This window comes from Malus sylvestris, chromosome 10, assembly GCF_916048215.2.
Source record: "Malus sylvestris chromosome 10, drMalSylv7.2, whole genome shotgun sequence".
NCBI lineage: Eukaryota > Viridiplantae > Streptophyta > Magnoliopsida > Rosales > Rosaceae > Malus > Malus sylvestris.
In genome coordinates this window covers 25735364-25796311 of record NC_062269.1, presented here as the reverse complement: position 1 = coordinate 25796311, position 60948 = coordinate 25735364, and the positions used below count along the sequence as shown (strand labels likewise).

General features: G+C 37.0%; 4 protein-coding genes and 2 long non-coding RNA genes across 7 annotated transcripts; 3 read left to right on the top strand and 3 right to left on the bottom strand.

Moving 5' to 3' along the window:
• The first annotated feature begins 6436 nt into the window (after nt 1–6436).
• LOC126586560 (probably inactive leucine-rich repeat receptor-like protein kinase At5g48380) lies at nt 6437–9601 on the top strand. Its single transcript, XM_050251413.1, has 3 exons — nt 6437–6831; nt 7179–8128; nt 8309–9601. The coding sequence occupies exons 2-3, from the start codon at nt 7268–7270 to the stop codon at nt 9326–9328; spliced, it is 1881 nt and encodes a 626-aa protein (XP_050107370.1). The 5' UTR covers nt 6437–6831; nt 7179–7267; the 3' UTR covers nt 9329–9601.
• A 4135-nt stretch (nt 9602–13736) lies between these two features.
• Nucleotides 13737–14838, top strand: LOC126586903 (probably inactive leucine-rich repeat receptor-like protein kinase At5g48380). Its single transcript, XM_050251866.1, has one exon. It carries the CDS (start codon nt 13836–13838, stop codon nt 14685–14687), a length of 852 nt encoding a protein of 283 aa, XP_050107823.1. The 5' UTR covers nt 13737–13835; the 3' UTR covers nt 14688–14838.
• Nucleotides 14839–16450: 1612 nt separating this feature from the next.
• Nucleotides 16451–18748, bottom strand: LOC126585929 (uncharacterized). 2 transcript variants are annotated; one of them, XR_007610699.1, is made up of 4 exons: nt 18279–18748; nt 18071–18170; nt 17717–17783; nt 16451–16682 (listed from the first exon to the last, which is right to left on the bottom strand). It is a non-coding gene; the product is annotated as an uncharacterized LOC126585929 (long non-coding RNA). The 2 variants fall into 2 exon arrangements; XR_007610698.1 differs by lacking the exon at nt 16451–16682 and having other exon boundaries at nt 17200–17783.
• A 6617-nt stretch (nt 18749–25365) lies between these two features.
• On the top strand, nt 25366–26664 carry LOC126585928 (uncharacterized). The gene has a single exon (XM_050250505.1). It carries the CDS (start codon nt 25450–25452, stop codon nt 26140–26142), a length of 693 nt encoding a protein of 230 aa, XP_050106462.1. The 5' UTR covers nt 25366–25449; the 3' UTR covers nt 26143–26664.
• Nucleotides 26665–30251: 3587 nt separating this feature from the next.
• Nucleotides 30252–41581, bottom strand: LOC126585927 (methylthioribose kinase-like). The gene is made up of 7 exons (XM_050250503.1): nt 41435–41581; nt 40989–41198; nt 40294–40603; nt 39635–39809; nt 39338–39539; nt 31087–31298; nt 30252–30617 (listed from the first exon to the last, which is right to left on the bottom strand). The coding sequence occupies exons 2-7, from the start codon at nt 41172–41174 to the stop codon at nt 30449–30451; spliced, it is 1254 nt and encodes a 417-aa protein (XP_050106460.1). The 5' UTR covers nt 41175–41198; nt 41435–41581; the 3' UTR covers nt 30252–30448.
• A 9540-nt stretch (nt 41582–51121) lies between these two features.
• On the bottom strand, nt 51122–53400 carry LOC126585930 (uncharacterized). The gene is made up of 4 exons (XR_007610700.1): nt 53141–53400; nt 52669–52722; nt 52097–52152; nt 51122–51515 (listed from the first exon to the last, which is right to left on the bottom strand). It is a non-coding gene; the product is annotated as an uncharacterized LOC126585930 (long non-coding RNA).
• Between the last annotated feature and the right edge of the window lie 7548 nt (nt 53401–60948).

The following is a 60948-nucleotide window of genomic DNA, read 5'->3' as shown; positions in this document are numbered from 1 at the left end:
TGATAGATCATCCCTTATTCGGAGAATTGATCATGAAGGAGGACTTGACTCTGGTAGACTTATTCGCTCTAGCAGAGAAGCATGCGCTTTGGGATGAGGCCCGACAAGCAACAAGACACCTAAGCAGCCTCAGAAAGAGTTTGAGGTAGCCCAGAAGAAGGTGGATAAGAAGTAATCATACAATCGAAGTAGGCAGGAAGCCAAGTGTAGAGATCGGTCCCTGGCAAGAGGAGGTCAAGCCGCCAAGAATTATACCAAGTTCTCGATCCCGATCAACCAAATAGGTTTGGAAAGCACGATAATACACCTAACAGAGGTACTCACGGAATTCAACGGATACACCTCAATTGCTATTAGCAACATAACACTCGATGTGAGAACACCACAAGTAGTCTCACAGTAAACGTTCAAAATAATCAGTGACCTATTTCCCTATAATGGGATTTTGGGAAGGCTCTGGCTAATGAAACTGGGCGCCGTAACCTCCATCGAGTACCAGAAAATTCGATTTTGCATTCGGGATGATGAGTCTGAAAGATCAAGGCAGACCAGGCCGCATCTCGATGATGCACTATATAAATGCTAAAGCTATCAAAGAAGAAGTCTTTCACCCTCGTAGAAGCTACCGAGGTTTAAAAAGATAAGCCTGTTACCCAATAACAACCACAGCATGTAGATTAAGATAATGGCATTCAGGAGGACACACCGACAAAAGAAAAAGGATTGAAGGTAGAAGAAGACGCCGAATACATCATTCTTGATCCCGAACAACCAAAGAAGACAACTAGAATCGGGTCGTGACTAAGCCCAGCTGTGCTCAACTGATTGATACAAGCCCTTTTTTTAAAGTCATCAAGAAAACGCAAAGAGACAAGTAGGATGACAAGTGAGAGAAAACATTTCAAGACTTGAAGAGATATTTGACATCTCATCCGCTACTATCTAAGCCAAAAGCAGTTGAGGAATTATACATCTATTTAGCAGTCCTAGACGTAGCAGTAAGCTCTGCCTTTATACAAGAAGATATGAGGGCCCAACTGCCAGTATTTTACACTTCTAAAGCTCTTCACGATGCCAAAACAAGATACCCAAGGATTGAAAAGCTAATTTTTGAGCTAATTGTTACAGCTTGGAAATTATATCATACTTTCAGGCGCATACAATCATTGTTTTGACTCAGTATCCCCTACATGGTCCAGATGCTTCTCGGAGTGATGAAGTGGGTGTTGGAACTCGACCAATACTGCTTGGTTTACCGACCCTGCACGGCGATAAGAGCTTAAGCTTTGGCAGACTTTATAGCGGAGTTCACTTTCGGCTTAGAAAACACAATAGCACAGCCCAAAAGCGCCCCCCGAAGATATTAACGTTTTATGACAAAGACTCTTGGAGCCTGCACATCGACGGTTCATCCAACTACAAAGATTCTGGAGTAGGCTTGGTTCTCATCACCCCAAACAGCTCAATGCTCGACCAGGCAATTACTCTAGGCTTTAAGGCATTAAACAATAAAGCAGAGTACGAGGCCTTATTGGCAGGCCTCTGAATGGCACAAAATCTGGCAGTCAAGAAGCTCACAATCCATTCCGATTCTTAGCTCATCATTAGCCAGACTACAGGGGAGTATGCAGCAAAACATCCAAGGAAAGCACTATACCTTGAGAAGGTACGAAAATAGGTTGAGGTGTTTTAGACTTACACCTCACATAAGTGCAACGAGCAAACAACGCTCACCTAGATGCCCTGGCAACCTTAGGCTCCATTTAGGACTACCAATTCAGACACTCCATCCCGATCAAGTATTTGGGAAAGTCGAGCATAGTAGAATAACTAGCACCCAAGGTATTACGAGTCAATACAACCCCAGTTGGTAAGATCCCATCATCGACTACCTAGTTAATGAGACATTCCTTGCCGAAAGATTGAAAGCTAAGAAGCTCCAAATAAAGGCGACACACTACTACATGTAGAACGGCATTCTCATTCAAATATCCCTTTCAGGCCCACATCTTTATTGCCTAGCGCCTCCCGACGACTTGAAAGTTATCGGCTCAATCCACAAAGGCATTTATGGAAACCATTCAAGAGGCCAATCCTTAGCACAGAAGGGCTTTAACGCCGGATACTACTGGCCCACTGTGCATCAAGACGCTAAGGAATTTGTTCAAAAGTGTGACAGCTACCAACACTTCAAGCTTATACCTACATTGCCTACTAGTGAACTCCACCCGTAGACAAGCCCATGACCATTTATGCAGTGAGCAATTAACTTGGTAGTGCCCATGCCGCCCGCTACTAGAGGCATGAGCATAATGATCGTGGCTATTGACTACTTCATAAAGTGGGTAGAAGCCGAGCCTATGACCACCACTACTCAATCAAAGATAGAACCCTTCATATGGAGGAACATCATTTGCCGATTCGGCATCTCTTGATCTATTATCACCGACAACGGCCCGTAATTCGTGGGCAAAGACTTGGTGAAATTCTTCCAGAAATATGACATCAAGTAGCACATGTCTACGCCTAGATATCCTAAAGGCAACAGGTAGGCGGAGGCATCTAACAAGACAATCCTAGATTGCCTCTAGAAATCCCTCACAGATAAGGAGGGTAAGTGGTCAGACGAACTTCTCGGTGTCCAATGGGCGTATCACACAACCAAACGACAAGCAACCAGTGAAACTCTTTTCGCATTCAGTTTAAAAGCAATCATCCCTCCCAATGTCATTGTGTAGAGCATCAACACCATACTGCCAACTTTGAAGCATAACAAAAATGAAATAGCCATAAATTTAGATCTGCCAGAGGAGGAACGTGATAAGGTTATCACCCGTATTGTAGCCTACCAGTAGCAGCTCTTCTCCAGTTATAACAAAAGGGCAAAGATCCGACAATTTCAACCTTGAGATCTAGTCCTAAGAAAAGCATTCATCACTGCCCGAAGAGAAGGCTAAAAAAAAAAGAATCTTATATGGGAATGTCTGTACAAGTTCAGCAAAACAGGCTGCAAGGGTAGCTACACCCTCACCACCATGAACAACAAAGAGATCGATAAGCAGTGGAATGTCTACAACCTACAGAAGTACTACACATGACCTCCCACTTCTCCCTGAGCTCTGCTTGAATGAAATAAAGCTCAAAGCCTCAAGCAGCTCGACGAGCACTACCTCGTAAGCTGAGGACTATCCAGTTGTTATGTAGTTTCTACCTTTTAGCTAAGTTCGATATCATTCTTTTCATTGTTCAATGAAGATTTCTGAAGTTATTCATCATTTGGCTCAATTGTGTATTTGCAACAACTGTCTACTCCTACTCTCATTGAAGATTGTGCATAATCAAGGACCTATTGTAGAAATTGCACCTCCTGAGAGAGAGTAAACTGTGCACTTCGAATATCCAGATGTGGATAGGTCGGGCTACCCTGGTGTAATTAGAGCATGATGGCCTATGCAGACATTTCTAGAAGTAGCCACAATGGTCTTTTTCGAGGCTTAGCTAGACTAAAGGATTTTAGGCCTTTGGTTTAATCCGCGAGGACCCGGGCTTCAAAGACGGAGGAGGCACGCTACGCAACTTGCCTTTTGGACGGCTTCTCACGAAGATGGACTGCAATTGAGCATCCTTGATGTCACTAGCTGCTAACAACCTCCGGATGAGCATTCTATATATGCTAACTAGCGATCTTCGTGTTACGAAATAGTACTCCCTCTACCCGTTAAAGGGACATCTCTTTTGAGCATTCGTGGCATGACTAGCTAGTATTCGCAGCGGAGCATTCCTAGTGCAATACATAGGTTATCTCTGTGAGGATAAGGAATTCTAACTCAGTTACACGCACGGGGTTCATGCGGTTGAGCATCCTTGATGTGACCTGCTAGCGTAAGTAGCCGAACATCTTGTATGTGACCAACTAGTGATCTTTGTGTATCCTTAGAAACCTAAAGTCGTTGCCAATTTAACGAGCAACCTATGGGTTTTTGAAGATCCCTGGGAACCTAAAACCGTTGCCTATCTAACGAGCAGCCTACTGTTTCTGGAAAATACCTGGGAACCTAAAGTCGTTGCCAATTTAACGAGCAGCCTATGATTTTTGGAAGATCCCTAAGAACCTAAAATCGCTGTCGATTTGACGAGCATCCTACGGTTTTTGGAAGATTACCTACGAAACACCCTTTGAGCAGTTAATCGCATAAACTTATACAACCATATAATCTTGTGAAAGGTTAACATGTTAGCGCGCATATGCCCTGCCTAGCGCAGAACAACCCCTTAGGTTCACACTGATTCCTAAAGTGTTGTGCTACTTGCTACGCAGCCTATGAAATTGGTTACATAAAGTACAAAACATTCTTTCAAACCATTGCCCACGAAATTCCATGGAACCATGCACTTTTGATGCGAAAGGGCAACGAATTTCGTGTCCGAACAATCTTTAGTATGTTGTGATGCAAGTCATGCAGATCAATGGATTGGAGAAATAACGACCAACGAAGAATATATTTGATACTATTCCTTATTGATTTCATTCAGTTCCTATTTTCTAACCTATTCTATTTAATTTTCTCAACCATACATCACATTAAATTTTGTTGTGCATCACTAACAAAGTGAAGAAATGAATTTATTTTTTTTCAAATTTTATTCTTATTAAAGGGAGATGGAAAATTCAAAACTATTACGATAATTTAAGAAAAAAGAATTTTAAACTCAGAACGCATGGTAGAAACGAACACCCTATCTACTAAGATATTAGACCACATGTAGAAACATGAACTTATCAACATAATGAAGTTTGTTATTTGTAAAGACTCATCTATAAATTCAAAAATTTTAATGCTTCAATGGTTATTTGGGTTGCATTGGATCTAGTACACACTATTTAATGAGGATTAAATTGCAAAAGCAACTAATTGCAGGAAATGTTGTTCACCATCAATGAGGTGAAGTTGATACCTTTAATTAAACAAGAGGGAAGCATAATAATAATAATAATAAAAAAAAGTAAAATATGAGGAATGTACCTTTTCCTTTTGATAAAGTAGGGAATGCAAGTCACATTGGCTTTATATAAACATCACACCAATTTTTAACAAGGAAAATACTAAGAGATTGTGGAACTCACTAAGGACACTATGTCACTTTATAATTTGAGGTTGATTTTCGTGTTAATATTATAAAATTTGTGCTAAAAATATGATGTGACAAAAAGTCTATGAAAAACCTTACTTTTGAGAGTCTCGTTAGCATTTCTCTCTTAACAAAATAAAGTTGGTTTTTTTAATACAAGCAATATTGAAGAAAGAGAAATAAACTTAGACTATAGGTGTATACTATATAGGTAAATGTTATAAATCATTTGAACTACAAACTTACTGCAAATAAAAATGAATAGTTAAACCCATAAATATGTTTCAAACTTATTGCAAATAAAAATGAATATTTAGACCCATAAATATGTATAACCAAATAAACACATATGGAATTAAAAGAAAATTAGAGTATTGGTCCTTAAACTTTGATGCAACGAGTCCTTAAACTAAAATATATGAGTATTACTCCTTAAACTTGTTTAGCATTTTAAAAGTGTTTGAACGACAATCATCAATAAATAAAACACAAAAGAAATAATGTCCAAGCTGAAATTAATTTCATAACGTGTTTGCTCCACTTCATGAATACATGAGATGAAGGAAACAAAACAAATATCTCCTATTACAAGTACAAAAATGTTAGCTTGGGGAAATGAACACCGTGTCAAATGTGACTCTGCCCTCACTCTTACCCTCACTCAACTATAAATGCTAAGAAGACCTTTTTAAAGGTGAGACTTTCTGACATTCTATGTTTTTGCATAATATTTTATAATGTTGGTACGAGAATTGAAGTTAAACTGTGATGTGACAGAGAGTTTTTAGAAAGTATCATTTTTTAGAGTATCCTTAGCATTTCTCTTGTAAGAATCTAATGAGTAATTTTTCGTTGTCGTCATCATCACCTTGACATGGGTCCTTATTGATCCACTCCTTTTATAACACGTCTATCTATTTTTTAGTGAATAACGTTTTTGTCTTCTACGATACAAGATTAACGTCCTTATGATAGTAACATTCTTAATCATAAAGTCTAGTAAATCACAATTGTGTTTAAATTCACTAAATATGAAAAAAAAAAAATAATAACTCATGTAAATTTGTGTAACTCATAACTCAATAACATAACATATCGTTGAATGACTGTTACACTGAAAAATCTCTATGGACCAAAGTTTTTTATAGTTTTATGGAGGAAAAAAAGGAAAAAATGAGGAGTGGTTGAACACAAACGCTCTGAAAAGACCGAAGCTTTTCGTGGTGGTAAACCGTTTACAGACCAATAGAAGCACATTTTTAACAGTAAAAACATTAAAAAACTTTCCCATTTCGTTGAAAAAGAAACCAAATAAAAGCCAGTCAAGCACTCTCTCAAGGTCAAGAGTGTATTGAGCCAATAGCACTAAATTGCAGGCCTCAAGTCGTCGCTAAGTTGGACAAAAATGGCCGGCCTTCTTTGACCCGTCGGCCCTCTCTCTTTTCCTTTCTTTTCTTCTCCAATCCCATCCAAACGTTTTCTTCTGCAAAAATCCATCTCCATTCACACACCTTTTTACAATTTCCCCAGAAAAAATTATTGGGTAATTATTTTTATATAAATCGTATGTTGCACTTGTGTTTTTGTTGACCCCGAAAGTCTCTGTCTTTGTGGAAAAAGAAGGAAGCTTTGCTGTGGATTCAAGAACCCTTCTCCGGGATCTTTGATTCATCTGTGTTTTCTGCAAGGGAATTATGTCAGGTTTGAAATTTTCCCAAAGCTTTAAATTTTTAGCTGGATTTTTGTATGTTTAGGGAGACTTGGGTCAACTCAATTGGATCAAGTCAGTTTTTTGAACTTGCTATGTGTTTGTTATAGTTTGTATTTTGTGAATTTTGAATTTGCTTGTTTTCATTAGTTGAATTGTTGCTTGGTATACCTGTTTCTGCGTCTTTTGGTAGAGAGATGATGAATTGGGTTTTGCTTCCTGTGTTGTTTCCATAATTTGTTTTCAAATTTGGTGTTAATTAAAGCTAAAGTTTTGTAAAACTTGAGTGTTTATTGGTCTGATTGGGTTCATTTCTTGTTGCTTTTGAATTTTGTTTCAGGGCTTGGTGTTTGCTAATGCTGGGGTTTTGTGGTATTCAGTATTCTTGAGCTCTGGTAATAAAAAGAATTGCGAATTTATGCGATTTTGATGGCTTTTTCAATGTATATGCTATCGAATGGACGAGATCCTGGTATTTTCGTTGGTGCAGTGGTCTGGTTATTACTCAGTTGTAGTTTCAGCTCTGCTGTTGAGAGTGATATCAACTGCTTGAAAAGTCTAAAAGCAACACTTCAGGACCCTTTAGGTTACTTAAACTCTTCATGGGATTTCAACAATAACACAGAAGGTTTCATCTGTAACTTTCTGGGAATCGAGTGTTGGCACCCTCACGAGAGCAAAGTTTTAAATATCAAGCTTTCGGATTTGGGGCTCAAGGGCCCGTTTCCTCATGGTATAGCGAATTGCACAAGCTTAACAGGATTAGATCTTTCGAGCAACAAGCTCAGTGGACCTCTTCCTGAAGATATCGGTAGAATTATTTCGTTCATTACAACTCTTGATCTCTCTTCTAACAGCTTCTCAGGGCAAATCCCAACAAATATTACCAATTGTAGCTATCTGAATGTGCTTAAGCTTGACAGCAACCAGTTCACCGGTAACATCCCTCTAGGGATTGGCCAGCTCGGTAGGATGAAATCATTTAGCGTGGCAAACAATCAGCTTTCTGGCCCAGTCCCAGACTTCGGTAACAATAGTGGAATTACAGCAGAAAGTTACGCAAACAATGCTGGACTTTGTGGGAAGCTTCTGAATCCGTGCCGGGGAGCTCAAAAGAAGTCTAACAGCGTAGTTATTGTGGCAGCTGGTGTTGGCGGTGCAACGTTTGCAGCACTAGTTGTGATTTTTGCCTTGGTCTTCCTTATGCGTAGAGTGTCTGCAAAGAAGAAGGAAGAGGACCCTGAAGGAAACAAGTGGGCTAAGAGTTTGAAGAAAACGAAAGCCGTCAAGGCAAGCTATTACAGAGCATATCTTTTAGAAACAAATTAATACTTACGTATAATGATATTTGATTGGTTCTGTTTCTCTTTATTTCTCGCAATGTTTTATTGATTTTAGATAATCAAATTTATGTTTTCATTTTTGGTAGTTTGAATTGTATTGCATTCTAACGAAGCTAGTTTACTCCAGGTTTCCATGTTTGAGAAGTCGCTTTCTAAAATGAAGCTGAGTGATCTCATGAGGGCCAGCAACAGTTTCTGCAAGGACAATATCATTGGGACAGGAAGAACTGGAACGATGTACAAAGCAGTGCTCGATGATGGCACTCCACTTATGGTCAAGAGGTTGCAGGAATCTCAACACTCTGAGAAAGAGTTTCTGTCTGAGATGACTACTTTGGGAAATATAGAGCACCGTAACTTGGTTCCTCTTTTAGGTTTTTGCACAGCAAAGAGGGAAAGGCTTTTGGTCTATAGGTACATGCCTAATGGTACCCTCCATGATCAGCTACATCCTGCAGATGCTGAAGGTGCAAAGATCATGGACTGGCCAACTAGGCTTAAAATTGGGATAGGTGCTGCTAGAGGATTAGCATGGCTCCACCATAACTGCAATCCTCGAATTATCCACCGAAACATAAGCTCCAAATGCATCTTATTGGATGCAGATTTTGAGCCGAGAATATCTGAATTTGGGCTAGCTAGGCTCATGAATCCAATTGATACACATTTGAGTACTTTTGTGAATGGGGAGTTTGGTGATCTGGGATATGTTGCTCCCGAGTATACACGAACTCTAGTGGCCACTCCAAAGGGAGATGTTTACAGTTTCGGAACTGTACTCCTTGAGTTGGTGACTGGTGAGAGAGCCACCCACATTTCTAAAGCCCCTGAAGACTTCAAAGGAAATTTGGTGGAATGGATTATGCAACTGTCAAGCAAATCTCAACTCCTGGATGCGCTCGACAAATCTTTGGTCGGGAAGGGTGTGAATGATGAGCTTTTCCAGTTTCTTAAAGTTGCGTGCAACTGTGTAGGGCCTATTGCCAAGGAGAGGCCTACAATGTTTGAAGTATACCAGCTTCTAAGGGCCATAGGGGAGAAATATCACTTCACAGTCGAAGATGAGATGATGATGCCAATAGACAATGGCGATGGTGATGGTACAGGCGAACTTATTGTTGCTCGAGGGATGGTTGAGATGACCTGAAAAAAGGTAAGAGTTTATTAGTATATGGTCAGTACCCTTCTGTAATTATCTGTTTTTGTGTACTGTAATAAGCATTATTTATACATATACGATTTACGCTTTAGTTAACGTTTGGAACTGCCTTTCTTCGACACACAAATGTAAAATCATCATGTTAGAATCTTTTAATGTGTAACGTGAGCCCCTTATAACCCAACTTGGTTAGTAAATTTGGGAGGTATTTGTGTAGTTGCATTTGTATTGAATGTATTATTTCCGACAGAGGGAAGACGACGCCGAGATTCTGTTCTATTCTCTTTTTCGTCCCTGCCACCCCTCATATCTGCTTCTCAGCGTCATTTCCAGAGAAGTTTTTGTTTCTTGGTTATTTTTACCCAAAACTAAGTTGATGGGAAAGAAAGTACATAGAAGTTGAAACGAGAATGCGGAAGCATTGCCAAATGTTTCATTTTTATTGAAAAGTATATTGAGTGATGAATCTTGTCGTAAATATTATTTATGATGTGGCTGTTCACTTTCTGGGTCATATATAACATGATATTAGTTTAGTTTCTCAATGATCGAATAAGGCATCCATTCGCGGATGAATTGCATGGATGCCTATTACATAAGAGTTTATACAGGTAGTGTTATTCACACATTCATTTTTACTTCTCACACACCTCTCAATTATTAGCCGTCGAATGAAATGAATTGAAGAAAATCAATTGTAAAAAATTAAGGGCTAGTTTGGAAATGTTTTTTAAAATGCTTTTAGCGAAATTTTTTGCGGATTTTAAAAGCACTTAAAGTGTTTCTTGTAATAAGTACTTCCAATGCTTTTTCTTAATTTACTTGTAATTTTACTAAAGATTAGTTTCGAAAGCATTTTCGCAAGAAAACACTTTCAACTATTTTAAAAGTGGTTTTAAACGATCCCTAAAAATGATGTGTGACTTATAAAAGTGGGTATGTGGGTAGCACTATTCTTGAAAAAACATAGAAATTGAGCCAAACAGAGACTTCACCAATTGGGCCTACAACACCGTGGTCCCAGGTTGAATCTGGCTCCACCAGTACAATCCCAAAAGCCCAAACAAACAATCCCAAAAACCCAAGATAATAAAGAGACGCTACGACCCTCTAATTGAGTTTTTTTTTTTTTTTGGAACAAATGATAGGAAAAAACAAAAAAAACAAAAAAACAAAAAAAACTGAATTAAGTTTAGCTAAGTTGATTAATATATCTCTTTTTCTAAATTTGAAAGAGCTTATCAAGTTCTATATCTTTAATGGCCTTATTATAATTATTTACAATTACATGTCCATTTTATTAGCGCATGATTGGTATCTTTTGAACAATGAAGAAATGATTAGCAAGCATCATGCCCCGCCTCACCTAGAGATTTTGCTTGAGTCTTCAATATCCTCACGAGTTCATATTATTCTCCATATAATACGCGATAAAATTACGTGATGAGCATTGTAAATTCATATATTTAATGAGTAAATGTTTTGAGTTTGAACCCTTTGAAATGATATATGGTATGCTCGAATGGGTGATGGTACGCTTTGGATCCGTCCGGTAAGGTTTTGATTACCCTTTGTTTTGGATTTCTCTTCTTAATGTGCTATTTCTTCTTCTCTCACTATCCCTTTCTTATCAGCTTGAGCTTTAAGCCCCGTTTTCCACAAGAAGTAGCTTTTGCTCGACCAATTTTCAGTACTAATAATAATTTTGCCACCTAATTTTACAGTTTAATGATATTTTTCTTCACTTATAACTAAAAGGTCTTAGATTTAATAAGAAAGAAAGTAAATAGAAGTTTTTGGTTCTCAGCGTCATTTCCAGAGAAGTTTTTGTTTCTTGGTTATTTTTACCCAAAACTAAGTTGATGGGAAGGAAAGTAAATAGAAGTTGAAACGAGAATGCAGAAGCATTGCCCAAGTGTTTCATTTTTATTGAAAAGTATATTGAGTGATGAATCTTGTCGTAAATATTATTTATGATGTGGTTGTTCACTTTTTGGGTCATATATAATAAGTCAATAGTTTAGTTTCTCAATGATCGAATAAGGCATCGACGATTCGGGATGAATTGCTTGGATGCCGCTTACACGAGAGTTTATGTATGGTAGTTCTATTCACACACTAATTTTTATTTCTTACGCACCTCTCAATTATCAGCATCGAATTGAATGAATTGAAGAAAATCAATTGCAAAAAATTAAGGGCTCGTTTGGAAGTACTTTTAAAATACTTTCAACGAGATTTTTTGCGGATTCTAAAAGCACTTATAAAGCACTTCCAATACTTTTTCAGGATTTACTTGTATTTTTACTAAAGATTAATTTCGAAAGCATTTTCACAAAAAACACTTTCACCTATTTTAAAAGTAGTTGTAAACGAGCCATAATAAGGATGTGTGATATATAAAAGAAAGTGTGTGGGTAGCACCACCCTTGAAAAAAAACATAGAAATTGAGCCAAACAGAGACTTCACCAATTGGGCCTACAACATCGTGGTCCCAGGTTGAATCTGCCTCCACCAGTACAATCCCAAAAGCCGAAGACAATAAAGAGAAGCTATGATCCTCCTAATTCAGGTTTTTTTTTTTCGTTTTTTTTTTCCTATGAACAAACGAAAGGAAAAAAAATTGAATTAAGTTTAGCTAAGTTGATTAGTTGATTAATATATCTCTTTTTCTTAATTTGAAAGAGGTTATCAAGTTCTACATCTTTAATGGCCTTATTATAATTATTAGCAATTACATGTCCATTTTATTAGCGCATGATTGGTATCTTTTGAACAAAGAAGAAATGATTAGCAAGCATCATGCCCCGCCTCACCTAGAGATTCTGCTTAGTACTCTTCAATATCCTTACGAGTTCATATTATTTTCCATATAATACACGATCAAATTACGTAATGAACATTGTTTTAAATGTTTTAAGTTTGTGCCCTTTGAAATGATATATGATATGCTTGAATGGGTGATGGTACGCTTTGGATCCGTCCGGTAAGGTTTTGATTACCCTTTGTTTTGGTTTCTCTTCTTAATGTGCTATTTCTTCTTCTCTCACTATCTCTTTCTTATCAGCTTGAGCTTTAAGCCCCGTTTTCCACAAGTAGCTTTTGCTCCACCAATTTTCAGTACTAATAATAATTTTGCCACTTAGTTTTACAGTTTAGTGATATTCCTCTTCACTTGTAAGTGAGAAGTCTTAGGTTCGATTATTGCCAAAGGAAAATTTGAATCACGTTATATTGTTAGTTCATTGTGAGGCTTAGCATACCCCCTCCCCTTAGTGTAGATAATATCGTTTGTTAAAAAAAAAAGTTATTATGCATGGGCAAGAAGTAGCTTTTGGCCCGTTTTCCACAAGAAGTAGCTTTTGCTCCACCAATTTTCAGTACTAATAATAATTTTGCCACCTAATTTTACGGTATTCCTCTTCACTTATAACTGAGAGATCTTAAGTTCGATTATTGCCAAAAACGAATTTGAACCACATTATTGCTAGTTTATTGTGAGGCTTAGCCTACCCCCTCTTCTTTAATGTAGATAATATCATTTGTTAAAAAAATAAATATTATGCACGGGCAAGAAGTAGCTTTTGCCCCATTTTCCACAAGAAGTAGCTTTTGCTCCACTAATTTTCAGTACTAATAATAATTTTGCCACTTAATTTTACGGTTTAGTGGTATTCCTCTTCACTTGTAAGTGAGAGATCTTAGGTTCAATTCTTGTTAAAGGTGAATTTGAACCACATTATTGCTAGTTCATTATGAGGCTTAACCGACCCCCTCCCTTTTAATGTAGATAATATCGTTTGTTAAAAAAAAAAAATTATGCATGGGAAAGGGAAGTGTGATTCACGTCTGAGAAGTCAAAGTTTATAATGAAACAGAGTCATCTCAGGAAGCCAACCAACAATTTCCGCAAAGACACTAGCAGGGTCTGGAGTACCTCAGTCGAGCAGTCAATTGTCCAAGTCGTCCCTCGGCATTTTACCAAAAGGAATGACCTCAAAATGAAGAAATTATTGAGTGCTGAAATATTAAACAATTTTGTCGTCTTCTTATTTTCTAACACGTAATTTTATTTATTATATTGATTTTTCTTTGGGTTAAGATCCTGAATGACATATCTTGCTAAAGGCGATTATGAGAGAATCGCGCATAGTTTTGTTTGATCTAGATGTGTTTTTGTCTATTTTCATAAAAAATACAGACAATAATATCGTGTACTGTTGTGATAGTTACGTTGAAAAATTTCCCTTTCACATAGGGATCAAGGAAAAAAAAGATGGACGTATAAACCACTCTGGCATTTAAGTTATGTCTTGACCATGAACATTAATTTTCTCGTTGAACTCTCTTTCCGAGTAAAATTTCTGGTTTCTTTCACATTCCCCAGTGTTATTAAAAGCTAGAAAATTTGTGGGTTTGATTGAGCACTATCTCTAGCTATGGTCATTTCGCTTCAATTTTATTAAAACAGTAGAAATTTTTAAGAGCGTTTTGATGGCTTTCTTAATACGTGATACCTTGTTGAGCAAACAACATCTTGGCAACATTTTTATTTGTTGCGTCTTATTGCTAAGTTGTAGTTTCAGCTCTGCTGTTGAGAGTGATATCAACTGCCTCATAAGCATAAAAGCATCACTTCAGGACCCTTTAGGTTACTTAAACTCTTCATGGGATTTCAACAATAAAACAGAAGGTTTCATCTGTAACTTTCTGGGAATCGAGTGTTGGCACCCTCACGAGAGCAAAGTTTTAAATATCAAGCTTTCGGATTTGGGACTCAAGGGCCCGTTTCCTCATGGTGTAGCGAATTGCACAAGCTTATCCGGATTAGATCTTTCAAGCAACAAGCTCAGTGGACCTCTTCCTGAAGATATCGGTAGAATTATTTCGTTCATTACAACTCTTGATCTCTCTTCTAACAGCTTCTCAGGGCAAATCCCAACAAATATTACCAATTGTAGCTATCTGAATGTGCTTAAGCTTGACAGCAACCAGTTCACGGGTAACATCCCTCTAGGGCTTGGCCAGCTCAGAAGGATGAAAATATTTAGCGTGGCAAACAATCAGCTTTCTGGCCCAGTCCCAGACATCGGTAACAATACTGGAATTACAGCAGAAAGTTACGCAAACAATGCTAAACTTTGTGGGAAGCCTCTAAAGCCTTGTCGATCGTCTCAAGTGAAGTCCACTAGTACTCTAGTTAAGGTTTTGAAGTCAAACAGTGTTGTTATAGCAGCAGCAGCTGGTTTTGGATTTGCTTTTCCTTTTTCTTTCTGTTTTTTCCTTCCAAGAGCTCCTAGTGTGCGTCGCTTGTGGGTCTTCTATCGAGGATATAAACTGAGGTAGCCAGTAACCTTTGTCCTTTTATGTTATGTTTCAGTGAAATATATGCAGAGTTCTTGTTTCGGAGCTTTTTCAGTGTACCATGAAAATCCTCATGTGATGTTATTATTATTCCACTCAAATTATAATATACATATGTATATCTCTCATTGAACAGCTTCTCGGGGAAATTTCCCCCGAGTCTTCGAATTGTAGCAATCTGAATGTGCTTAAGCTTGAAAACAATGAGTTCTCGGGTGAAATTCCTGCACAACTTGCCTCGCTCAAAAGGCTTAATACATTTAGTGTGGCCAACAATCGTCTATCTGGTCCAATCCCAAATTCCGGTGGTTATGTGCAGTGATGGAGTTAGAAATTTACAACAATGGGATCATAAAATAGAAGCTTCCAAAAATTCATCAAACTTTTACTTATAATTGTAACTTATAATTTTTTTTCTACAAAATATTCATGAAGGGTGCTTGAATTGGATTCACTAATACAACCAAGTGCGATGAAGGGTGCTTGAATGAACTTAAACCTCAGGGAAGCTTTGAATTAGGAGATATAAAGTCCGGATGGAAAGTGCGTTTCCGTATTTGATAAGTCTTCAATTTGTTTGATAAGTCTCCTTATTTCATGATATGTTAACACATAAAATATAATAACGAGGAGAATGTCGAACATTGGTCAATAATATGTCGGATTCTTTTTGTTGACAATAATGATTAGTCTTTTTTAGTTTTTTTTTTCTAGTCGACAATTAGTTATTTTGTAAAAAAAAAAGGAACACATATTCAATAGCGGAAGTAATGGAATGAATATAATAACAAGGAGAATGTCGAAAATCGGTCGATAATATGTTGGATTCTTTTTGTTGACAATAATGATTAGTCTTTTTTTTTTTTCTAGTCGACAATTAGTTATTTTATAAAAAAAAAGAGGAACACATATTGAATAGCCGAAGTAATGGAATGAATATTTTTCTCTTTCTCGTCCTCTTTTGTACCATTGTATGTATGGTTATAGTTAGACTTTGTGGCTTTAGGAACTTGCTCATCGGCTCTGTATTATGTTGTGGTTTGTTCTTAGGTATTTGTCAATTTCACCATGTGCGTAAGGAAATTGGCCACCTCTGCTGTCTCTGCATCATTAATCGATCTCCTCGTATATGAAGATATAGAAGCAAAAGCGGAGAACTTGGACCACTTTTCGGGTTTAAGAAATAGAGAACTTAAGAGTAAAGATAGGGCATGACGTGGCAAAAGTACTCACGATGTAGGACAAGACTTAAGTTATTTCGCAAGTAATAAAATTAAAAGGAAGCCGGGACAATCAAGAAAAGTAATTGGGAATTGATAATTCACGTGTTGATAGGTTATTTTATGGTCATATCCTAAAAGTAGATGTTTTGAGTTTTTCAAACTGTTCGGATTGACGCAATTTTAGTTTGGTATGTCTGTTTTGAGTTTGTAATATATAGATTTAAGGAGAATGACGTGATTTACAAGACTCATTATGTTGCAACGAGCCAAAGCGGAATTCAAGCGAATTATGTCGTTTACCATCTTTTATTCGGATTTTAATAGTTTAGGATGTTTTCATATTTTTATATTTGTTTATTTTCTTTCTTTCTTTATTTATTTTTTTGAAGGATTATTTTCTTTCTCATTTGGTTTTCCTTTGTTTCTCTGTTCTTTCATTTCGAGCTCCTACCGGTGTGCTTTATTTCATTGTGTCACGAAGATTGAAGTCAAAACAAATCTGACCAGTAATTTGTATCAAATCGTGTATGCAAATAATCTTGTACTTGAAAAAGAGAAATTTTACAAAACATTGATCAAGCAATTAAACATTCCTACTAGCAAATAATTGACCCAAGAGTTGAGCAGATATATAGGGATTGGAAAAATACAAAGTGAGCACCAATGATACCGCACCAGTACAAAGAGCATATCACTCACTAGCTAATCTAGCTTGAAAAGATAGGGAAAGAACCTTGACTGAGATCTTCAATCACTGCGACAACCAAATGAATAGAGAAAAACACAATTAATAAACACGGGGACAAAGAACCTGAGAAGCAGAAACAAACTTCTATGCACACAAAAATTGTGCAAGTAAACAAACATCCAGTTGTACTGAGACTTGAATGATCCATGTTTTATAATATAACTTAAACCCAACCATGATTTTACAAAAATTTTAGGTAGAATTATTAACATAACTCAGAAAAAAAACTCAACTTTGCAATTAAATTTCTTACATAACATAAACCCGACAAATTTAACTAATTAGATTCATCCACAAAATAGATTTTAACATAACCTCAAAGAGTTTCTTCTAACCAAGTAAACAATTACTCAACAAAAAACATGTAGACAAAGCTCTTATCAAAATCACAATATTGTAATGAACGGGAAATTCAAATAATCTCAGCTACGCACTTTTTCAAAACGAAGGAAAAATCTACTTTGTAATTTAACTTAATATACGAAACCACCAATTTAGTCACCTAAAATTCATAACCAACACATAAAACAACTCCAAATCTTCAGGTTTACACATATGAGCCAAAGGTCAAGTTTTTACAAAACACTCATCCCACAATATGAAAAAGCAGATTGAAAATTTTAATTTTTGTATAGAAATAAGCCAAAGGTTCAATTTTTACAGACACGGTCATTTTATACACAATAAGCATACATAAAAACTAGACCGATTTTTTTAGAACACTGAATATTTGTCGCGTAAGGTGGCTTTGTGCGACGAAAAACTAAATTTTGTTGAAGCGCAAAGTTGAACTTAGATATGGAACTTCGGATTCCATAACCTCTTCAAGGGTCTCATTTGCATATAACGTATGGACGATCACATGTATACTAAAAGGTAACACCTTCAGGGTGTAGTTCAACTGGTACACTAAAGTACCGTCAGAATAACACTTGAACTTCAGGCCAAGGCAAAAATGAGTTTTCCTAAGATCCTTCATCTCGAATTCCGTCTTCAGGTACAAGGCAGTTTTCTATATATAAAAACAAATGCCCACTCACTGATACGTCGATGGATCGTAGCCTCCTAGCCTTGTTTGTCCTCGTACCTCCTCAGGGTAAGTCTCACCTATATGTGAAATAACTTTTCTAATTAATTAATTAGGACATACACTAAAAGGCTAGGAAAATCCCCCATAGTTTGCTCAAACGGAGGGTTTAAGTATACGAAAACATTCTACTCGATGTCACGGACCCGTGCATGTCAAGCACGTGCCGTCCGGAGGCCGGACGCGCCTTCATGTGCTGCCAAGTCACGGCCACACGCGCAGGCCATGCACCTGACAAACAGATAGAAACCCTAGGGAATATTCCGTCAGAGTTGACGAAATATTTCGTTAAATTTAATGGCATTACCTAACAGTGTCAAAATATTCTGTTAACTTTAACGGAATATTCTCCTTCTTCTCCGGTTCTCCTTCGATGTCCGCCACCGCCAGCACCACCATCTGGTTAGCTGGTTTTTAGAAAAAAATTTAAAACTTCATAACTTCTTCATTTCTCAACCATTTTCAACGTACTTTATATGGAAATGAAGCTCATGAAGAGGAGAACAAGTTTGTACCTTTCAAAAGTCCAAAGAGTGGACGGAAAAGGATTGAAAAAGCCTCGAAACTCTAGGGCCTATTTTCGTCATCTCAAACCCGCATGTTCTCATGTTGGCTCCACTTCAAACCTAGGATAATGGCCACGAGGAGTTGCCTAGATGTCTCCAAACCTTCCAAAACCTTGCAACTCGAACATAAAAGTCATGGAGGAACGTACACCCGAGTCGGAGCTTAGAGTTGCTCCGAGTTGGACACTCAAAACTCGATTACTTTAAGATCGGTTATTACAGATGGACTCATGAGGATGAGAGGAGCACGATGGTTGTGATTTTAGGTTCGATCTGTGAAGTTTGATGGTGAATCTTGGTTGTTGCAAAGAGGAGAGAGAGAGAGATAGAGAGATAGAGAGAGAGAGTGAGTGTCTTATGATTGGTCAAAAACAAAGAGAGATGAGCTGTTTGATTGGGTGAGAAATGTGGGAAAGTGATTGATTGGTTAGTGAGGGAGAATAGGGCACGGGACAGATTTAAAGAGAGAATGGGATAAGATTTGTATAAATTTGAAATCACACGAAATCTAACACACCTTATCAAAAACAGTAGTTTCCAATACTAAATAATTAGTACGCACGTGTACAAATCTACCCATTGTTAATGCACTTTAACTAAACGTAACTTTTTCGTTACAACTCCGATTCAGGTCTAACTCGCGCTCATGCATTCGTAACAACAAGTACTAATTAATTACGATATCGAGAAAAATAATTTAAAAGCTAAAAAACTACGTCCCCATCAGGTTCCACTTTTACCAAAAAAGGGCATAAACGTCATTTTACACACTTAGGGAGAAAATTACATGGAAAATTAGGGGCAGGTCATCACATCAAAGACACTAAATTTGAAACTACAAGTTCAATTTAGTTCATGAACGGTTAGTTCATAAAAGAGAGTTTCTTGCAAGAACACAGAATGCAATATGCTGATTTAAGTGTAGTGGATTTGAGTTGCTTCAGGAACTCAAGTGTGAGCGCTTCGGAACTACTAAAGGATGTCAACGGTTCAAAGAAGAGAATTAAATTAGTGAATCGTTAATGTCCAAAAGTGATCTTCAGGTCGATAATTTTGGATTTCTTGTCAGATTAATTAATTCAATAGATCGGGACCATACAGGGTCGATCGTAGAAGCAAAATAATGACATACTAGTCTTATTAGCTTCAAATGGCAATGGGCCAAGTGACAAGTGAATTATAGCTTTATTAGCGGTAACAAAAAACGTCCCAAAAAATATTTGGGTATGGTTAAGAAGCAAGGGATGCCAAAATATGGCATCGGGTCAAAAAAAAAAAAAAAAAACCATAAAGCAGCACGTTTGGGCTGGCTGGTGAGGTACGGCTCTGCAGCAAGCTGCAGGCCTTAGGTTACATGAAATGGCTGCACAACAGCCCAATTTAGTTGTAGGTCAGCAGGCCAGGGAAATGAGGTAGAGCCCAGCAGCGCTAGGCTTGCTGGCAGAGCTGCGAAGGAAGCCCATTAGCTTCTGAGGGCAGACCAAGTCGCGAGAATCCCATCAAGGGTTGCTGGCTTCAGGAACGAACTGAGGGCTGAAGCCTATGCACTAGGGATCTAAGGGGCAGACCTGGTTCTAATTCGAGCAATGAACCCTGAGGGCAGCCCAATTACTGACCCAAGCTTCAGGCTTAGATTGAGCTTGGCGCGAGCGCATGGCTCCAACACAGCTCAAGTGACCGGCTCAGCTTGGCAGCGCAAATCAACCAAGTTTTCCCCTTTTTTAGATTTTTAATTTTTTTTTTCGATGTCTAGGGTTTAAAAAACCCTAATTGCTTCTAATTTTTTTTTCGATTCTTTGACTCATAAATTCCACATAGCATAATTGCGTATTGCATGAACAAATATATATATATATATATATATATTGACAAATATATGAAACATATACAATATATATCGGAAGGTAAATATAAATGTAGGGGGTTCATGCATCATGGGAAATGTTTTCATGCTTCATGGTCGTTTCAAATATCTTCCTTTATTTTAAGCGTACCTGATTGGCAGAAAACAACAAAAACTTTTGAATTTGTAGAAGATCCTTCTCGGAATGTCGGAATTGCATCTCCAATGCATTGTATCACGTTCAACACAAAAAAAATTAAATTGAATCAATAGCATGTACATCAATTTAATAAAATAATAATTTAATCATAAAAAGAATGATTAAAACGTAATTCCCTTGTTGCCCAAAGCTTGAGCAACAGCGAGTCAGTGGTTCGTATTCCCTGGAACTAAGGTTTAGGGTGAGATGCATGCCAATTACAACAACCAAGTTTGTGATGACATTTATGTAAGTATTCCATTCTACGTTTCAAATTTAAATTTCATTACAATAAATAAATAAGGTTCAAACTATGATCAGTAGTCTTAAATGGTTTCTCTAGTTTTATTTTTTTAGACTTCTATGATGCAGAAGAAGGACGAGTACCTTGCCAACCTTTCCTAGCAATAACCGTACGTGCCAATAGAGGAGATGACACCTGATCTAAAGGTGTCTCTACAATTGTTGATGGACGAGCTTAGGCAACTGAAGGGCAAGAAACCCCACGGCCTATGAGTGGGTCAGTTCAATACCTGGAGGTGTCTTCTTCCTTAGCAAGCTCACATCCTTCGACCGAGACGTCTTCCAAACTTTAGTAGGTGGAAATGGAGCTAGCACACCAAAGAGAATAAGTTGAGCGCCAAAGAGAAGAAGAGCACCTGAGAGAAGAAGTTGCTCGCGAGCGAGAAGCTACTACGTGCGATCAAGAAGCAGTACGCCTGTACATTGCTTTGATAGCCCAAGCAATGTCAGCTTATAACATTCGCATTCCCGAGCCCTCGAGCGACCTTTAGGTGCCATTCCCCCATCCACCTCAACACCCACACGAGTAATTTAGGTTAATTAGTTTAGTTTGTTTTACAAAAGTATACGAACAATTTTATTTTGCCAGCAATTAAATAAATTTTAGCTTTTTAAATTAATATAATTAAAATTAAATAAATTATTTACTATAAATATTGCTTTAAAACCGAATTTAAAGAAAAAAATTAAAATGGTTTGCTTGACAAATATATTCGTCGAGCAAACTTTTGTTTTATTTTTTTTAGTTTTGGTTTTAAACAGTTGCCCGACGAAAATGTCGTCGGGTCAAGTTTTTAATAGTATTTAATTTGGTACGGGGCGACTAATATAAGAGTACGTATGTGAGCGGGATTAAACTCATTTCACACGTGATGTTAGAGCATAATAAAATTGCAATAAAAGTAGAGAACATATATACCGTAAGGAGAAACCTCTTACAAGTCAACTTTTGCTAGAAATCATCGCGTCACAAGAACTCTACCATTAAAACCTAGAGGGACAGAAAACAAAGATGAGTGGGCTGAAAAGCAAAGTTTTGTAAAAACCAATGTTTTCATAAAGTTGTAACTACACAAAAAGATATTATACTGAGGGTAAAGCTTGGCTTATTTATCTCCACATAGTGCAGTTCTATCGAGAAACTTAATTAGGAGCTACGGTCGTTTGTGATTACTAATTAATTTAGGCAGTTAGGCAAGCCTTAGTTCTGTTTCATTGTTTTCGTTGCGTGATTCAAATATAAAAAGTGATAGACGTCCTATACCAACATATATTATGACTTTTTCTTGGCATAATATAAAATAAAATGGACTAGGCAAATTTGAAGCATTATCTAAGAACAGCTGGGTTTTCAAGTCGGCAGAAAAGCTCAAGTCCAAGTCAAGGTCAATGCTATTAAATAGTAAGCTGCCCTTATTTATATTTGGGAAGAAAATGAGTTAATATGTTAATATATCTCTTTTTGTATTTAAAAGCGGACCAGCCCATGGTTCACCACGATAGTCCGTCCTTTTGGAAATCAGGAAGACTCACAGAGACATTTCAGTCTTTTTTTACCATAATCGTGCAAGACAGAAAATTAATTGTACACATGCCACAAGACTAACAACTAAACTAGCATGTAAGTATTCAGATTTGGTTCTTGATCTGTCTTCAGAATATGGTTTGAACTTTCAAGGGTAAAAGATTGATAGAATTTGTCAAAGCCGCTTTGTCTCATGCCAATGACTTTTCTGGTCATAGCTTATCTCAAGCTTACTGCCCAATATCTATATTGGAGACTGCATTTCTTTACAATATGAATCAACAATTATTTTCTGTTCCTGTTAGGTAACCTTTTTTTTTATATTTTATTTCCTTAGTTCTGCTAGGGTTTAGAAGAAATGTTGCTTGGGCTAAAGTTTAAATTATCCATGGGTTGCAAGTCTTCAATAATGAGGCTGATCATGACGAGTTGGCTTGTAGAACACGCATATACATAGGTAAATTCATTAATAATCTAGATGGAAGATAATGATGATTGTATTAATAAGAAGAAAAGAAGGTCAGTGCTAGTAGAACAAACATACATACATGTAAAAACAAATTCGGCTCACAAATTTACCATACGTAAGATTACTGTTTTATAAATACATGTTTAAACCCGTCGAACGCTATCGAAGCTGGAAAAAGAAAAATCTATACACACAAGTAAATGCTTCTATAGGTAATAGAAGAGGTAATTCTTTTCACATTTTCACTAAAAGATCCGTTTTTCTTTTCATTCACTAGTAAAAAAAACTACTTGTGCGAAGAATCCTTGAGCATCGAAATGTATTTTGTCACGTGAGGTGTTTTTGCATGATGAGAAAATGAACTTTGTCATGCTCAAATTTTAAAAAATAAAACTCTTGCACGATGACATTTATCTTTGCGCGAGGAACCCTTAGTCGCTCAAGAATTATTTGCGTGATTGTCCTTTCAATCGTGCAAAACCCCAAATATTTTGCCGTAAACTAGGGTTTGGCTCCACCATTTGTGCGACGACAATATACTTAGTGCGAGAAAATATTTGTCGTGTAAGGCGGCTTTGCACGACGAAAAACTAATTTTGTTGCTAAGAAACATTTACAAAAAACACAAAAAATTGAAAACAAAATTGAGCCACAACATTATATCTTTGCGTGATGAACTATTATTTGCAAAACCCTTAAAATTCGCAGTAAACTAGGTTTGGGCGCCACCGTTGCGCGATGAAAATTTTAAAATGGAAGAAAACTTAAAAACTTGAAAAAATGCCATTGTCGCTCAAAGCACTAGTAACAGTGAGCGAGTGGTTCGTATTCCCCAGAATTGGAGGTTTAGGGTGAGATGCAAGTCAATTATGGCAACCAAGTCAGGGACAACATTTATGTAAGTATTCTGTTCTACATTTTAAATTTAAACTTCATTACAATTAAAAAAAAGGTTTAAATTATGATCAGTAATCTTAAATGATTTCTCTTGTTTTTTTTTTTTTTAAGACTTCTACAACGCAGAAGAAGGACGAGTACCTCGCCAACCTCTCTAAGCAGCAACCGAACTTGCCTATGGAGGAGATGACACCTGATCTAAGGTGTCTCTGCAGTTTCTGATGGATGAGGTTAGGCAACTAAAAGGCAAGAAACTTCGCGGCCTATGAGCGGGTAGATTCAAGACCCAAAGGTGTCTTCTTCTTTAGCGAGCTCGCATCCTTCGATCGAGACGTCTTCCAAACTTCAGTAGGTGGAGAGGAAGCTAGCACGCCAAAGAGAAGAAGTTGAGCACCAAAGAGAAGAAGCAGCGCTCCTAAGAAAAGAAGTTGCTCGCGAGCGAGAAGCTGCTACGTATGACCAAGAAGCAATACACATGTACATTGCTGGGATATCCCAAGCAAGTCAACTTCTAGCATTCGCATTCCTAAGCCCTTCAGCGAACTTCAAGCGCCATTCCCCCAACCACCTCAGCACCCACCCGAGTAGTTTAGGTTAATTAGCTTAGTTTGTTTTAGAAAATTGTACGAACAATTTTATTTTGAACACAATTAAATAAATTTTAGCTTTTTAAATTAATATATTTAGAATTAAATAAATTATTTACTATAAATGTTGCTTTAAAACCGAATTTTAAAAAAAATTAAAAAGGTTTGCTCGACGAATATATTCGTCAAGCAAACTTTTGTTTTATTTTTTTTGTTTAAATTTAAACAGTTGCCCGATGAAGATACCGTTAGGTCAAGTTTTTAATAGTGTTAAATTTGGTACGGAGCGACAAAATCACGTTGTCGGTCAAGATACTTTCATTGGATAAATACGGTCTACACACTTTTACTCGACACAAAAGTCATCGAGCAAACTTAATTTTGCCCGACGAATTTCTATTTTCGTCGAATAAGGCTTCGAGCGACAGGTTTTGTGCGACCAACCTTTTCCAACAAACTTCCATCGTCTAAGGTTTTGGACGACGGAATCCACTTTTATCTGACAAATTTTTCTGTCTAGCAAGGTGTTTTTTTGGTAGTGCTTACACATTTTCTTGTCTTTTTGTTGTTGGTTTTTATGTTTGTTTTGTATCAGGCTTTTCTTTTCTTGTTTTCATAGTGTTCTTCAAATATAAAGTAATCATAGTAAAATATAAAATAAAATGGTCAGGGCAATTTTCCAACCAAGATATAAAATATATGGCGGGAACAAGGAAAAGGGGTGGTTGATTCTACGACCATGTCTATCTATAACCAGCTGGTTTCAAGACGGCAAAAAAGCCCGAGTCCAAGTCAAGGTCAATGGTACATAGCAAGCTCCCTTATTATGAGTTGAGATCTTTTTCAGATCTCATTGTTCGGACTTCAAAGACCAAGAAATTTGAACTATTTAAATTGAGGACGCTGCTTTGCTGTTGAAGGTTTCAGCAGGAGCTCCATGTGATAGGTAAGATCATATTTTGTAGACTATATAATGTGGCAGTTGATGATTGAATACCTCTTTTAATGATTTAAATAAGTAACCTAATTATCAACTGTCACATCATGTTGACTACAAAATATGGTTTAAGTAGATAATCTCTCTAGCATCTACAAATAAATGTTGAACGAAAAAAAGAAGAAGAGAAAACTCAAAAGTTAATTAATATCTTTTAAAATAAATTTAAAAAGTTGACGTTGAATATAGTGGTACACATAGCTCTCTATATAAACCATCCAAAGAATGGCAAATTTGCACAGAACCCAGAAGTAAAAAAACCAAAGGCACTAGCTTAACTTAATTCACTAGTCACAAACCATGGTTCAATTTCACCATATTTGTTTCCTCTCCTTGCTCATAACACTAGCAGCAGGCTTCCTTCCTGGCACCCATGCAGTCGACTACAGCGTCACAAATACCGCCAGTGGAACCCCCGGCGGAATCCGCTTCAACAATGAAATCGGAGCAGACTACGGCAGGCAAACCCTAATCTCCGCGACCGACTTCATATGGAGCTTGTTCCAGCAAAAAACAACCGATGACAGAAAGAGTGTCTCCAAGGTCACCCTAATCGTTGAAAACATCACCGGGGTCGCGTACACCATCAACAACGAGATCCACGTCAGCGCCAGCTACATAGCTGGTTACTCCGGCAATGTGAAGAGTGAGATCACCGGTGTGCTTTACCATGAGTCAACGCACGTCTGGCAATGGAATGGGAACGGTCGAGCCCCGGGGGGGCTGATTGAGGGTATAGCTGATTACGTGAGGTTGAAGGCCGGGTACGCGCCAGGTCACTGGGTTAAGCCCGGGCAGGGGGATAGATGGGACCAGGGGTACGATGTCACTGCTAGGTTTCTTGACTATTTGAATAGTTTGAAAAATGGGTTTGTTGCTGAAATGAATAAGAAATTGAGGAGTGGTTATAGTGCTGATTATTTTGTTGATTTGCTGGGGAAGAATGTTGATCAGCTTTGGAGAGAGTACAAGGCCAAGTATGCAGGAAACTAAATTGTAGTGCTTCTGTAGCCAATAATTTAGAGTGCATTTTTGCTCACCATCATTTAGTGCCCTATTTATCACCGTTAGATGAATTTGAATTTTGAGATTTGTGTCTATCCACTACACGAATCTCGAAATTCAAAACTCATCTAACTGAGATAAATATGGTGGTGAGCATACACCACACTAAATGGTAGCGACTACAAATGCTCCCAATAAGATCCTCTCCAGATCTATACATTAGCTGCCCAGGGATCAAATGATCTTGGCTTTTAAAATTTTATCCTACTGCCAAAACGATTGTAACTTTCAAAAGTTTTCACTAACTTCTCTGCTTTTGGCCGTAAGATCAAATTTTAAAGGTCATGATCATTTGGTCCCTGAACTCTAGAGATATAGATGCGGAAAGAATCTCTTCCCATAATTTAAAGCTGTCATGCAGGGCAAGGACTGATTTAAGTAAATAAAATGTTGTATTAATCTATTGATCATAAATCATAAATAAATGGTTCCAATTCATTTGTACGATAATATTATTTGTATATGTTATCAGACTGTCAATTTGTATTCTACATTACTATTAAACTAAATAAAATTTTGATAATCAATAGTTTATAGTTGGACAACACATCTAGCCAAAATTTTAATAAAGAAAGCATAATATTCTATGATATGACACTTATTTGAAGTCTTTTTTTTATAGGAAAAAAGATTTAATTAAACAGAAAAAACCTCTAGTACAATTGATTCCCAAACAATTAAATCTAAAAGCATCCAAGGTCGAAGCAGGAAGGCAATAATCCCAAAAATATGGATTTGTCACTAATAGGCCCATGTGAGCTAATTTGTCCGCGACAAAATTTGTCTCCTTAAAATATGATGCCATCTAATGCATAGAAATCCCGACGCTAGCCACTTGATGTCCTCAATGATCGATAGATGAGCTTGGAATCCCCCTCCACCACAAGCTTTCTCACACTTTTGTGCCTGGCAAAAGAAAGGCCCTCCTTTAAAGCAGTGGCTTCCGTGAGCGAGATGGTGGCCCTATCGAGATTGAAAGCACCAGCTCCAACAAGTTGTCCAACCTCGTTCCTTAAAACAAACCCAGTGGCCGCTTTATTTAAACAAACCGAGCCATCAAAGTTTAACTTCACAAAACCTTGAGGTGGAGACTTTCAACGAATGTCTGTTTGATTACATAGGTTGCTTTTGTTAGTCCTTTTACAATTGGCCTCAAATAATATAAACCCACTCTAGCGGCAATGGCAATACTTATAGTAGGATGAGGACTTATACTTCTGAAAACTTTATTACTCCTATCATTCCATATTTGCCAACATTTCAGAAGAGCCTTACTAAGCTCACTCAGACCACTGCATTTATCATTGTTAATTAATTCTAACCAATCTAAAAAATCATTTGTATGACCAACATTACTCCATCGTGTATTTAACGCAGATTGTTTCCAGACTTCTTTTGCAAAATCACAATTCCGAAAAAGATGATTTTGTGTTTCTTCCTCCTTGCCACATAACGGGCAATCATTGTTAGCATTTTGAATGAATTTACTCAATCTTACCTTAGTATGCAATTTTCCTTGAATAAGCAACCATGCAAAAAAATTTACCTTTGGGGGAATGATTAACCTCCACATCCTCTTAAGGAGCTTTTGTCTCTTCACTTCATGGTTTTGATTACTATGAATCCAAGTACCTAATTTAATTGAGAATTCACCAGTTGATGAATGATCCCAAATGAAGTAATCTTCCTTATTCTGCAAGGGAATAGTTACCAAACAGATTTTTTTCACAACATCTGAATCTAATACTTGAGAAAGCCGAACTTTGTCCCAGTTCCCATTATCAATAAAGTCACAAACTTTAGCTTCCCAATTAATATTCTGACACTGATTAACTGGAATGAGGTGGGCAGGTGGATAAGGAAAAACCCAACGATGGGTCCAAAAAAGGATGTCCCTACCATTACCCACGACTCATCTCATTCCCATGTGGATAACATGTCTACTATTTAAAATTCCTTTCCAGGCTATAGAATAGTTTTGTCTAACCTTACAACTTAAAAAATCATTATTCCTTAAGTATTTCCTTCTAACCACTTGCGTCCACCAATTGTTCTCATTTTTTCAGAACTTTCCAACCTAACTTAGCCAGACAAACATTTTTGAAATGATCCACTCTTCTAATTCCTAGTCCCCCTTGGTATGTAGCCATGCAAACTTTATCTCAAGCTAAAGGATAAAGTTTCCTATCTCTTCCCTAGAAGAAATCCCTACATTCCTTGTTTAAATTTTTTGTTACACGAGGAGGATACTTAAAGTAAGACATGATATGGTTATGCATACCAGTTAGATTAGACTTAATAAGAGTTAATCTACCTGCTTTAGAAATAGTATTCGTCTTCCACCCCGCTAACTTTTGTTTCACTCTTCTTAATAATTCTTGTTCATTAATTGGATCTTTCCAGAACACAATGTTATGAATACCCAGGTACTTACCAATTGTTGTTTTGTGTTGTATATGTAGGATATTGACACTTATCTGGGTTTTAGCTAATTTAGGGGTTTCTAGTAGCTCTAATTGATCCTCCAATTAACCACTAGGCTTGACGAATTTGTGATGCTAATCTATCTATCTATCTATCTATATATATAAAGTAAGAGCAACAAAATGGTTACTTAAGCAGGAGGGCACGGTATCAATCTACTGCAATTGGATAGGTTTCCAACTTTCCACAAACTGATGGTTAAATTCCAATCAAGTTGCAATATACACTTTACATTGGAGAAGGCTTTTTAACCAAAATAGTCCCTGAGATTTGCATAACTCCTCACTTTGGTCCCTAAGATTTGAAATCAATAGAATTAGTCCATGAGTTTGTACACAATCAATCATTTTGGTAATTCCGAGAAAAATCTCCATAAAATAAGGATAAAATGACAAAAAAAAAAAAACCTAAATTTTTGTTAAATAATTTTAGCCTATTGTTTATTATATTGAGGGCAATTTTGTCATTTTGATCCTTATTTAACATAATTTTTCACCGAATGACCAAAATGATAGATGATAGGCAATCTCAATGACCACTTCTATTGATTTCAAATCTCATGGACTATAGTGAGGAGTTAGACAAATCTCAGGAACCATTTTGGCCAAAAAGTCATTGGAGAATAGGTTTTTTCCATTAAAGTTCGAGTAACAGAACGATATTACTAAGATGACGTGGAATTTTTTGTACCTCCTTTTCTTTCACAAGAAAAGAATGAAAAAAAAATGATAAACGATTTCTACATACTTCTTTTCACTTTTTAGATATAACTTTTTCAAGTCGTTTGATTTAAGTAAAGGAGAATTATGAAAATATGGGCAAAATAAATTGTAGAACTGTAATGGATTATTGCAAGTAAGGTATAAAATATCGATAATATCGGAAATATCGGTAATCCAAAAACACGGAAATTTCGATGGAAATATCGGGATATTATCGATATCAATAAAAATTGAATAAAAACCACGGAAATTGTAAGAAAAATTTGGAAATTTTTATTGAAACTTTGCAGGATGTTTATTTAGTCAATTCTCTATTAGTTTATCACAAAAAATTGGAAGGAAACGCATTGCATGATAGATATAACTGATTTAAGTTGATTATATAGCGAGCTGGCAAACATTGTGAGTTTAGAAAATATGTAGTAATTAATGAAAGAAATTTAAACACACCATAATCATTTATATATAATGAATTAGTACAATATTTTACACTTTATACATTGCATGGTAAGATAAATGAGTGACTTAGCAAGGTCTAAAATATCGATGATATCGGAAATATCGGTAATAAAAAAACACGGAAATTTCGATAGAAATATTGAGATATTATGGATATTTTAGACTATGATCGCAAGGACAACAATACAGACTCTGGAACTTGGCCAGCATTCCGATTCCACCGTGCCGTGTGATGGGTAAGTTTATCTTCACGTGTTATGGCCTTATTAAATTGTGATGTCACGGTTGTAAATCGGCTTCGTGTAAGTATTCACAGGCTTGGAAAACAGATGAGGGATGATCAAGTAGGACATTAAGAATTCACAGGCGACATAATCAAAGCATAGAAGTGATATATATGACATAAAAGAAGCAAAAAAAAGCCATTTTTTATTAGGTATGTTCATAGCCCTACGAAATCGAATTACAAGCAACCACACCAAATTTGTATATTTCTTCCCTGAAATCACTGTTTCAAATTATCAAACATACTGCCAATTTGTCGTAGAACCGTCTCAGACGTCGTAACGTTACTGGTGTTGAAGAATTGCTGAAATAACTTCATTAATGTCCTGAAAATTTTTCCTCTCCTTGAGAAGGAGCTTTGCTAACTCAAGAGCTCGACGCTCACAACCCGCCCGCTTGCTGGCATCCGCTATTGACTCAAAATCTTCAACATGAGCAACTCCAACGATTCGCCTGTCAAAAACAAAAATAAAAGCATTATTATCGAAATTAATTCAACAGTTTCTTGATGCACTGTGTGTGTGTGTGTGTGTGTGTGTGTGTGTGTTTTTGTGGTGTTTGTTCTAGTAGGCCATCCTTCACCGTGGAATATTTATTTTAAGCACGGTGTTTTCTGGTCTAGAAGCTCTTCCTCTTGGTTTTAAAATGACTACTGAGTTACTAAAACAAAAATCTCATAGACGCAACGGGTAAGAAGTCAAGAGACCATGTAAGAATGGCACAAAACTACAAACAAGAAAGCAGTCTCTGCATATGGGCCATTCCAACGATTCGCAGAAGAAGATTCCAGTTAAGAATGAACGTAAATGAACGATCCATGATCATGATTCTGAATAGATCTCATTATTAGTTTCCAATAAATTTCTTTTGTGCAAAAACATCAAATGCGAGAACTAAAGAAATATGCAGTCTGCCTTCTCACCTTATCATTTTTGCAGCACCAAATCCAAGACTGTCATGAAGCAGATCTTTAATAAATTTCTTTTGTACAAGCTGTACAAGCTCAGGGTTGTTATAAATTGCAGGTAGATATGCGTCGCCAGAATCTTTGTTCGCATCCCATAGTGCAAGGAATTTTCTGTCGAAAAGGTTCCAAGTGTTTTCAATTGTCCTCAAAATCCAAGCCTTGTATGCCTGCACCATAAAACAAATTTCATACAAGACCATCACACCACACCACAACTAAACACTAATAATAGCAAGTCGAACTATGAACTAGGCAGAGGTAGAGTATGGCTAGGCTGGGCTATAGCCTAAATTTTGGAATTTTAGAAAACAGCATGTAGTTTTATAAGCCAAAGTTGTCTAATTTTGAAATTAGCACAGCCTTCTTTGATAAAATTAGACTACCTCGAACACAAAAGGAAAGATAGCCCACCCATATAAACTTTCCCAGCTCCACCCTTGGAACTATTACTCAATAACTCTCAGGTTTAACATGTTATAGAACAGGCCTTACACAGTCGGAAATTATAATGAAACTACATGAAGTTTTCTTTTAGTTGCACAAACACCCCTGCTGTTGGATCATCATAAGCCAGGCACAGGCATTGGTAGGAAACCATTTTTAAATACCAATAGTAACAATAACTAAATCTAAACTATCTGGCAACCAAAACAGCATCCGGAATTCCAAATACTCAAAATGTATTTAAAAAAAACACCACTTCCAGAAACAGCAATGCTCCTTCTACTATTGAAACTAAAGCAAATCTAAAATCCACCGTCGAATGTGAAGACAAACTCTACATCTATTTGTTCTATTCAAATGTCGATCTTACAAATAAATTATAATCCAGCTTATATTTTGAAAACTGAATTGGGATCACATTCTTCTCTGATTTTTACCTTTTCCTAAGAAGTTTCTAAAAACACTCTAAAGAGAATCAAGCTTTTAACTTTACTAGTACTGACTGAAGAGGTAGCGTTCTCTAATTTTTAATCTGTTCTTCAACTTGAACACTCACAAGGTGACAACCAATTTCACTACAGAAACTGAGACGGCTTCTTACGCTGAAACATCTAGCAGATGTTGCCAACATTTCCAGTCCACAACTATCCAATGGATGGTTATCGAAATACAACATTTCCGGTCTCCACCGGGTTACATTTCAAAAACGAAAAAACAAATCACAAACATGAAGGTAATGAAATTATTTGAGAACTCTTGAAGATCAATTTAATGTGATAGCTAAGATGATTAGGAAGGTCTTGATAGGTGACACTGTTGGGTTTTACGGCTCAAAATTAGGATACAACAACAACAACAGCAAAGCCTTTTCCCACTAAGTGGGGTCGGCTATATGAATCCTAGAACGCCATTGCGCTCGGTTTTGTGTCATGTCCTCCGTTAGATCCAAGTACTCTAAGTCTTTTTTCTTAGGGTCTCTTCCAAAGTTTTCTTAGGTCTTCCTCTACCCCTTCGGCCCTGAACCTCTATCCCGTAGTCACATCTTCGAACCGGAGCGTCAGTAGGCCTTTTTGCACATGTCCAAACCACCGTAACTGATTTTCTCTCATCTTTCCTTTAATTTCGGCTACTCCTACTTTACCTCGGATATCCTCATTCCTAATCTTATCCTTTCTCGTGTGCCCACACATCCAACGAAGCATCCTCATCTCCGCTACACCCATTTTGTGTACGTGTTGATGCTTCATCGCCCAACATTCTGTGTCATACAGCATCGCCGGCCTTATTGCCGTCCTATAAAATTTTCCCTTGAGCTTCAGTGGCATATGACGGTCACACAACACGTCGGATGCACTCTTCCACTTCATCCATCCAGCTTGTATTCTATGGTTGAGGTCTCCATCTAATTCTCCGTTTTTTTGCAAGATAGATCCTAGGTAGCGAAAACGATCGCTCTTTGGTATTTCCTGATCTCCGATCCTCACCCCTAACTCATTTTGACCTCCATTTGCACCGAACTTGCACTCCATATATTCTGTCTTTGATCAGCTTAGACGAAGACCTTTAGATTCCAACACTTCTCTCCAAAGGTTAAGCTTCGCATTTACCCCTTCCTGAGTTTCATCTATCAACACTATATCGTCTGCGAAAAGCATACACCAAGGAATATCATCTTGAATAAGTCCTGTTAACTCATCCATTACCAATGCAAAAAGGTAAGGACTTAAGGATTGTTGATGCACAAAATCAGTGAGGACTTTGGTACAACAGAAAGTATTAAGTTTGTGATCTTCACTAGATTGCTCCGGTCATTATTGTAGATAAGTATGTAAATGGATAGAGACAGAAAAGCAAACACAAGATGTACGTGGTTCACCCAGATTGGCTACGTCCACGGAGTAAAGGAGTTCTCATTAATTGTGAAGGGTTTACACAAGTACATAGGTTCAAGCTCTCCTTTAGTGAGTACAAGTGAATGATTTAGTACAAATGACATTAGGAAATATTGTGGGAGAATGATCTCCTTTTATAAAAGAGAGTTTCTAGCCTTGTTCTAACATTGACACGTGTCGTGTTGTGATTGGCTTCCGATGTTGACACGTGTCGCTTTGTGATTGGCCTCCTGGTTGGAGAGAAACTCTTCTGGGTCCTTAACGGTATAACGTTGACCGGTGCTCGGTAGTTTCGGGATTGGTCAAGTATGGTACAAACAGTGTTCCCCTAAGTTCCCGAGTGAGGGAAGCTCCTCGGTTGGGGACTTGCAAGATTCAAGCCGCTGAGTAATCACAAAACTTCTAAGTACCGAAGTGTGGTATCGTCTTCACTTGCCTTATCTGTGTCATAGGTAGATATGACATCTTCTCTGGAAGTACTCTTCCTCCATCCAGGGATGGTATCTTTAACCGGTGGAGATGCACAAGGTAATGTATCAATTTCACTTGAAGCTTACTTGTAGTTTCAGGCTTGGTCAAGAGCGATACAAACCATGTAGTAGGAGTTCCCCAAGTCGCCGAGCTAGGAGATCTATTGAAAGAGGTGACAGACAAGGTAAGCAATCAGAGCTCCAAGCAATTAGTCCCAGATCAGAAGTTTGATTTCGAGTTCCGGCTGATTGTTCTCATTCTCCTTATCTTGCAGGCAGCATGAAGGATAAAGAGAAGAAAAAGGAGAAGAGATGATATGAGATACTTTTGCTTTTGAAGAAGTAACTTTCCATAAGGCTTATTCTTGAACTGGGCTGGAGGGTTTTCTGGTTTCCTCCAGAGTATAAGGCCGACTGAAGAATTTGAGGGTCAAAACAAGTCCATCAAATTTAGAGTACGTTCGACCCTGATGATATGGGATACTTTTGCTGTTGATAAAGTAGTGGATGTATCGGCACGTGTTCTGTTACGCTTGTCTCCACATGCTTCCTTGTATCCTTCTCACTTGCCCTATCTGTTCCTCAGGCAGATGTGGTATCTTCTCTGGAAGCATAAGATGTTGAAGATGAGTACTCAAGAGCAATGCCAGGTAAGTAATCAGGTAAGGGGTTCCAGGCAGTCAGTTGCTTGATTCCAAATGTTGACTGATTGTTCTCTTTCTCCTTGTCTTGCAGGTAAGAACAAGGCCAAAGGAAAAGACAGGGAAAAAGCATGATATGGGATACTCTTGCTTTTAACCCTGATGATATGAGATATTCTTACTCTGGTGTAGGTTGTTTGCAGAGGTATTATCGGGGGGGGTAAAGAAAGCTGAGTATTTCGAGAAGCTTCGTTGGGAGTGCCCTCTCAGATATGAGGAATGGTTGAGCATTTTTGCAGGTCTGCCTGTCTGTTGAGGATGGAGGTCGACATATATAGGAGTCTCCCTAACAACAAGTAGTAATGCTATTCCTTTACCCTTCTTGGTCATAGCAATGTAGTGTGAGCTGCAAGCTTCACGTGTTTTAACTTTGTCAGAGCACATTGAAAAAGTGGGCTGTGGTATCTGGAAAGCTGATGTTGCGTGTGAAGATTACAGACAAGCTTTATCCAAAGAAATCTGGCTCTCGAAGTTTAGAAAGCAGTGTCTTTTCGGTTTTCGAACAAGCAATTTTGTTGGAGATCTAGCTCTCGAGATTCGAAGAACGATACCTCTTCAATTTTTGAGAAAGCAATCATGCTAGGAGTTTGGCTATTGAGATTTGGAGAGTGGTATCTCTTCGATTTTTGAGAAAATAATCCTGTTGGGAGTCTGGCTCTTGAGATTCGGAGGACGGTGCCTCTTCGATTTTGGAGCAAACAATCTTGTTGGAAGTGTTTTCTCGAATGTGAGTAAAAGTTGGGCATTTTTGCTAGTCTACCTTGCCACGGAGCACAAAGGTTGACACACATAGGGACTTTCCAGTTATCAAGCAGTGGTGCTGTTCCTTTACTCTTGTGGGTAATAATATAGTAGTTAGACCTTCAAAATTTATGTGTCTAAACTTTGTCAGAGAGTTTTGGCAAAGTTATCTGTGGTACCCGAGGAGCTGATGTTGGGCGTGGAAAGTGGTGCCTCTGCGAAATCCGGAGAGTGGTGCCTCTTCGATTTTTGAACCAACGGCCATGTTGCGCTTTCTTTGCTATTCTTTAACCTTCTTGGTCATAGCAATGTAGTGAGAGCTGCAAGCTTCACGTGCCTAAACTTTGTCAGAGATCTTTGGCAAAGTGATCTGTGGTACCCATGAGCTAATGTTGCGTGTGGAAAGTGATGCCTCTTCGAAATCCGGAGAGTAGTGCCTCTTCGAATTTTGAACCAACGTCCTTGTTGCCCTTTCTTTGCTATTCCTTTACCCTTCTTGGTCATAGCAATATAGTGGGAGCTGCAAGCTTCATGTGTCTAAACTTGCACTCCATATATTCTGTCTTTGATCGGCTTAGGCGAAGACCTTTAGATTCCAACACTTCTCTCCAAAGGTTAAGCTTCGCATTTACCCCTTCCTGAGTTTCATCTATCAACACTATATCGTCTGCGAAAAGCATACACCAAGGAATATCATCTTGAATATGTCTCATTAACTCATCAATTACCAACGCAAAAAGGTAAGGACTTAAGGATGAGCCTTGATTTAATCCAACAGTTATGGGGAAGTTTTCGCTTTGTCATTCATGAGTTCTTACGACAGTCTTTGCTCATTCATACATATCTTTTATAGCTTGGATATATGCTACTCGTACTCCTTTCTTCTTTAAAATCCTCCAAAGAATGTCTCTTGGGACCCTATCATACGCTTTTTCCAAATCTATAAAGACCATGTGTAAATCCTTTTTCCCATCTCTATATCTTTCCATCAATCTTCATAAGAGATGGATTGTCTCCATGGTTGAGCATCCTGGCATGAACCCGAATTGATTGTCCGAAACCCGTGTCTCTTGCCTCAATCTATGCTCAATGACTCCCAGAACTTCATTGTATGACTCATTAGCTTAATACCCCTATAGTTCATGCAATTTTGTACATCGTCCTTATTCTTGTAGATAGGCACCAAAGTGCTCTTTCGCCACTCATTTGGCATCTTCGTTTTCAAAATCCTATTGAAAAGGTCAGTGAGCCATGCTATACCTGTCTCTCCCAAGACTTTTCACATTTCGATCTGTATATCATCTGGGCCCACTGCTTTTATATGCTTCTTCTTCTTCAAAGCTACAACCACTTCTTCCTTCCTGATTCAACGATAAAAGAAGTAGTTTCTACACTCTTCTGAGTTACTCAACTCCCCTAAAGAAGTACTCATTTCATGTCATTCATTGAAAAGATTATGAAAATAACCTCTCCATTTGTCTTTGACCGTGTTCTTTGTAGCAAGAACCTTTCCATCCTCATCCTTGATGCACCTCACTTGGTTTAGGTCCCTTGTCTTCTTTTTCCTTGCTCTAGCTAGTTTATAGATATCAAACTCTCCTTCTTTGGTATCTAGTCGCTTATACATATCGTCATAAGCTGCTAACTTAGCTTCTCTCACAGCTTTCTTCGCCTCTTGCTTCGCTCTTCTATACCTTTCACCATTTTCATCGGTCCTATCCTTGTATAAGGCTTTACAACATTCCTTCTTAGCCTTCACCTTTGTTTGTACCTCCTCATTCCACCACCAAGATTCCTTTTGGTGTGGAGCAAAGCCCTTGGACTCTCCTAATACCTCTTTTGCTACTTTTCAGATACAACTAGCCATGGAATCCCACCTTTGGCTAGCTTCCCCCTCTCTATCCCACACACACTGAGTGATTCCTTTCTCTTTGAAAATGACTTGTTTTTCTCCTTTTAGATTCCACCATCTAGTCCTTGGGCACTTCCAAGTCTTGTTCTTTTCTCACTCTTTTGATATGTACATCCATCACCAACAAGCGATGTTGATTAGCCAAGCTCTCTCCCGGTATAACTTTGCAATCCTTACAAGTTATACGATCCCCTTTCCTCATTAGAAGAAAATCTATTTGGGTTTTTGTCAACCCACTCTTGTAGGTGATCACATGTTCTTCTCTCTTCTTAAAGAAGGTGTTGGCTAAGAAGAAATCATATGCCATTGCAAAATCCAAGATAGCTTCCCCATCCTCGTGTCTCTCCCCAAAACCATGGCCACCATGAAAACCTCCATAGTTGCCTGTCTCCTTGCCCACGTGTCTATTTAAATCTTCTCCTATAAATAACTTCTCCGTCTGAGCAATTCCTTGCACCAAGTCTCCAAGGTCTTCCCAAAAATTCTCCTTCGAACTCGTATCCAACCGTACTTGAGGTGCGTACGCACTAATCACATTGATGAGTTCTTGTCCTATTACAATCTTGATTGCCATGATTCTATCTCCTACCCTCTTGACATCTACAACATCTTGTGTCAAGGTCTTGTCCACGATGATGCCAACACCGTTTCTCGTTCTATTTGTGCCCGAATACCAAAGTTTAAACCCTGAGTTTTCTAGATCCTTTGCTTTAAGACCAACCCACTTAGTTTCTTGTAGGCAAATAATATTTATCCTTCTCTTCACCATAACTTACACTACTTCCATAGATTTTCCTGTTAAGGTTCCTATATTCCACGTTCCTAAACGCATTCTACTCTCTTGAACTATACCCTTCTGTCCTAGCTTCTTCACCATCCCCCGTCTAATAGGATCAAAGTACTTCTTTTGTGTATCCTGTGTAAAGTTGATAGGAGCATATGCTCCCAAACAACTTTGAGTGGAGTCGTTCAAAAACAAGTTTCTATGGCCCCCTTGCTCATTTAACACTGCATCCTGGTGCCGATGGAGATACAACGACCCTTGCTCACTTATCACTGTGCTCGGGCCAAACAGCACGCCACTTACGGGTGACGCCCTAGCTTTAGCGCGATTTCATTATGGATTCATTTTCATAAGGATTCGACGTAACCTAGGAGTGCCGGCTGTCGACTACCTGACGCCCTCCCCCTCCTCCTTTATTCGGGCTTGGGACCGGCAATGTAAGATAAACTTACACAGGCGGAGTTCTTACGGCTCAAAATTAGGATGATGCAAAAAATTAGGTTTGTGTTACCTATTTGGTTTTGGTGTCCTATTTGGGTTTGAATTTTGACTTCTTAGTTGGTTTCCTTGGTGGAGAGATTTTGTTAATTACCTATTTGATTTGGATTTGGATTTACTTCCTATTAGAATTCTTATTGTAACCTAAGTCCTATGCACTATAAATAGGACCTTAGGGTTAGTGTATTTCGTGTGGCTCATTCGTGTGGCAATTTGGTGAGAGTCAATTTGTGAGTTTGTGAGTTAGAGAGCAATTTGGGAGAATCTTCTCCGTTTGTTTGGGTTCTCTACTCGTTTGGTTTAGGGTTTGTAATTTGTGGGATTTGGGTTGTGAGAGTTTAAACACTCTTTTGTAATCTCCATTTGTTTAGTGAAATTCCTCGATGTGCTTCGCTCGTGGATGTAGGCTTTACGCCGAACCACGTAAATCTCTTGTGTTAGTTTGAGATTGTTTGTTTTAACTTTCACCTACAACATTGATATTGGTACTTTGTTAGAATTCGCTTTCGTTTGCAAATAAAAGTAAACAGATACAGGGGAACAATAACAATATACATTTACAGAACTAAATGACTTAACAACAATTTAGAATCATCACACTGAAATACAACATAAGAAATTATATGCAAAAGACAAATAACACTGAAAAACAAAATAACATCACAAGAACTGAAAAACATGAAAACAATTCATCAAGAAGAAAAGAATAGTAGAAAGCAATGAGTTAAAGGTAATGATTTAAGATGAAATGGACCAGGACATACTTTTCGATCATTCTGGTCATTAGCATGCCCATCTTGTGCATAGAAAGCCAAAATCAAGTTGCCCAGAAAAGCTCCAATATCAAAACCCATTGGTCCATAAAATGCAAACTCTGGATCTATAACTTGAGTTGAATCATGAGTCACCATTACAGAACTAGTGTGAAGATCTCCATGTACTAGGGCTTGTGCTCTCTCACAGAACCTACACAAGAGGCAATTTGATCGTTCAAATGACAATTAAAATGAAAACATGACATAGAGAGTAATACTGCTACAAAGATTCGATGGTTTCATTACAAGGATTTCAACTCAGCAACTTCAAGCTTCAAAGCATTATCCCCCCGCACAGCCTCAGCATCCGAATCAAGATAAGGAGAAGTCCATCGGTTATATTGAGATACTTTGTAAGGATCAGAAAAAACAACCTGCTCAGTGAGCCTGCACAACTCCACATTGCCACAAAATTCGGCAACTGCAGAAAGTGGGCATGAAGATGAGTTATGATAGATATACAAAAGCAGATTGTTCATGAGGCAAAACTGAAATGGAATTGAATCTGTACACTTTGAAATCAATTTTAGAATACTAAGGTTCAAGTCAAGTTCCTTTACTCACGGCATGTGTTAAACTAAACAGAAGTCAACAAGAGATTATCAATCTAAGACAATGATTCTATAAACTCAATGACTACCCTAATCATTTTGGCTAACGTATAAGTGAACCAATTATGAACCACAACTGGAGAACATGGTGCATGATTATTCTCTTCTCTCGCAACCAATCAAACTATTGGCAGGATTCAAAACAATACCACTTTGGAATTGGACCAAAATGTTCAACCAATCAAGATCCAGGACAAAAACATCCCTTCACATGCGACATAGGTGTATGACAAAAACGCACATGACAACTATGTGAAAGCAAAGCAAAATCAACTAAAAGAAAACATTACATACCAGCTTTTTTGTGGTCTGTGGTATTGTGATACAGAAGGGATGTGAAGAACAGAGTCTTTGCAATATAGTCGGACATGTGGTCGGCCAGCAAGGGGTACTCAACTCCAGCAATCAACCCTTTTCTCAGTATGATATGCGGGGGCTCCAAATAGTGCATGCCGATCAAAGACATGGTCCGATCGAAATGATACACTTCAGGAACATGATCAGGACTCAAACTTCCATGCTCTTTAAGTGCCAATGCCTCAAAATATGCTCTTTCCTTTGTCATTGGCCATGACTCACCAATCAAACGGATATATGGAAGAGCCTGCAAAACCAATCAACGTATTTCATCAGATGACATCCAAAGCTCACTAATTTTACATTTTCACCCAATCAAAGTTAAAAAACAAAACAAAAACAAAACAAAAACAAAACATAGACCCCATTGGAGCTGAAACCAAGAAAAACATTTTGGAGTTGAACCCAACAAAATTTGATCTAACACCATAAACCCATTAACATATTTCATCAAAGGACATCAAAAGCTCACTGATTTAATTTTACCCCTATCAAAGTCAAAATCTTAGAACACAAATTAAACACTTTGGAGTAGGACCCAACAAAATTTGATCAAATCCCACAAACCCATTAGTACAATTTGATCAAACACCAAGAACCAATTACTACCCAAATGGTCAAAAATTATTTACCTGCTTGATGACGAAAGAACCAGAAGAACCAACGACGATGAAGACGAAGTTGAGATTGCCATCGCCAACTTCTTTGATGGTTAAGTTGTCGAACTTGTTGCCGAGCTTAGAAGCGAGAGAAGGCGTGGCCTTTATGTACTCTATGAGGACCTTCTCGTCCAGCGGCCGGAACTCGGAGAAGGCCATGATGCAGCGGCAGCGGCGATGTAACTAAATAAATGAACGGTGGGATACGTGTTAAAAATTAATAACTTAAAAAATAAAATTACCCACCATTCCTATTAAAATCTGTTATGTACAACTTCTGTTTCTGTCACAACTAAAAATTTATCGCTCATTACAACTTTATTTATTATTGAATTTAAATTTTGAAATTTATACTTATTAATTATACGAATTTTGAAATTCAAACTATATAACGATGATAAATGAAATTGTAAACATACACTATAGATGATTGTGGTGAGCAAAATTGCTCATTTGGAATTTGGATGGTTTGAGAGAATTTGTGGACTTTTATGCGCTGGAAATAGAAAAGGAAAGATGGAGACTGTGTATGGATTGGTGCAATGAATCTGGTCCGTTTGTGGATTTTCTCATTGGTTGAATTGGGATGTGGCGTGAGTGGAACCGGATTCTCCAATCTGAAACAGACTCCCTAACAAGGAAACTAAGGGAAGGAATCCTATTTTCTTTTGGGAGACTTTGGATGCGGTCCCTAGTTATGAATAGTTTTTGATTGAAATCTTGTTGGTTTTCAATTTTTGATCCAAGTCCCTGAAATTAATTGATAATTTATTTCTATGTACGTTACTATATTTTTTAAATTAAAAATTAAAATTTATAGTTGTTTATAGTAATGAGATTTTAAATAAAAAACCATAATTTGTGGGATTAAAAATATTAAAATATAAATATACTATTGTGTGTGTGTGTGTGTGTGTAAACATGGGTACATTCATAAAAAATAACCAAAAAATTATTGTATTAAAACATGGGTACATTCTTCAAAATGGGTACATTTAGCAAAAATAAAAATGGGTACAAATAAATAAAAAAATATGGGTACCATACAAATAAAACTTTAAAAAATATGGGCACAAAAAGAAATTAATATATGGGTACAAATTAAAACTGAAATGAAAATTGGTACAAATTAAAAAAGGGTTGCAAATTAAAAATGGGTACAAACTAAAAATAAAAATATATGATAAAAATTTAGCCATAAATATAAATATACTAATTGTAATATTTTTAATATTAAATGAATATATTTAGAAATAAAAAATATTTTATTATTGAAATAATTAATGATATTATTAATACAAAGGACCTTGATCAAAAATTGAAAAGTAATAAAGTTTTAATCAATAGAGTAGTAAAAATAAGGATGAAAACCTAATTACTCCTTTTTTTTTTTATAAAAATGGGGATTAGCAGTAGGGTCTACACTAAATCGAACTTTAACGATCTGAATAATTTATTTTTCAAGTTGCATCTCATAGATCATCCTTACAAAATATTAGTCAAATCGGAAATGTTTAAGACATCTAATTGAGTTCAAATAAATTAACGAATAGTTTGTTTTATATAAGAAACAATAAAATTTTATCTTGATAGATAAATAGGCAAATGGTTTCGGATTGAATTAAATTTTTGCAAGGATGATCTATGAATCGAGACATAAAACTTGACAAATTTTCATTAACTTCTTAACCAATACAAAGAACTTAGTGGGTGCTGATGAATGAAAAATAATTCAGAATTGTTTTTACATTTTTATTATTTTCTAAATTTTTCACGGAGCCAAATTAAACCGACATGCTTAATACTTGTAAGGCTAGAGACTGCTTTCAAGGCCTTGTTCTTTTCTTTGTAGTTATGTAAATCCAATATCACTACCACCTTTTGCAGAAAGAAAACAATTTTCAATTAACAAATTGTTTTGGGAGAGAAAATGGAAATTCATTAATACAAATACCAATACCGATTTCTGGGATTTTCTGTTACCCTTGCAACTAAAAGCCTAAAAATCCCAGAAAAAATGCCAAGAAGCTTAAGCAGAAAAAATCAAATTTTCAACAACCAAAACCCAACATCGATTTAATCATAAACGAAAAAAGAAATTAAAATCTAAACACAGAGTCACAAATTAACAAATTGAAAACCCACAAAAAAATTCATAAAATAAAAATAGGCAATTGACCTTAAAACAAAGAATAAATACATAGAACAGAGAGAAGAATACCCAAAATGAGAAAAAATGAAACAAATATATAGAGACAACCATCCCTCAAAACCTGACCTAACTGTACTAAAAAATTTGAAAATAATCAATAGCCCTTTAATCACTACATGTAGGGGACAATATTGAAATCCAATACAAAACTAAGGATTTTCAAATGCCACAATATTTAACAACTACCATACATAGTTCTTTAAAAATGAGTATAAACTAACATGTAATCACAACAGCAAACAGCAAAAAAATAAAAAAATCAGAGAACGCAGTATTCTTTCATATTTTCTAATCAATTTTAAACCCACAAATGGTTACATCTAGACCTTTAATTTACACCCCACCTGTTGTTGTACCCTTGCATCTATTAATCCAAATTCATTCAAGAAACAATGCAGAGGAGAAAATCCAAAAATAAGAATGTCCCCTAGATTCTTTTTTTTCATTTATTTCTCACAAATCAATCATATATTTAAAATCCAAGCATGAAAGCTTTACAAAGATAAATAAAAAATGTACATAACTAATTAGGCTTTGAACATGCAATCAGGGCGCATAATTATATACCTAAAAATGGCAAGGAACCAGCTTCTTCCTCTCACGACCAGAATTTCTGAAATTTCTAAAGAAAATAAATCCATTAGCAATTCAGAGAATTCGAGGACCAAATCTGATTAAATTTTAGACAAATGACCAAAGCTACACAAATAAATGAGATTAAAAACATTTCGAATCTAAGAAATAGAAGAATGATCATATTAAGACTCCTAATATGACTATATTCAAACATTTTACAGACGAAAAGGCGGGGGAAGGCAGATTATAGCACAGCAAACAAAGAGATAAAGAGAGATTATAAGTTTGACATATTATCAAAGTTCAAACAAACCACAGATTATGCATGTATTTAGTAAACAAAAGAAAACAGTGCTGATATTTGTATATCGAAGATATAAAACTGTGTAGTTACCTTCTATTCGATAAAGGCACTCAAAATCAAAAGATAATGGTGAATTGGTGATGCAGATGCGAAGATTAGCAATTGGATTAGCTATTGTTCTACAATTGGGGATGCAAATGCTAAGATGGCTTTGGAAAACAAAGCAATTGGAGTTGTACCTTTCCAAATCAAGAGATGCAAATTGGCAAAATTTATCATAAATTAGAGGCATATCTTTTTGAAGTGTGAAATTAGAGGCAGCAGAAAACTGGTAGTACCCCGAAATTAACAAGAAATTTAACAAATTGGATGATGAAAATCAAAACAAAGAGGCCCTAAGAAGCAATTAAGAGGGAAAGAGAGTACGTCTACAATGAAGTTCTGATTAAGAGGGTGTGATTTTAGCTTTTGGATTACTGTTAGGGTAAAATTGGCTATTCCTAAACAAAACGCCTAAGTCTGTAATCTTAGACTAGTGCTTGTTTTCAGTTGTAATTATTTTAGTCTAAGTTTGTCTCACGTGCTCTCGATCACAAAATGGCAAGCGTTTCAAAGACATCCACTCAGGTAAATTTGGCATGCATATTCATATAGTCTAAGTTTGCATTCAATGGGCCATTTAGTTTAACTATGCTTTAGTTTAAGCCCATAATTTTAAGTCAGCTTAAAAACCCTAGCATATATACACACATATAAATAGGGGTCCTAATTACTTGGTTTAGCACGGCTGCAGAGATTAAAAAGATTTTTTTTTAGTTTTGGTGTTGCCGTCGCACTCCGATATTACTGCATGTTTTGAAAGACAAACAAAAGAGTTTTTGTGTTGCTGCCTTTGCGTTTTCGTGAAAGTGAAAAGGATGCTGCTACTATATGAGAATAAGGTTTTTTAGTCTTGGATTGCTGCTGCACTTTCATTGTTTAAGTTATATATATATATATATACTTGCTGCATGTTTTAGAATACATATATATTCTTATATATTGCTGCATGCTCGGAAGGTATGTATTGTAGTTTTCATTTGATGCAGCACCATGCACTGAATGCATCGTCATTCATATAACAGTAGAAAGTTTGTTTTCCATGTCGGTCAGCAGCCTGTGTTTTCAAAAGAAAAATCGTATTTTTCCTGTGAGGTTTATGGTAGAAAAAAATCAGTTGTATCCACGTATTTTTTCTTTTAAAGAAAAATTTAGTTTTGTTCACTGGTTTTTCATTGTGCTTCAATTGAAATCAATTATGAAAATGTGCCTTGTGATTTTCATAATTGGTTGATTTTCAAAATCATTTCATTTCATACATTCTGCATGATCGTGTTAGTATCTACAAAGTTCGAGGTGACAGTGATTGACGGCCGCGTTAGTGTCGTGCCACTTCCACTCGAAGGCTGAAGAGAGATCGAGTAGCAAAGCGCGGAGAAAAAACTGCCTACTAGTATGTGTGTCTAGTTGATGAGTTTTGTAAGTCTTTCTGTACTAATTTCTCTTAGTGTTTGTCCTGGCTTGGGAGCCCGAGGATTTTCCCAGTGGTGGGTTTTGCCTCGTTAAATCCTACATCATGTGTGCACATTTTATTTATCTTTATAATTGCATATGTGTAGGATAGTTTATATGTGATGTGAATGTGGAATTAATTTGAGAACTGAAAATTAAATTGAAAATTGAATTGGATTTTTAAATTGGAACCTATTCACCCCCTCTAGGTTAAACTAGTACCATCCTAGAACTTTCAATTGGCACCAGAGCAGGTCACTAAAAATACCTAGTGAGATCCGTGGGTAGTCTAGGATGAATCGTGCTATGGGTTCAGTTTCTCATCCACCACATTTTGATGGTGACAACTATGCTGCGTGGAAGGCGAAAATGAAATCGTTTTTGTGGGCACAAGATGACAAGGTGTGGCTTGCTGTTGAAGAAGGTTAGGAACCTCCGACGATTGAAGAAACCAAAGGTAAAGGAGAGTCCTCTGTGTCTATATCTAAGCTTAAGCCTAGGAAAGAATGGAGCAATGATGAGCGTAGCTCTAGCACTTTTAACCAAAGGGCTTTGAATGCTTTATTCACAGCCGTTTCGCCTGAACAATTCAATTACATAAGTAAGTGTACAACGGCGAAAGAAGGTTGGGACATTCTTGAAGTTACTCATGAGGGTAACTCAACTGTTAAAGAATCCAAACTTCAACATCTCATCACAAAATTCGAAAATATCACAATGTCTGATGATGAAAGTTTCTCTGACTTTTATGCTAAGCTTAGCGTAATTGTCAATGGCTGTCATAATCTTGGTGATAGTATTCCTGAGCATAGGATTGTGAAAAAGATCTTAAGATCACTTCCTATGAGGTTTCATGCTAAGAGGACAGCGATTGAGGAATCGAAAGATCTACACACCTACAAGCTTGAGCAATTGATTGGGTCTCTGCAAACGTACGAGTTAGAGCTTCCTGATTCCAAGAAGATGAAAAGCATTGCTCTCAAAGCTGTCAAAGAAGAAGAAAGTGATGGCTCAATTGAAGACTTGTCCGAAGATGAATTGGTTGAATTAACCATGCAAATTAGAAGGTTTCTCAAGTTTCAAAATTCCAAGGGTCGTGAGCAACGAACCAACTCAGGTTCGAACTCAAAAAACGTTCGTTCTCTAGATGTCTCACATGACAAAGCCTCTGGATCATCTAGAACTAGTGAACATAGGAGTTCTAACAATAGGGTTCAGTGCCATGAGTGTCAAGGCTATGGACACATTGCTTCTGAGTGTGCAAACACTATCAAGAGAAAAGAGAAGAAGAATAAGGCAATGAAGGTCACTTGGAGCGATAGTGATTCAGGGGATGCATCTACGTCAGAATCTGAGAAGGATACGATTGCGTTTATAGGAACTGTTGATGGATATGACACAGAAGGTTCATTTGTTGAAGAACCTGACTTGGAAGAAGTCTTGAGAAAATATTCTGATCTCTATGACATCAGTGTGCAAGTAAAGAAGGATAACTCTAACTTGAAGAAGAAACTTGCATTTGTTGAAAGTGAAAAGAAAGAAGTTGAAGTTGAGCATCAATCTCAGTTGGACAATGGAGAGAAACTGCGAGAGTCGCTATTAGAGAAGATTCACATTCTACAAACCACAATTAACACTCTCTCGTCTGATAAGAAAGCTCTTGAGGATGAAGTGGTTGAGATGAGAAGAAAAGTTCAGGAGTTGAGCATAGGTTCGGGGAAAATTGACAAGATGCTTAGCTATGGAAAAAGTTTTGGAGACAAAGGAGGTCTAGGATTCGAGTCTACAAAGACTACAAGTTCTTCTTCTGTCACCAGATTTGTCAAAGCCTCTGATATTCCTAGGTTGAAAGTAGGTGACGATAAATGTTTAGGTCTTACTCCCGAAACATCTACAATCTTGGCACATGTGTCAAATCCTGTCAAGACTTCAATTAATCTTAACAAACCCAAACAATCTAGGAAGTTCATTCCTATATGTCATCTTTGTGGGATTCCTGGTCACGTCCGGCCTAAGTGCAATAAGCTTAGAAAGAAAAATTCTTCTCAAGAAAAAGTTTCAAAGAACTTTGAAAAAGAAAATCTTAAGGAACAATTTGTGACTTATTTGAAAGAGATTAATCGGATTGCAAGAATTATATCTGTACCAAGTACTTTAGTTCCAAAAGTGAGACAAGTTTGGAGAAGAAAAGAGAATCAAAGTGGTATACTTGTCAATTTATCTCCACCTTCAAGTTGTTTATATTGACTAAGCTCTCTCTTTGCAAATGTTTTCATTAATGTATGCTTGCATGTTCATATAGCATAAATACTGCATTTTTTGTCTTTCTTCTTGTTAAAAAAAAAATGAAAAAAAAAAATGTATGAGGTAAAATGGAAAAGTATGATTTCATATGAGTTCTAGCTTTGTTCACTTGATAACATGACCCTAGCATGATATGTTTGACTCTGTTGTGGACAATAGCCTTTTGTTGATAATATATCAATGTTAATGAGTTGAACATGTTTAACTTGAGTAAAACCCGCACCCATGTGAGCTTTTGTGCCTAAATATAGTGTGTGCATTTTTCATACACTCTTATTTTTTTCATGTGTGTGATCTTTTGTGTTTTGCTTCTCTAGAACTTGCTTTGAGACCTCTCAAAACTTTGTATCATATATTAATCTATTTTGGAAACGATGGTAGGCATTAGGACTTACCATCATTGCCATATATGCCAGTGCCTTACATGTTTTCCCCTAGTTAACCCTTTTGAGCCTATATGTAAACCTTTTGTTCTTAAACCTATATTTTCCTTACCTAGCCTCTTATATTAAAAATTTCCTACCCTACTAAGAAGCTAGTAGAGTACGTTTTTCAAAAGAGAGAGTTCAAGGTTATTTAAAGGTTGAAGATGCAAATTTTGTGAAGAAAACCAACTACAAATGAAGAGCAAAAGAAGAAAAAGGGAAAAGAAGTCACTATGAATCATAAGTGAGCTGCCAGCATTATAAGAAATCAAGTGTGTTGGTTTAAATGAAGAGCAAGAATCATCTCAAATGAATTGTGCGGTTGTATGTCGTTCATGTCTTAAATCCAACTACTCAATTGAGTGCTAAGTTACCTGGTTCGTTGTTGTATTTCTCTCTTGGTTTCATTTCCAACTACTCTATTAGTTTCTTAGACTTTGTGTTTCCTATATCCTTCATTTCTTTAACCGAGTACCTGAAGCCCCATTACAACCCTTCAAAAAGACCTACTTGATCCAAAGAAGGTCATTTTTGATGTGTGGAGATGAGATCAATCTGCAAGCCTATGACAGAACATTCATGTAATGATCTTTTGAGTGTATACACTTACCCCCAAACACTTTGAATGAAAATTCGAGCGTATATCTTGTGAGCTTAAGGGTTAAAGTTAAGTTGGTCCTTTAAGACTTAATTACATTTGTGTAGTATCAACTTTCGGCTATACTTGCAACTATACTCATACATGTTATGTTTTAGGGATAATGTTAGCTTGTGAATGAAGATTCAGAACTACATGTGTTTTTGCACTCTTTCATTCTTGTTGGAACAATTATATGCTTCTCATACAATTTAAAAATAAAAAAATAAAAAAAATAAAAAATCATATCATTTGTGTGTTGCATTTCATTATTTTTTTAAAGCATTTGTTTAGGGGGAGCTTAACAATATGAAAGATGCATTTCTTTTCATGTTTCGCTTTTCGACTATTGCACTTGCATTCTTTTCCCTCCCAATTTCGTCCCCACTTTTATTCTTCCGAAGAGGTCCTAGTTCATAGAAAGGAAATCTTTCTCCATCACATTTTGTTATGTTCCACTTATCTTCCGCTGACTGCACCTGATGGTTACCTCTAAGGCCTTTGACCTTTCTAGACAAAAAGGGGGAGAAGTAGGAAGCTTATATTTAGGGGGAGAAATAGAAATTCGAAAACCTGATTGTTTTTTGTTGCTTGCTTTTATAGATAAATACTTTTATTTTCAGAAACTTATATCTTTCGTGCGTCACATGTTTTCTTGTTTGAGTGTGTGCAGGTTACAGACTTTGATGTTATGCATGGTCTTTAATAATATTATATGTCTATAATATTGTGATTGAGGGTTTTGTCTAGGAAATGCCAAAAGGGGAGATTGTTAGGGTAAAATTGGCTATTCCTAAACAAAACGCCTAAGTCTGTAATCTTAGACTAGTGCTTGTTTTCAGTTGTAATTATTTTAGTCTAAGTTTGTCTCACGTGCTCTCAATCACAAAATGGCAAGCGTTTTCAAAGACATCCACTCAGGTAAATTTGGCATGCATATTCATATAGTCTAAGTTTGCATTCAATGGGCCATTTAGTTTAACTATGCTTTAGTTTAAGCCCATAATTTTAAGTCAGCTTAAAAACCCTAGCATATATACACACATATAAATAGGGGTCCTAATTACTTGGTTTAGCACGGCTGCAGAGATTAGAAAGATTTTTTTTAGTTTTGGTGTTGCCGTCGCACTCCGATATTGCTGCATGTTTTGAAAGACAAACAAAAGAGTTTTTGTGTTGCTGCCTTTGCGTTTTCGTGAAAGTGAAAATGATGCTGCTGCTATATGAGAATAAGGTTTTTTAGTCTTGGATTGCTGCTGCACTTTCATTATTTAAGTTATATATATATATATACTTGCTGCATGTTTTAGAATACATATATATTCTTATATATTGCTGCATGCTCGGAAGGTATGTATTGTAGTTTTCATTTGATGCAGCACCATGCACTGAATGCATCGTCATTCATATAACAGCAGAAAGTTTGTTTTCCATGTCGCTCAGCAGCCTGTGTTTTCAAAGGAAAAATCGTATTTTTCCCGTGAGGTTTATGGTAGAAAAAAATCAATTTGTATCCACGTATTTTTTCTTTTAAAGAAAAATTTAGTTTTGTTCACTGGTTTTTCATTGTGCTTCAATTGAAATCAATTATGAAAATGTGCCTTGTGATTTTCATAATTGGTTGATTTTCAAAATCATTTCATTTCATACATTCTGCATGATCGCGTTAGTATCTGCAAAGTTCGAGGCGACAGTGATTGATGGCCGCGTTAGTGTCGTGCCACTTCCACTCGAAGGCAAGAGAGATCGAGTAGCAAAGCTCGGAGACAAAACTGCCTACTAGTATGCGTGTCTAGTTGATGAGTTTTGTAAGTCTTTCTGTACTCATTTCTCTTAGTGTTTGTCCTGGCTTGGGAGCCCGAGGATTTTCCCAATGGTGGGTTTTGCCTCGTTAAATCCTACATCCTGTGTGCACATTTTATTTATCTTTATAATTGCATATGTGTATGATAGTTTATATGTGATGTGAATGTGGAATTAATTTGAGAACTGAAAATTAAATTGAAAATTGAATTGGATTTTTAAATTGGAACCTATTCACCCCCTCTAGGTTAAACTAGTACCATCCTAGAACTTTCAATTACTCAGGGTCAGGGTTGTATTCTATATTCATATTAGAGATGAGAGTAGAATTGAAAGCACTTCCCAAATTATACACTATTTTCCTTCAACCTAAAAATAGAATTAACCCTTCACATGTTGGGTTCCGAAAACCACATAAGGAGTAAAGTCTAAAATATCAATTTCAATTTAATACTGACCATATCTCAATAAAAATAAAAGTAAATTAAAGAAGAAAAACATACACACCATGCCTATGCATGTACATTTGCTTGTGCACATGAAAAAGAATACACATGTGAATAAAATTAGACATTTTTAAACCTTTACCATCCTGACCACTATGAAAAGCTTTGTCACAGCCGCAGTCATAGATTGCAAAACCACGCCCCTTCTTTACTTGGTCTTCTTAATCCTCTCCTTAATTTCACTGCAAAATTCACCCACATATAAATGACCAACCAGGGTTCTTGTGGAACAATACCCAAAACTGAAGTTCTCATCCTAATCAATTGATTCAATTTTTAACAAATAGACATAAATATTAAAGAGCAACATGCCATGTCGAACAAAACAAATGATTGATCAACTTAAGGAGTGTGTCTGGGAAGGCTTTGGTAAGGCTAAAAGCGTTTCTAGATACCAAAATTTGAGCAGAAATAACTAAAATTGTTATCGAATAGAATTAAATTGCAGTATAAATAAACTTCAATATAAACCATTTACCTTGAAAACCACAACCATGAATAAAATTAAAGTGTAAGTGAACTAATATTTTGTACAATAAATATATAAGGGATATACATTGCAGATATACATGATGCACAAAGTCTCCCATGTTTCCGAAATGAAAACGCTGCAAATCCAAGATATATGGCCAATTAATCATTCAACCGGTAATGGATTGCCGGATATTTTTAGCTGCCTTGTAGTTCTTGTTTGTCATATTCGAACACAACTCAGGAAAAATAAATATAAACACAAAGAGAGAAGAAGATATAAGACAATTACCTATTTAGTGAGTTCTTGGACCTATTTAAAGTCACTGGAATGAAATGAAGCCAGCTCTGCAACAGAGAAACAAACTAAAAGTCAAAACCCGAAATCCAAGTTTAACTCAATCAAATATAATAACCAATGAAGTGAAACTTTGCTTGCTAGTATGGATATGCATGCTATAAGAAACCCAATTCAAAATGGCATCAGCCGTCTCTGATTGTGACAACTCATTCAACTTAATTTGGTTATCATTTATAGCCTAAATCAAACTACAACTTTATCCCGCAAAATCGAGGAAAACTACCTGTGTCTGATTTCATGTCAGCACCTCAACTTATATTGCATCCAATTAAACTACTACAACAACATACTGACAAAGTGAACATGGAAATTCATATACCATTTGACAATACCAAATCAAGCAATTTCTAAAGACCAGAAATAGATCTTACAAAGCAGAAACCCTATCTCATATGCATTAAAGTGATTAACAATTAACAAATTCTCGGTGAATCATCATAAAATTAACCCATTTTCTCAATTCCAAAAACAAGAAAGATTAAGAAAGGGTTCTGAGTTCTCACCATAACCAAAATAATCATATTGTTTCAGTTTGAACTTGAGTTGATTTCCGTCATCTGCATTAACAAAAAACAATAACTTATGTCAGTGCATTCCACCATAAATCAATTCCTAAAATCAACTACATATCACAAAGTTACCCAAAAGACACAAAATACCTGAAAAATTACTATATTAGCACTCCCTCCACCCCAAATTCAGAAAATTAGAAAATAGAACTTGATAACATTGTACGTAGAAAGCAAGGAATCAATAATTTAGGTGGTTTCCCAGGACAATAATGAGCTTGCAGAGATCATATTCATACATGGATGCACAAACACACAGAGACACTACAGAGACCATTTGATGAAAAAAAAAATAGAGATGCTCAGAGACTCAACACACACTATTCATAGATCCATGACTTAGAAATTCCCAGATCCGGTTGAAATTAATAAAATAAAATAAAAATTTAGGGATGTGAAAATATACCTCTGATAGTCTGAGCTCCGTTCCCCTGATTCCTTCGCCGGCTTGAGGCAAACCTGAGGAGATCGGCAATTAAAGGATAAGAAAACTGGCGGCCGTGCTTTAGTTTTTTGATAAGAGAGAGTTCAAGAGAAAAAGAAGAAGGGGATACCCCTTCCCTTCTGAGATTGTCGATAATATTTGAATTACTTAACACCCATACACTATATTTACACACCTACACTAATCAACACTCATAACATATCAATGGTCCAACAATTATGGAGCTCAAAATTTCTATAAGGGCCAATCAAATCATAAATTAAAATGAAAACATGTAAGTAATTAAGAAGTATTACTTGCTTAGTCGGCTCCTTCTTGTCACTTCAAGGATTATTCAATTCAACTTTGATTCGATTAAACTGCATCACCCAACAAAAAAAAAAAATAAATTAAAAAAGAAAATCAGGGGAGTTAAATAAATATACACTGACCTACTTTTTGGCTAGAAAACCCAAAAAGAGCAATTAAACAGCAGTGCATAACGACGGAATTTCTATGAAAAAATATGAATGAGTTTTCAATTAGTAATTGAGGCCGAAATAAAGAAGGCCTTTCTCACCTTGATACAGGGGACCAGGATCCTCTCCTGAGCTAAGGATGAGGATCTTCCTCGTCAAGGGATATGGGCCGTTGGATGAAAATCCAACGGCTACAAACAGGGAGGTTCTTTTAAAGTTATAATAATTGTAGCCGTTGGATTTTCATCCAATGGCCCACACCCTTTGATGAGGAGGATCCTCATCCTTAGCTCAGGAGAGGATCCTGGTCCGATACAGGGAGGACAACAAAAACATGATGTACAGATTAACGTAAAATATCTGAGATCCTATCTGTTTTTTATTGACTGATGCTTCAACATCAATCACCTAATTCATATCACACATCCATACATACCTGAGAACGCTTATTCCCACCACCATAACGTTGTTGCTTTAGTATGTTTTTTCACTGAGAAGAAAAGGAAAGAGCATCATGAAAAATTTAGTTCCAATATACCTGAGAACAATTCACATGTTATTACCTTAAACTGGAGTTAAAATTACTCACCCATTTTTTTTTCATCACACCAAGACAAAAATAAAAGAAGACTTCTAATCCCATAAATTAGCAAATACTCTACTATCCTAAATTCCTAATCCCACTTGACTTCGCTGCCCCCACACCTTTGTCCCATCTCCCATTAACTAAAAACACTCCCAAATCACATGAGCCACCCATACAACAAAGCCACTGGCTACATCAAATATTAGGCACAATTTAGGTATTGAGAGAGCTAAACCAGTCACAAGTTAGTTACAACAGTAAATAGTTAATTGTGGTATTTGTGTAATTAGGTGTAGAAGATAAGGGTACTGATGTAATGAGCCTCTGTGGCTATATATATTCTTGTGTACTGACAATTAAAGTTAATCAATGAAAATATCTCTTTCTACATTTTCTACATGGTTTCATCGCCAACCGCCTCCCGGCATTCCTTGATCCTCCATTTCTTCCGCTCAGTTTCTCTTATTTCTGTTTAAATTTATCAGAGTTCTTCGTTGATTTGGTATTCTGATCACTGTTCTTGATCGGTAATGGCGTCTTTGAGTCGGTAATATTTGGATTTTCTTCTTCTCACCGATTTCATTTCTTGATTGATTTTGTGCTCTCTGTCTTTGATCGATTTCTTGCTCGATTTCTTGATTGACTTTTCTTTTCTCGAATCTTCAATCTTGCTTCTGTATATCATGGCTTCCCCCTCTCACTCTTCGTCTCCGATTAACTCACCGTCATTACCAAACCCTAATTTTTCTGCAAATTCTCAACCTCAGAACTCGTATATGTCTCTTACGATTCAAAATATTGGTAGCATGGTGCCAATCAAACTCAAGCACACCAATTATCTCCCATGGCGTGCGTTATATGCTCTGATTTTACGTCAGTACAAACTTCTTGGTCTCATCGACGGTACTGAGCCATGTCCGGCTCCACTTCTTCCCGATCGATCCCTGAATCCAGCATTTGAGCAGTGATTTGAAAAAGATCAAAATCTCTTGATCTGGCTAAACTCGACCCTATCTGAAGATCTCATTCCTTTCACAGTAGGGGTTTCCACATCTCGAGAGCTTTAGCAGAAGCTTGAACAACGTTTTGGTGGAGTCTCTGAAGCTCATGTCCACCAGCTTCGCTCTCGTCTTCAATCAATTCAAAAAGGCTCTCAATCGATCTCGAAATATCTACAACAAATCAAGGAAATTTCAGATTCTCTCAATGCTGCCGACGCCACTATATCTGATCGTGATCTAATTGCTGCAACACTTCACGGTCTTCCTGATGAATTCGAGTCCTTTATTGACTCCATCATGTTGCGTTTGTCTTCTACTTCTCTTGATGAATTACATGGTCTGTTGCTGACAAAAGAGATTTCCATGGCTCTTCACAAGCAACATCTGTCCACTGCTGCTACTGAGCCCTTTCAGGCGTTCTATGTCCAATCTTAGGCACCTTTGCTGCCAACGCCTTCTCCACATGCCTTTGTTGTATATAGTCAGCCTCTTCAATCTTCTTTCCATTACAATTCTAATCGAGGCAGAAACAATCGCAATGTTTGCAGAGGCAATCGCAATTTTCGTCCTACTCGTGGACACTACACTGGTTCTTATCGTGAAGATCAATCTCCCTCACTCTCAGGTTCCTACCCTCTGGTGTGACAATATTTCAGCCATCTCCCTTGATTCTAATCCGGTATTCCATGCCAGAACTAAACATGTGGAGATCGACTATCATTATATTCGCGAGTTGGTTTTGGCTAATCTCATCAAAGTTAATTTTGTTTGCAGTCAAGATCAGTTAGCCGATATTCACACAAAATCTATTTCTAAAAGTCGATTTCAGTTTCGTAAATCCAAGCTTCCTCTTGGTTCCTCAGTTGATCCCAAGCTCAGCTTGAGGGGGTGTATTGAGAGAGCTAAACCAGTCACAAGTTAGTTACAACAGTTAATAGTTAATTGTGGTATTTGTGTAATTAGGTGTAGAAGATAAGGTACTGATGTAATGAGCCTCTGTGGCTATATATATTCTTGTGTATTGACAATTAAAGTTAATCAATGAAAATATCTCTTTCTATATTTTCTACATTAGGTAACCAAATTCAAAGAATAGAGTTCGGATAACGAAATGCAAAGAACACGATACATATTGTAAAATTCAAGAACATGATTAAGAGGATTTGAACTATATTGTGTTGAAAACTTACCGAAGAGCAACGATTCCATGACGGTAGCGGTCAGGCTTCTTGACTCCTTCAATTGGAACCAACTCAAACTAACCCACAAGAAATATATCAAATGAAATGCAAGAACAAAATATAAAAGACACCAAGATTTTAACAAGGTTCCTCAACAGTCAGTGTAATTGGAGTACGTCCTCGGAGCAGTAGGAGCTCACCCAATAATCCACTATCAATCAAATGAGAGTTTACAAAGTGTTGGCAATCTCACAACCCAAAATCCCAATACACCCAATAACTTTCACTCATCAAATAAACAAATAGAGAATGAAATATAATGAATAATTTCATCTCTATACAAAGCTCAAAGCTAATACAACAAATACAACTTTGATTGAGTGAGAACTAACAAAGAAAGAAAATCACCTTTCTTTCTTATATGGGGGCTGCGACATCTCTCTTCTTCTTTTCTGCTGTCTGTTTTCTGCTCTAAAACAAAAGGGCAGCAGCAACCCTAATTAAAACCTAGGCCACCTCACGTGGCTCTCACATGGGCAAAATAAAAAGGCCCACTTAATGGGCTATTGAAAAGCCCAATGGAATTTGGCCATAATTCAACAATCTCCACCTTGACCAAATTCCAAAAGCTTCATGACGAGCTAAACCAACATAAAACCATTCCCAAAAGTAGCAAGAGAATAACTCAAGCTGAGCCAAAATGCTCCAAAGCTCATAATGTTCAACGCCTTCTTTATATAGGCAGAATGTGAGGCAAGTTCAAGCAATGAACAAACTTGGCTACACCAACAACCTTAGTCAACATATCAGCGAGGTTGTCTTTAGTTGGAATCTTTTGGAGAATGATATCCCCTTCACCAACAACTTCACGAACAAAGTGATAACGCACATCTATGTGCTTGGTTCTCGCATGATGAACCTGATACTTAGCCAAATAAATGACACTCTGACTATCACAATGCAACTCCACCTGCTTTTGATCAACCCCCAAATCTCTAATCAATCCATGTATCCAAATGGCCTCCTTTATAGCTTCAGAAACTGCCATATATTCAGCCTCTGTGGTAGACAAGGCAACAGATGACTGCAAAATGGACCTTCAACAAACTGGCCCTTTAGCCATAGTAAACATATAGCCTGTAGTAGACTTCCTTTTATCCAAATCACCTGCATAATTTGAATCAACATAACCAACTGCAAAGTGACCAATACTAGAGCTATTCCTCTCAAAGCATAAACCAACATCTCGAGTACCATAAAGATACCTAAATATCCACTTAGCTGCATGCCAATGCTCTTTACCAGGATTATGCATATATCGACTCACCATACCAACTGCATAAGCAATATCCGGTCTAGAGCATACCATTGCGTATATCAAATTACCAACCAAATTTGCATATGGTATATTTTTCATTTGCAGCTTCTCTTTATCAGTTTTAGGACATTGTAGATAACTCAATTTAAAATGAGGAGCCAAAGGGGTAGTAACCGGTTTGGTTGAATCATGAACTCCAAACTTCCAAATCAACTTCTCAAGGTATTGTCTTTGATTCAAGCATACCAAACCCTTCTCTCTATCTCTAATGATCTCCATGCCAAGGATCTTTTTCGCTTCACGAAGATCCTTCATCTCGAACTCGTTCTTCATTTGCTTCTTCAATTTCTCAATCTCTTCGACATTCTTTGAGGCAATCAACATATCATCAACATATATCAACAAATAAATGAAAGACTCATCTTGCAACTTCTTGAAGTACACACAATGATCATATTGACTTCTAGAATAATTTTGGCTCTCATAAATTTATCAAACCTCAAATACCATTGTCTTGGAGATTGCTTTAAGCCATAAAGTGATTTCTTCAACTTGCAAAACAAATTCTCTTTCCCTTTCACTTTATACCCATCCGGTTGACACATATAGATCTCTTCATTCAAATCACCATGTAGGAAAACCATCTTCACATCGAGTTGCACAAGCTCAAGATCATATTATGCAACAAGAGCTAACATAATGCGAATTGAGGAGTGCTTCACAACCGAAGAAAATATTTCATTGTAGTCAATGTTCTCATTTTGTGCATACCCTTTAGCAACTAATCTTGTTTTGAATCTCACATTGCTTTTCTCATCAACACCTTTCTTCTTAGCATACACCCATTTGCAACAGATAGTTTTCTTACCCTTAGACAATTTAGCTAACTCCCAAGTCTTGTTCTTCAAGAGAGAATTCATCTCATCACCCATGACATTGCATCACTTCTCATTTTCTTCACTCTCAATAGCTTCCTCAAAATTGGATGGAATCTCATCAGTGATAATAGGAAGAGCAAAAGAAATATAATCACTATACCGAGCTGGCTTGGTAATATTTCTTCCTCTGTTCTTGGCAATAGACTCATGAGGTGAAACTTGCTCTTCATCTTGAAAAGAGTCTTCAACTTCTTCAACATCCTCATGGTCTTCTACTTCTTCACTTGTAGTGGCTTCGACAGCGGAAATAGGATTTAAAGTACTAGAGGCAAGCTCCACCTGTTGGACATCTTTCACATTTTTCTCAGAGTCTTTGAACATACTTTCTTCATCAAATGTCACATCTCTGCTAATTACAAGTTTCTTCATCTCTGGGCACCACAATCTATAACCTTTGACACCACTACTAAAACCAAGAAAGATAGCCTTTTGGCTCTAGGATCAAGTTTATTTTCAGTCACATGAAAATAAGTAAGTGAACCAAAAATACGGATATAGTCATAATCAGAAGAAGGTTTTCCAGTCCATACCTCCATTGGTGTCTTACCTTGAACATCAGCTGAGGGTAACCGGTTGATGATGTGACATGCATAAGTAACTGCCTCTGCCCAAAATGACTTGCTCAAACCCGACTGAGACAATATACATCTAACCTTCTCAAGCAAGGTTCGATTCAATCTTTCTACAACTCCATTTTGTTGTGGAGTTCCCCAGACACTGAAATGCCTCATAATCCCTTCCTCTTTGCAAACTTTAAAGAAAGGGTCGGATGTGTATTCACCACCATTATCCGATCTTAAAATCTTAATCTTTCTCCCAATCTGGTTCTCAACCATTTTCTTCCAACTCAAGAAAATGTTCAACACCTCACTCTTGTGCTTCATAGTGTAGACCCAAGATCTTCTAGAATAATCATCAACAAAGGTTACAAACCAATGTCTACCACTAAAAAAGGGAGTCTTTGTAGGACCCCAAACATCTGAATGCACATAATCAAGAATGCCCTTCGTCTGATGTACTGCAGTACCAAACTTCAATCTAGTTTGCTTCCCCAAGACACAATGCTCACATAAATCAAGCCTACAAGTCGTGGCACCTTTTAGAAGACCTTGTTTCACAAGCCCTTGTAGAGCTCTCTCACCAGTATGGCCTAATCTCATATGCCATAGTCTAGTAGTATCTGAATCAGATGTGCCCATATTTTCTAAGACTATAGACGTTTCACCTGTCACGGTGCTTCCTTGCAATAGATACAAATGACCACATCGATGAGCTTTCATCACAACAAGTGCACCATAAGTAACTTTCAATGTCTGCCCATCTAAATGAAACCTGAAGCCCTTGGATTCTAAAGTGCCCAAAGAAATAAGATTTTTCTTCAAATTCGGTACATATCGAACACATGTCAACTCTTTAACCATGCCAGCATGCAACTTCAAATGAACTGTACCGATCCCTTTTGTTGTGCAAGGATTGTCATCTCCCATGAAAACAACACCACCATCAAACTCTTTCAAGCTTGAAAACCAATCCTTGTGAGGAGTCATATGATGAGTACAACCTGTATCCAATACCCATTTAGTAGCACAATCAAATGATGAGGAAACGGTTAAAGCAAAATCAGAAAAATCATTTTCAAGCTCAGCAACATTAGCTTCAGAACTCACTTTGCCTTTGGTTCTCAACCTAGGACAATCTTTCTTCCAATAGCCTTTATTATGACAAAAAGCACATTCATCCCTTTCCAAACTTTTCTACCTTTAGAATTTCCTCTAGGTCGAGATTGTGATTTTTTCTTACTAGAGAAGAATCTCCTCTCCGATAATCTACCTCTAACAAATAAAGCTTCAGGGGTATTATCATGATTTTTATCTATATGCCTCATTTCATAATTCATCAAGGCATTTGACACATCTTCAAATTTCACAGTTTCTTTACCATGCATAATAGTGGTAACAAAATGCTCATAAGAGTCCAACAAGGAATTCAACAATATTAAGGCCTTATCTTCATCCTTAATATCCTCATCTAAATTCATCAAATCGGCAATCAACTTATTAAAAGCATCAAGGCGTCTAATCATTTTTGTACCTTCTTTGTATTGGAAGCGGTGGAACTTTTTCTTCAAGTGTAGTCGGTTCTCCGCACTCTTCGTCATGTACTTGTCTTCTAATTTTTTCCACAACACATTTGCCAATGTCTCCCGCATCACAAAATATTTTTTAGTTTTTGCAATGCACAACCGAATTGTGGAGCAAGCCCACAAATTTAATTTCTCTCATTCCGA

Excerpts from the sequence above, each read along its gene's own strand:
- LOC126585927 (XM_050250503.1), bottom strand. The coding sequence starts at position 41,174 with ATGGCCTTCTCCGAGTTCCGGCCGCTGGACGAGAAGGTCCTCATAGAG. Across the intron at positions 40,604-40,988 it reads GTTCTTTCGTCATCAAGCAG|GCTCTTCCATATATCCGTTT; the intron begins GTAAATAATTTT and ends TTGGTTTTGCAG. Across the intron at positions 30,618-31,086 it reads GGTGCTGCAAAAATGATAAG|GCGAATCGTTGGAGTTGCTC; the intron begins GTGAGAAGGCAG and ends TGTTTTTGACAG.
- LOC126586903 (XM_050251866.1), top strand. The coding sequence starts at position 13,836 with ATGGCTTTCTTAATACGTGATACCTTGTTGAGCAAACAACATCTTGGC.
- LOC126585928 (XM_050250505.1), top strand. The coding sequence starts at position 25,450 with ATGGTTCAATTTCACCATATTTGTTTCCTCTCCTTGCTCATAACACTA.
- LOC126586560 (XM_050251413.1), top strand. The coding sequence starts at position 7,268 with ATGGCTTTTTCAATGTATATGCTATCGAATGGACGAGATCCTGGTATT. Across the intron at positions 8,129-8,308 it reads AGAAAACGAAAGCCGTCAAG|GTTTCCATGTTTGAGAAGTC; the intron begins GCAAGCTATTAC and ends AGTTTACTCCAG.